A 72,089-nucleotide genomic window follows, 5' to 3' on the forward strand; every position below is an offset into this window, starting at 1 on the left:
ATTCTCATCTATAAAATGGAATTTAATTTAATGGTCTGTAAGATCCCTTCCAACTCCAAAGTCCATGGTCCTCTATGTATAAAGTCAAAAAATGCTCTTACTTTCCAGAGAGACCCCACAGAGATCCTTCTGACTTCCATACAATTCTGTCCTATATTGTTTGGGTTCTTAGGGCATCAACTTTCCCCTTGCTCTTGAATTGCACAGTCCACATGACTTACTACCATAAATGGTAAGATTCAGGTTTCCTCCTCTATAGCTCAGTGATAGTGTTCAATGCATTATTACTCAACCATTCTCATCACATAACCCTTTCCTCTGGTCCTGTTTTATGGCACTTCATTGTGACAATAGGGGTTCAATAACTTCATCTGGTGCTAGAGTTGCTTTTTTTTCTAGAGGATATGTGGATGCAATGGCTTCTAAGAGGTATAAGCCCCTTTCTAGGTTCTGTGTCTTTATCTGGGACTTGGTTCCTGGCAATTCCTTTCCTTCAGGATGATATGGTCATGAGGGCCTTCAAAATAGGTTACTCTCCACGTCTACTTGTACCTTGGCCTGTCCTCCAGTTCTGATGACCTTGCTTTCCTTCTATGTCTTCCCTGTCATTGAGTGTCTCTTAGGTGAAGAAAGCAAATCCTTCTTCTTATGCTTCTAATTTTGTGATTTTGGTTAGTCACTTAATCCTCCTGGGTCTCAATTTTCTCACCTATAAACTGAGGGAGTGGACTAAGTAGTTGTTGAGGTTCTTTTCCAATTGTATACAGGATTCTCAATCTAACCACTGACCAACAGGTTAGTGCCTTGGTTATAGAAAGACCTGAGTCCAAATTCTACCCTAGTTACTAAACTTAGAACACTGGTTAAATCATATGAACTCTCAGGCTCAATTTCCATTTTTATAAAATGAGGAAGTTGGATTTGATGACCATTGAGGTTTCTATTCCCTTTAAATCTAAGATCCTATAGTTATTTTTAATATGATGGCTTTATAGATTGTGAGACTTTCAAAATAGGGATGATTTATTTTTCCTATTTGTATATCTGGTTGATTGACAGTAAGAGTACTCATAATTAAATTCATGTTTGTAGGGAGGCAACATGGCACAAATTGAAAAAAAAGCATTGGCTATGGCATCATACCTCACTTCTGACTTTTTCCCCTTATGTGACCTTGGGCAAATCAATTAAAAGCCTCAGTTTCTTCACTCAGTAATAAGAGGGAATTGGATTAGTTGACTTTTAAGTTTCCTTCTAGTTTCAAGTTTATGATATTATTTACCATATTTATTTTAGTACCCTTCCTCCATTATCTGTGATTCTCCTGCCATTACCATGGTAGCAGCAGGGGATCATAAAGGTTTGAGGCCTATTTTCCATTTTTACTTGTTTTATGAGTCGCTGTGGTCAAAACAATTAATCATTTGTGGCCAACATTCTGGGGCTGAGCTAAGTTTTACACTCCTAGTATGGAATCATACTAAAACCTCTTTTTTTTTAGTTTGACTGAAAATAATATTTTTTGATGTTCTAAAAATTCTTTTCAGACTTGTTTCTACCAGGAAAAGTAGGTGATCTGTCAAGGACAGATGAGGACATTAAGGAAATGGATTAAGGGGAGAAACTAAAGTTTAATTAGTATCCACTATCCACTCAAGGTAAAGTGTCCTCTATTCCATTTAAAAGGAAACACTGACTTCTCTTAAACAAGAGATATATCACAGGGAAGAGTCCTTTTATGAAACTTGAAGGTGGTGGTCCAGGAAGGAATGGGATGGTGATTCTTGTTACTCTCCTATTCTGGAATATAAACCCCAAACTGCATTTTTTTAGTATATTATAAATTTTCTTCAAGATTTCAAAATTACTTCAAGTCATTTTGTGGGGCAAAATCATGTCAGAGGTCATGAAGAAAATACCAGTTTTGCATATCTATGTTAATGATGTCTTCAGTTTTAGATTGATATTAAGTAAAATTGTTTCTGGCAAACATATCTGAAATGAGGATTATGGTGTTAATTTTTTTTCTTCAACATTAGCTAAGGATGGTCCTAGACAAGAGAACCATTCTATCACCAGGACTTCACTCAAAATCTTTCTGCCTTAGAAAAATCAATCAGAATTTGACCCTTATTATTAAAACCCAGGTCATTGAGTTTCTGGAGCAGTACTTTAAGTAGGATTTTTCCTAATAAAAGGAGAAAACATACTCTGATGGCCACATAGCAGAACTCATGGAAATGGGGGAGTCTAAAGGTTTTCATTATTGATTATGTCTTTCAGTTTCTCTTTCAATTAAATAGAAGTTGTTATTGCTGTCAGAGTGGGAGTTCCCTAGGGTTGTCACTGAGTAAAAGTTATACATTGTAGCTTTGTAGAGTGAGAGTCGGATTTGGTTATTAGCGTGTATTAGTTTGTCAGAGAAGTTGTCTGGGTTTGTCATTGATCCACAGTTGTGTATTCCACATAAGGACCTATAAGAATAAGAATTTAACAATATATAAGAATCAAGCATTAAAAAAAAGTTTCCAGGAGCAATTTCTAGAAATTAAAACTTTGGTGGTGGAAAGAAGGAGATACAAAGTATCAAACACCTCTGCTGGCAAATCTGACGACAGATCCTGGACAAACACAGACTGGGGCAGGTTGCTGCCACACTTTTTTTTCCCTCCAAAGTAAATGATTAGGACACCGTTTCCGGTAGAAAAGGCAGGTCCGGAATTGTTTCCGTTATTAAAATAAAAAATAAAGACAACTTTTCTGCAAATCAGATGGGAAGAGAAAAGTTCTCTTCGTTTTAATAACAAGGAAAGCCGCTGAAGTTCTCCTAGAGTAACACATTTCCCGACTAGCAGCAGGCTGCGTGAAATGACGATTCCCGAGTGCCCCGGCATTCCTTTATGGAGAAGTCTGGAATGAAACAAAATAAAAGCTGAATTCCACCGCAGTTTCAATCAACAAGTTGCGCCGCTTCTGCCCGGGCGGGATGCGCCTCGCTGGCAGAGCGCCCCCTCCCCGGAGCCGAGGATCCCCCGCAGCCGCACCCCCGACCGGGGGCTGCCTGCCTAAGTTTTCCGAGAACTTCCCGGCGGCCGAGCGGGGCTGGCGGGGCAGCCGCGGGCAGGGCCGCAGTGCGAGTGAGCCCGGGCCGGCGGGACTCCTGCGGGAGCCCTGGCAGCCGATGGGCGAGCCCGGAGCAGGGCAGGTGGGGCGGGGAGCCCCGGGCTAGGTGGGGGCGGGGAGCAGCCCGAGCCCGCGCCCGAGCGGGGTTCCGGGATCCGGGTGGCGGCGGCCTCCTCCTCCTCCTCCTCCTGCTCCTCTCCCTCCTCCAACTCCTCCTCCTCCTCCTCCTCCGCCGCCGCCTGGGGCAGGGAGTGAGAACGCCGCCCGGGGCCATGTGGTGGAAGCCGCGGCGACGCTGCCGGTGGCTCCCCCGGCGCGGCCCCGCGGCTCTGCTGGCGCTGCTGGCCGCCGCCGCCGCCGCCTCGGCCTTGGCCTGGGCGCTCCGGAGGAGCTCCGCCCCGGGGCTGGAGGCGCGCGCGCCCCGGCGCCCCGAGCCCGCCCGGCCCGGCGCCCCGCGGCCGGGCGAGAGCGCGGAGGAGCGGCTGCAGCGGCTGCGCCGGCCCGTCTACCCGCGGCCGCCGCCCGAGCCCGGGGCGCCCGGGGAGCTGGGCCGCGCCGCGACCCTGGAGCTGGACGAAGCCGGCAAGAAGCTGCAGGAGGAGAGCATCGGGCGCCACCAGATCAACATCTACCTCAGCGACCGCATCTCTCTGCACCGGCGCCTGCCCGAGCGCCGACACCCGCTGTGAGTGACGCGCCCCGGCCGCGGGGGCCCCGCCGCCCCGGCCCCCGGCCCCGGGCCCCGGGCACGCCCCTCCCGCGCGCTGGGTCCTAAGGAAAAAGTTTGGTAGCCCGGGGGGGAGGGCGGCGGGGAGGCCGCGGGGCTGGAGAAGCCAGCCCGCGGGGTCCTCACACAACTCCGAGCGTCTCCCGCCCCTTCCCTGCAGACGCCAAGTGGACCAGGCTGTCATCCATCTCCCGTCCCTCGGCCTCTCCCTCTGCCTCTTCTTTCTGTCTGTCTCTGTCTGTCTCGCTGTCTCTGTCTCTTCTCTCTGTGCCTCTGTCTCTGTGTCTGTCTCTTCTCTCTCTGTCTTTGTCTCTGTGTCTCTCTCCTCTCTCTCTCTCTCTCTGCCTCTCTGTCTTTGTCTCTCTCTGTGTCTCTCTCCTCTCTCTCTGTCTCTCTCTGTCTCTCTCTGTGTCTCTCTCCTCTCTCTGTTTCTGTCTCTCTCTGTCTCTCCTCTCTCTCTGTCTCTGTCTGTCTCGCTGTCTCTTCTCTTCTCTCTGTGCCTCTGTCTCTGTGTCTCTGTCTCTGTCTTTGTCTGTGTCTCTCTCCTCTCTCTCTCTCTCTCTCTCTCTCTCTCTCTCTCTCTCTCTCTCTGTGTCTCTCTCCTCTCTCTCTCTCTCTCTCTGTTTCTGTCTCTGTCTTTGTCTCTGTGTCTCTCTCCTCTCTCTCTCTGTTTCTGTCCCTCTCTATCTCTCTGTCTTTCTCTTCTCTCTCTCTCTGTTTCTGTCTCTCTCTCTGTTTCTGTCTCTCTCTCTCTGTGTCTCTCTCCTCTCATTCTCTCTCTGTTTCTGTCTGTCTCTCTCTGTCTACTCTCTGTCTCTGTCTCTTCTCTCTGTCTGTCTCTGTCTCCTGTCTCTGTCTCTGTCTTTCTTTTTCTTTCTCTGTCTGTCTCTGTCCCCCCACTCAGTCGACAAAAACGATATACTAGTGGAAGAAATAAACCATATCCATTTCTACATTTTCATACTTCTATAAAACTGAAGGAAGGGGCAGTTGGAGCAGTTAATCTCTCCCTTCCAACTCCCAACATTCTATCATTCTCTAGATTCCTTTGACTTTTTATACAGATGGTCTAGGTAGAGTTCTTTTTTTTTCACATTGATCTGCTACTTACTCCAGCACCTTGAAACATTATTTAAAGCTTGGGTTTAGGCTCACATATAAAGTTTTACAAAAGGGGGCAATCAGAGGTATCTAATGTAGGATATAAATGAGGTTTAGGACTGCTATCTTGCTCCCAACTCACAGAAGGAATTCTTAACACTGAAATGTGCCCTCCCAGAGGCACAAACCTAACTGCTAACAATATTCTGGGAAACTGATAGTTGAACCTCATTAGACCATTAGGCACTTAGGGTTTACCATAAATCTGCTTTGGCCAAATAGCTTGTTATATGTCTGCAGATAAAACATCTGGACTCCAGCCAAACAAGATAGTTGTTTTTTTTTTTAACAAGTGATTTGGAATAATTGCTATGGAATCCTCCCTGGAATTTCAGTCAACTTAGATTTTTATGGGATCCAAGACTAATGTACCTATAAGATTAACTTCAAGACTAGACCCAATAAGCCTCAAAATGGTGTTCCTTCTGCTACTTAGGAAAGGAAACTAAACTAGAACAGTTTGCATGGTTATCTCAATTATCAGTAAGTGAGATGTTTGCTCAAACAATGTTAATACTCAATACCAGGAAGTAAAAACTTCAGTTTACTGAATGAGATAAGCCTTAAAAAGTATCCTTGAGCCTTTGAGAGTTTTCTTACATTTGATACTGGGACCTCCAGATAAAGTTAGAGAGATAAATATTATTTAATCCCCATTTTTCTCCTTGAGAATATGAGATGAAAGGTTTCTCTAGATCTTTGAGACATCCTTATGGTAGTTTTTGTTCTGATGTTTAGGGTCAGAGCAAGGGAAGAAAAACCCAAGATGAGGGGACTTTAATATCAGGCCCTTTCTTAGAGACAATAGAATCATCAATGGGTTTTGAGCAGAGTAATAGCTTGGTTAAGATGTTAAGAAAATAATTTTGGCAGCAATTGGAGGATTAGTTTGAAAATTTTGCTTAATAGCCCAGGCAGAAGATAACTGATTATAGTTTCTCAAAGTTTTTTTTTTCTTTTCCAGACTAACTCTCCTTATTTCTCAATTTTTTCTATGGCTTTCCATTTCTTATTATTGAAGTCATCTTACTCTAGTTGTATTTCGGTTTAATTTACATCCCTAGAAAGTTTATTTCAGATTGATCTGTTCTGGGCAGAATATAGCTGAACCATCACTTCTCTCCTTTTGAAATTACTATGTCTCTCTTGCCTAAGCTTGTTTGGTTATTAGCTAACACTCTTGATTCCTACTAAATTTTAAAAGCAGCAAGGTGGTGAAGAATTCTGAGTCTGGAATTAGGAGGACCTGAGTTTGAAGTGGCCTTAAACACTTATGGTTATATGACCCTGAGCAAGTCACATAACACTCTTGGCCTCAGTTTCCTCTTCTGTAAAATTATCTGGACAAGGCAATGGCAAACTACTCCAGTGCTTTTGCCAAGAAAACCCCAAATAGATGATGAAGAATCTTTATCAAAGCCACCAAATCTTTTTTTCTTATGAACAACCATTCAGCCATAATTGTATTAATGCTCTTGATTTTATGAACCCAATGGTAGGACTTCATATTTAATACTGTTGGATTTTATCTTATCTCTCCCTCCCTTCTTTCCTCTCTCCCTCCCTCTCTCTCTCTTTTTACCTTTTAATCTTTTGCATATTTGATTACCTTCCATATGGTCTTCCAAGTCATTAAAAACAATATGAAGCACCATGGGTTAAATGACAAATATCTGCTGACACTCACTCTTCCTTCCTCAAAGTTGACACAATAATTTTCAGGTCTGTTAATTCAGCCAGTTGTAAAGCCAGTGATTTAACTTATAACTTGACTTCTTTGTCATAAGAATGGCGAGAAGGACTTTGTCAAATGCTCTGCTGAAATCACATTATATTCTAACTATAGCATTTCCCTGATCTAATAACCCTGTCAAAAGAGGAAATGAAGTTAGTCTGGAGTGACCTGTTCTTGATTAAGTCATATTAACTCTTTAAAAGAATTTTTCCTCCAATTTTCAAATTACAAATGCAATCCAATGTATACATAGTTTTCAACATTCATTTTGTAAGTTTTTGTGTTCCACATTTTTTCTGCCACCCTCCCTTCCATCTCCCTCCTCCCCATGACAGCAATCTTTTTTTTTAGAAAGATTTTGAGTTTTACAATTTTCCCTCATTCTTGCTCCTCCCCCCCCCCCCCCCACAGAAGGCATTGTGTTAGTCTTTACATTGTTTCCATGGTATACATTGATCTCAGTTGATTGTGATGAGAGAAAAATCACATCCTTAAGGAAGAAAAATAAAGTATGAGATAGCAAAATTACATAATACATAATAAGATAACTTTTTTTTTCTTATTTGAAGGTAATAGTCTTTGGTCTTTGTTCAAAGTCCACAATTCTTTCTCTGAATACAGATGGTATTCTCCATTGCAGATAACCCAAAATTGTCCCTGGTTGTTGCACTGATGGAATGAGCAAGTCCATCAAGGTTGATCATCACCCTAATGTTGCTCTTAGGGTATACAATGTTTTTCTGGTTCTGCTCATCTCACTCAGCATCAGTTCATGCAAATCCTTCCAGGCTTCCCTGAAATCCCATCCCTCCTGGTTTCTAATAGAACAGTAGTGTTCCATCACATGCATATACCAGTTTGTTAAGCCATCCCCCAACTGAAGGACATTCACTTAATTTCCAATTCTTTGCCACCACAAACAGGGCTGCTATGAATATTTTTGTACAAGTGATGTGTTTACCCTTTTTCATCATCTCTCTTCAGGGTATAGACCCAGTGGTGGTATTGCTGGATCAAAGGGTATGCACATTTTTGTTGCCCTTTGGGCATAATTCTAAATTGCTCTCCAGAAAGGTTGGATGAGTTCACAGCTCCACCAACAATGTATTAGTGTCCCAGATTTCCCCACATCCCTTCCAACATTGATTATTGTCCTTTCTGGTCATACTGGCCAGTCTGAGAGGTGTGAGGTGGGTATCTCAGAGATGCTTTAATTTGCATTTCTCTAATAAGTAATGATTTGGAGCAATTTTTCATGGATTGCTTTGATTTCCTCAGCTATAAATCGCCTTTACATAGCCTTTGACCATTTTTCAATTGGGGAATGGCTTGTTTTTTTTTGAAAATTTGACTCAGTTCTCTGTATATTTTAGAGATGAGTCCTTTGTCAGAAATACTAGTTGACAGCAAACAATCATTTTGTTTGGGGGGGGGGTGGTTGCAAGGCAATGGGGGTTAAGTGGCTTGCCCACAGCCACACAACTAGCTAATTATTAAGTATCTGAGGCTGGATTTGAACTCAGGTACTCCTGACTCCAGGGCCAGTGCTCTATCCACTGTGCCACCTAGCTGCCCCCTCAGCAAACATTCTTAATGATCAATGCTTCCCTTTCTAAATGCTCACAAATCATACCTCTAATAATGTTTTAGAATTTTGCTAGGAATTGAAGTCAAGTTCACCAGTCATAGTTTGAGAAGTGGGATGGAATTTGCCTTTCTTCAATCCTGTAACACAACATGTCCCCTGTTTTCCATTATTTTTCAAAGATCACTAAGTATTTAGTAATATCTGTTAGTTCTTTTATTATCATGGCAAGTAGTTTGCCTGAATCTAGTGATTTTAATTCCTGAAGAACGGGAGTGGATATTATTCTATAAAATTTGGGTAAGGTACACAGTGTTGGATTTAGAGGACTTGAGTTCAAATTCTGAATTTGGTGCTAACTAGGTATATGGGTTTAGGCAAGTCCCTAGGGCTTCCTGGGTCTCAGTTTTCTTTCTATGAAAAGAGAGGGTTGGTCTAGATAACTTCTATGGTTCCTTCCAGCTCTAACTGTATGTTCTCTTGAGATGAAATTTAAAAAACTATGATACAGAATCTGAGAATTACAATAAACCTCAGAAAGTTTCATGTCTAACTTGGACTGGACCAGAACTTCCTTCCATAAGCCATCCTTGTCTAGTGACTGTTCAACCTTTGCTTGAAGACTACAGTGACAGACAACTCAGTCCTTGGATGGTTTTAATTGTTAGTACAATATGATATAAGCAGTCCAAGTCTATTTATCTTCATCATCTACATATTGCTTCTAGTTCCGTCCTGAGGTTAAATAGAACATATCTAATGCCTTCCATGTAACAATCCTTTATTTGATGAAGACAACCATCTCCTCTCCTCTAAGTCTCTTCTTAATATTATACCTCTCCAACTCACTAGTACAAAGCAGAAGGGGCCTCAGAGATCTAGTTCCCTGATTTTACAGATAAGGAAGCTAATGGAGGTGCTAATAATTCTGGAGGTCATACATCAGATATGGGATTATGGTTCACCACACTGAGAAAATAACAATAGAACTTAAGAATATGAAATCAGAAAAGCTTGTTAAACTTGACCAAATAAAAAGTCCACCTTTTTCATATAAAAGAGATTGGGAAATAGGTATGGACTGAGTCATAAGTTCTCAGGTGTGGCTATTAATTTCTTTTGCTTACAAGGTAGGGTTCTTTTGTAAAAAATAAAACATTTAAAAAGAAAAAAAATCCATGCTGAAGGAGTTATAAATTTAAATTGACAACATGTCTTGATATACCAGTCCTTACTATCCAGTTTCCTTTTTTTGTACCCAATCAACATTTATTAATTGTCTACTATGAGCTAAGCTCTGAGAATACAAAAAGAAGCAAAAGACAGAGTGTCCCTGCCCTCAGGGAGCTCATAATTTAGTGGAGGACAACAAGCAAACATGTACAAAGCAAGGATACAGGCTACAGGATAAATAGGAAATTATTATTATATTTTTTTTGCAAGGCAATAGGTTTAAGTGCCTTGCCCAGGGTCACACAGCTAGGCAATTATTAAGTGTCTGAGGTTGGATTTGAACTCAGGTACTCTTGACTCCAGGGCCGGTGCTCTATCCACTGTGCCACCTAGCCACCCGATAAATAGGAAATTATTAATAGAGAGAAGGGAGTGGAATTGAGGGTTTGAGGAAGGCTTTCTGTAGAAGGCAGGATTGTAATTGGGACTTAAAGGAGTAAGGCAGGTCAGTATTTGTAGAGGAGGAGGGAAAGCATTCCAGCTTTGGGAGATAGCCAGAGAAACTACCCAGAACAAAGAAATGTATTGTCCTTTTATTAGAAAAATCAGAAGGCTAGTATCACTGGAGTGAAGAATATGTCAGGGAGTAAACTATGAGTCCCAGGTTTCTTATTCTTGAACATCAGTAACCAGAACTCTTCACCACTCATGGATAGCTGGACTGTCCTGATTGAATTCACCCTTTTATTACTTGTCTCCCTCCCCCTACTTGAATAGGCATCCCATGCCCTGGACTCTCTTTAGGGTTTGGATTATGATACTATGTTGCTCTGGTCTAGTTGGGCTAATAATATCCTGATTTTACATCTGCTTCTATTCTCAAGTCATTACATGCCTTGGAACAGGTGTGGGGAACCTCTAGTCCTTGGCCCAATATATCATGTGGCCTGGCACTGCCAAGGCAGCCACAGGTGGTGTTCAAAATTAAATAAATCTAGGAGATTTCTAGGGGTGAATTAATTATATGTTTGATCAAATATAGCAGACTAATATTACATTTTGGCTCTTGAGAGAAAAGTCTCCTACCCCTGTCCTAGAACAACATGCCCTCAGCCTTGCTCTCATATTTAGAATATAGGGCTTAACTAAGCCCTTTAATTGGGTGCAGATTCTTACTTTTAAGATTCCCATGCCTGGCCTATCCTAATTTATCCCATACTCCTGAGCCCTGGTTATGACCTATATCTTCAGTCCTTTATATCTAAAAATAGTAATTCCAAAGCTCAGGTAGTATATTGAGAGATAAATAAGACAGATAAGCTAGTCTAAAAGACAAAATGACACCAACTGTTTTTTTTTTTAATCTTACTGAGCTTCACTAAGTTAATTCAAAGATTTCTTAATGAAGTTTGATTAGAGATCTCTAAAACTTCTTCTGACTCCAAATCCTAAGATCCTATGATCCTCGGTAAATTCTGAGAAGAGTGTGCCCTTTCATACTTAGCTCAATTCCCAAGTAGGTTTGAATATACCTTGGGTCCATTTACTCTTCCTGCAAACTAAGTGGGTCAGGTGTTGGGAATAAGAATGAGATAGCCTAGTCCTAGACCCTCAATTAATTAATTAATTTAAGATTGTTATTTTTGGGAATATTTGACCCAAGTGAATCACCTCTGCTAATTCCTTGCTAGCCAACTTTCTCCTATGTCTAAGGATTCACAAAAGGAAGAAGCCACCTTTGCTAGCACTTTGTTAGCCATCCCCTGGACATTTGCTACCTCCTGACCATAGACAGATCACTTATTCTCCCTGGACATGGTTTCATCTTTTGTAAAATGAGAGAGTTGGACTATATGATCTCTGAAGACTCTTCTGACTCTAGATATACGATCCTATGATTGCTTCTGTGGCCTGAGGAAAACCACAGAAATCTGATAACATGCCTTTTATTTTGCCCAATTCCCTCAAAGCACTTAGATTTTTAAGCATCCGTGGCTTTGGTTTATCAAATATAAACACATATAAATAAAATGTATATACATATATAAATGAATGCAGACATATGTTTATGTGTACATATGACTATGCATATATACATATAATAGAATAAGTTTAGATTGGTAGATTGACATGCACATACATTATGTGTATAAATGTGTATGTAAATACACACATACCAATATTTTGATTGATTTTTCTGCTAACCATCTTTATGTGTATAGACACATAAAGATGGTTAGCAGAAGAGTTTCTCTATACACACATATATAACAAGTATGTATATATACATGTATATAAAGAGTATGTATGTACATATATACATACATACTATGAGTATATGTTTAGATAGCAGAAAAGTCTTAATTCACCATCTTTCCAAGGTTGTCAACATCTATATGGTTTTTAGGCATTTAATTCTCAAATAAAGGTCTTTATCTCTGACTCTAGACTTAGGCAACTTTTACACCAGTGCTACTCAGACCAATCTGAATTATTGAGAAATGTCTGACATATCTAAATATGTTTAAAGACATGTCATTTTTTTACCTTCAGATATATAAAATAACTTAGTGAGCAGTGTTGCCAAATGCAGGCATACCTCAGAGATATTGTGGGTTTGATTTCCAGATTATTGTAATAATGTAAGTATTGCATTAAAGCAACTTACACAATTTTTGTTTTTCCAGTGCATATAAAAGTTATGTTTACACTATACTGTAGTATATTAAGTGTGCAGTAGTTGTTTTCAAGCTGTGTCTGACTCCCCCTGGGTTTTCTTGTCAAAAATTCTGGATTGGTTTTCTGTTTCCTTCTTTAGCTCATTTTATAGGTGAGGAAACTAGGCAAGTGGGGTTAAGTGACACACAGATAGTGTCTGAGGTCAAATTTGAACTCAGGAAGATCAGATGAATCTTCCTGACTTCAGGCTTGGCCACTGTGCCACCTAGCTGCTCATATAATTATGTCTAAAAAGACAATGTACATACCTTAATTTAAAAAAATACTTTATTCCTAAAAAATACTATTATTTGAGGCTTCAGCAAGTTGTAATCTTTTTTGTTGGTAGAGGGTCTTAGCTCAGTGTTGATACCTGCTAATTGATAGGATGGTAGTTGTTAAAGATTGGGGTGGCTGTGTCAGTTTCTTAAAATAAGAAAACAATGAAGTTTGCTTCATAAATTGACTCTTCATTTCCCTTGATCACTTAGGCTATTGTACTGTTAATAATTTCAATTTTGTTTTAATATTGTTATCTCTCAGGGAAGAGGGTGGTATAAAGAGAGGGAGAGGGTTGGGGAATGGCCAATTGATGGAGCAGTCAGAGCACACACAACATTTCTTGATTGTTTACTGTCTTATATATAGGCATGATTCATAATGCTCAAAAACAATTATAACAGTAACATCAATGTTCACCAATCACAGATCACCATAACAGATATAATAATAATAATGAAAAAGTTTGAAATATCTCAAGAATTACCAAAATGCAGGGGACACAATATGAGCAGATATCATTGGGAAAATGGTGCCAAGAGGCTTATGACATAAGGTTGCTACAAAACTTCAGTTGGCAAAAAATGTAATTCTACAAGCACTGTAAAGTGAAGTGCAAGAAAATGAGGTATGCCTCTACTTCCTAAGTGTATACTCTGTATTTATAGGTTTCCTCATCTGTTAAATGAAGATAATAAAATTTTCAGTATCTTTCTTACCAGAGTTGTTTCGAAGAAAACATTCATAAACCATAATGTTCTATAATGTGAATTATTACCATTAATAAATTACCTCAGTCTAGCTCCAATTCTGACTTATCAATTAGTGAAGTTTGAATTAATGAGTTTTTTTTAATTGCAGGTGCAAAGAGAAGAAATATGACTATGATAATTTGCCAAAAACATCTGTTATAATAGCTTTTTATAATGAAGCATGGTCAACTCTCCTACGAACAGTTTATAGTGTTCTTGAGACATCTCCAGATATTCTGCTTAAGGAAGTCATCCTTGTGGATGATTATAGTGATAGAGGTGAGCAACTTTTTAGAATGAATTTTGTTTGAAGATGTAGTTTTTCTTGGCACTGAAATGACAAAAAATGATGTAAAATAATAGTACTTTTTTCAGCAGAAACTGCATTTCTGGGGTGATATGTAGGTGTGAGTATATTGGTGTATCTATGTATCACATAGAGTTTATGGTCTCACTTTTGTAATCGATTAGAACAGGAAGGAATTTTATGTCACTTTGCCCCAAGACTGTTCTGTCATTCTGAAGGATTTGAATCAAAAAGGTGGAAAATAGATGAATCTCTGAGTTGTAACCATTGGTAAAAGATAAGGGGGGAACTGTCTGCCACTTTATCAAATGAACAATGTGAGCTTGAAATGACTGATAGCTTTTTTCAGAAGTTATGAGATAACTTCGTTGTAATGACATTTAAAAATTTCTGTCGTATTAAAACTACACTTATGGATTTGCAAAGATATTTTAGATTTGGGGTGGAAGTTGTAAAGATTTCTGTTTGTTTTAGTAAAGAACTCTAGCAATTTAAATGATCTATTCATTATAAAGGAGGTGATGAAAAGAGAAATGAGCATTATGAAGAGGAGGGAGTCAGGATTTCTAATCCCAAGTAGATTTTAATTTCCCCAAGGGTACTTATTACTATAACTCATAATTTCTCATCTTGATGATTGTCCCTTAATTGGAAAATAAGAGTTTGAGGGCAGTTAAGTAATACAGTAGATAGTGCACTAGACCCGAACTCAGGAAGACTCATTGTTCCTGAGTTCAAATGTGACCTCTGATACTTTAACTATGTGGCCCTGGGCAAGACATGGAATCCTATTTGCCTCAGTTTTCTTACCTGTAAAATGATATGGAGAAGGAAATGGCAGACCACCCCAGTATCTTTGACAAGCAAACCCCAAATGGGGTAACTGGAAATGACTGAATGATGACAACAACATTAAGAGAAAATGCTATTGGAAGGAAGATTTAAAGAAATAAAATGCCTGGGTACAATACAATCATTCTTATTGAAAAAGTATGCCTGCTCCAAACTAGTGCTGATAGTTTTGATCTGCCAGATGTATAAATCTCATATTTTGTGGGATGTAGGGACTTGTTACAAGATACTGTGAAAGAGAGGAAGGAAGGAAACAAGCACCTACTATGTACCAATGCTTAATTAAAATTGATATCTCCTTCAATCTTTACAATATTACTGAGAGGTAGATAATTTTGTTATCTCTGTTTTACAGTTGAAGAAACTGAGGTAGACAGAGGGTTAAGTGAATCGCCCAGGGTCACACAGCCAGTAAATGTCTGAGGCCCACTTTGAACCCAAGCTTAAGAGTTTATTGAAATAAGACCTTTTTAGGGGTGGCTAGGTGGTGCAGTGGATAAAGCATGGGCCCTGGAGTCAGGAGTACCTGGGTTCAAATCCAGTCTCAGATGCTTAATAATTACCTAGCTGTGTGGCCTTGGGCAAGCCACTTAACCCCATTTACCTTGCAAAAAAAAAAAACCCTAAAAAAAAGAAATATGACCTTTGTTCATCACATGTCAATCTCAAGTTGGTCAATTATAACCAAATACAATGGAACAATTTCCATAATGGAAATTGAAGTCTATCATCCTTGTATAAGGGAAAAGGGAAAAGCTATATTTTATTTCTTTTCTTGATGGTTTTCCTCAAGAGTTAGAAGAATTCTGAGGGACTTGAATTATCATAACTACAACAAGATATATTTGGAGAGAATGATAAAGAGGTATTGTAAATATAAAATTAATTTTAAGCACTTTGCAAAATATCATCCATGGAACCAAAAATGTAACATCAATAAGTTGACAGAAGGATTATTCCATAGAGTGGCTGGAAGACAAATCAAACACTACACTTGGATATATGGGATTTTTGGTGGAAGAACAAAACATTCTATATAGTGTGAACCCTTTGTCTAATCCTCCTGAGAATCTTAAGGAGAATAGAGATCTGCTCAAAGAGAAAAACCATCAGTATTTGTTAGAGATATTTTTCAGAAGAACTCAACTGAGACTGTTTTCATAGAGTATTAACTTTTACACAGACTACAATCTTAGAGACAATCATAATAACTCAAATTTATAAGGTGTCTTGGCATGGTGGCCCTCATAGTCTCTGCCACCAGATAAGACTGCTGAATTGAGTTTAGGAGTTCTGAACTGGAATAGGGCTAAAGCTGATAATTGTCCTTATTAAGTCCAGCCCAAATATAGTAAGTGGAGATTGGGGAAAGGTGTCCACTGGACTGAAAAGTGAGACCAAACTTTGGTTTGAGCAGGCCAAAGTTTCCTTGCTCATCAACCATGGAATTGTATCTGCAACTAGAGGCTAGACTTACAACTGGGTGAGATGGGGGGAAGTCTAGTCTGAAGAAATGAAGGAAGGAAGAAAAGAAAGAATGGATAAAGGAAAGATAAAGGAAAGAAAGGAGGAAGGAAGGGAGAAAGATTAAAAAAATGATACTTTAAGATTTATAAATATTTTCCCCTTCCCAACAACCCTTATGAGGAAGGTAGTTATAAGTATTATTGTTCCCAAAACATAGGTTAGAAAATTGAATCTCAGAAAGTTTAAATAACTTTCCTGTGGTCAATTAGTGTATATTGGAGCTAGGCTTCAAAATCCAAGTCTCCTGATTCCAAGGCCATCCTGATCTTGTACATGAAATGAGTTCAGAATCCCCCTAACCCTTGCGGGAAATATCCAAAGTAGTGCAAAATAAGGCAAACTTTATCAGCATCCCAAGGCTTTGCCAGAAACCTCAGTTGAGAAGGAAAACAGAACATGTTGTGACAACTTAACTGTTTTTATCTTGTGGATCTGGAATATGGCAGGATTCCATATGGCCTCTGGCATGTCCTAATGGCAGTCTTTAAGAAAGGAGATAAAGATAGGTTGGCAAAATATCAGTTCTGCATATGCCTCCCTAATGTCATTAACTGGCTCCAAGGGAATATAATGATAGATTATAATGTTACAGGAGGGGTAAATTACTTAGAAATAGAACTGAGCAGAGTTAGCAAGAATCCCTGGACTGGAAAGGTAGGCGTGGTAGCTGTATTGTGCCTCTCAATTCACTAATTTCACACTTGTTTTCAGTATCTTAAGAACTTTATTGCAAAAGGATGTCTATTAGGGCAGTTTCACTTAGGGTATCATGTATCATGCCACCCTTTCATTGCCTTCCACCCTACTGAAGCACTGATAAACAATAACAGAACTATGACAGTGAAAATAGGAAGCCAAAATGACAGATACACAGATTCACCTTTTGAGTCATTTTTAGGGAAAAACAAACAAACAACCTTTTTTAGAGGGTCTTCCTGAGCTCTCTTGATCTCCTTGTGGAAGCCTTTCTTTGCTTTATACATTTCTTTGTGTATATTTGTTTTCATGTTGTCTTCTCCATTAAATTGTAAACTTCTTTGAGGACAAGAATTGTCTTTTGCCTCTTTTTGGTACTAAATAAAAGTTTATTGAATTGAATTGAAATCTTTTAACTATGGATAAAGCATCCTAGATAAAAGCCAGCATGGTAAAGTAGATAAAATACTAGACTTCAATTCAGGAAAACCTGTATTCAAATCATACCTCAGTTACTTAATAGATCATGACTTTGGCAAGTCACTTAACTTCTATGGGACTCAATTCTCTCATTTGTAAAATGAGCAGATTGGACTTGTATGATCTAAAAATAAATGAACAATCAATAATCATTTATTAAGCATCTATTATGGGCCAGTAAATAAGAAAATACTGGATATTCAAAGACAAAAATAGCCTTGGACCATATTTTTGTGTTGTAATAATAGTGGGGTGGACCCAGTATGTCTTCATGACAGAATGCATTTGCCCATGTTGTTTCTGGTATATTCTCAAGAGGACAAAGAAAATATTTTAAATAGATTGTGTTAGATAGTGGAAAGAGAATTTAGATTTAGAGGATGTAGTTTTAAATTCTACCTTAGATCTTTAGCTGTAGAGTTAGAATCTTACAATCTTAGAGAAGGAAGTTTTCAATGAAACATGCTTGCACATAAGTGAATTAAATTGTAAATTCATTGATGGTCAGTGGTAGGGAATGAGTCCTTAGTGGGCAATTATTGAGTAAATATCTAATACAGCTTTTATATCCCCCATATAATTCAGCATTAATCATTCAGTAAATATTTGTTGATTGATATCAGAGTACCCTCAATGGAGAGAAAGAAATCAATAGCTTAGGCAGCAGATAGCTAAATAGTCTTAGCAGGAAAAAACCACATAGTTTTTGACCATAGTCAAAAGAAAAGCTTGGAATTGGCATTACACTGAAATGGATGTATGTAACCTGTAAATACATCAGTCTATAGAAATGAGATCAGCTTCACTATCTCTTCTATATTTTACATTAAAGATGATCATAGATGGCATCATTATGAGATATTACCATTAGAAAGCATAGCAGCAAAACAGATTTATTTGAGCTTTTCTCTAATAACTAAGATACAGTTATAGAATCTTATTTGTCTTGGCTGATAAATTACTTGAAAGTCACAATTAAAGAGATAAGGAGAGAGATCAGAAATCAAAATCAGCATTTCCTAGTCAAGCACCATGATTAAAATTCCAGAATCTTTCAAGAAAGTAGAGGGATCAGAGTAACAAAGGTTAGTTTTGATGTTACAGGTAGGTACATTTTAGCTTAAAAGCAGCTCAGCATATCTCAGGGTGAAGAAAATCACCCAGTTGTGGAAATGAGAATAGGAACTTTTGGTTTGATAGGAAAAATTATCATATCCAGGTTATGATCAAAGCATCAAGAATACATTACTACAATTGATATTAAAGGCTTGGAGCTTTCTTTTTGGGATTAACATTTTTAAAAATATCTTTGAACTTGACCCATTTGATTATTTATTAGTATACCTAATTATAACATTATAATGCAGTTCAACTATTACATGAATACGCATATACATGTAGTGATTTGGATCACCATACCTGAGTTTCAGTAGTTTTATATATAAAGTGTAACACAGCATCTGCAGCAACACATATAAATATTATAATATTCATAATTAGATCCTTCATTTGCCACCAGCTTCTCTGCTTTGCTTCAACAACATTATCATCTTCATTATTCCCCTGTGCCTGGTACCTCTGGCATTCCCCCTTCCCAAGCTTTCAGCTTCCTTTTATATTGTCTCCTCTCATTATTTTGTAAACTCCTCAAAGGTAAGGATTCCTGGAATTTTTCTTATTTGTATACACAGATTAATAAAAGATTTTTGTATTGTAAATGCACAATATGAAATATATACTAGGGGTACCTTGTTTTACAATTTTTTACAAATGTTTATAATTAGCTGTGCCACTCTTAATTACTATTAACAACTTACATTAGATCAAATATTTATTGAGTGTCCACTGTGCATGGGTTGAAATGGTTTCATTGAATTCTTAGCATCTTGTGGTGTTATTGCTATTTTTAGTGGAGGAAATTGAAACTAAATTGATATTTAAGATTGCAAGGGAAGTTAATGCATTTTTATTTTGAATATTGTTGATAAATTGTTTTTTCTTATTCCTGCATGATACCATTAACTTTAGATTGGCATGGAGGGCAATATAACCCATCAAGGGATCTGATTTTATTGGGGAAGAAATAAATATCTTTCACAGATTGCAACAGATCTATAGCTTAGTAGATAAATCTCTTGAGAGTCAGAGAGGTTAAGGGATTGTTCATAGCTATGCCAGTGGATTTGAATTCAGATGTTCCTGACTCCAAGTCTAACACTCATCTTAATCCATGTTGGTGGGAAGTAGACAATCCAAATCACTGAAAACATCTGATGAGAATAAATCGTATTTATGGTTTGCTAATATTCAAAGGACAGGAAATAGTTGGGTCTGGAGGAGGCAATGTGATACAATGGAAATGTTCATAGATTTGAAGACTAAGGATCTAGATTTAAATATTGACACTACTACTTTTAGTCCATGTCACCTTGGATAAATCACCAACCTCTTTGGATCGGAAAATTCTTATCTATAAAATGAAGTAGGCTGAATTGGATGATCTTCAATGTCTCTTTCAATCTTAAAGATGTCATCTTTTTATCTTTTATTTTCCTAAGGACTTTTATTTTAATAAATCAATAAATAATAGAGCATATGGAAAAATTGTAACTGCTAAGGTTATTTTTCAGTTTATTTTGCAAAGAAAAATTTCTTTTGAAAGGAAGTGATATATAATAAGGAAAATAAAACTATTTAGAAAACTTTTTTTCAATTTTCTAAAATGTGATATCCTTTACATTAGAATTAGGTAATTTGCTCAGCTTCTTCTTGTTATTGTTCTTATTCTTATTAGAACATTTAAAGGAGCCTTTGGAAAACCATTTGTCTGGACTGCCTAAAGTGCGTTTAATCCGGGCAAATAAAAGGGAAGGACTTGTTCGAGCTCGTCTTCTGGGAGCTTCTATAGCAACTGGGGAGATTTTGACATTTCTTGATTGTCACTGTGAATGTCACGATGGCTGGCTGGAGCCACTACTGGAAAGGTAGGAGAATCTGCTGGAGCCAAATGACAAAAAATGAAGTGAATCAAGCAAGAGTAATTTTTAAGAAACTGTCATTTTTATTTCTTTCCTTCATGTTGCTCATTCAAAGTAGTCGTTATCAGTAAATTGACTTAGTCGGTAGTGAGCTGCTGCTACCAACAAGGATTTAATTGGTCTTTAGATCTGCATTTGAGAGTAGTTTGAGAAGCTTGGAATTCCTTGCTAACAGACATTTTGTTGCCTTCTTTACTTTAATACTTCCACCCTACCAATTCAGACCCTGTCTCCTTTTGTCCAGATTATTAAGACAGCTTTCTACTTGCTTGGTTTCCTTATGCTCTTCCCTCCCCTCCCATCCCCTTCCTTCCTCTCTCTGTCCTTCCCACCTCTTATCATTTTGTATTCTTATCTCTCCAATATATTTCATTTGTCTTGTTGTATTCTGCTAGTTTTTAATTCTTTAGAATTCATTATTATTTAAAACATGGTACAAAATAGAAGATAAGTAGAAAGGACCTTCTAAATACTAGAATCTGTGGGAGTTTTAGCCATGTTCCCATTTTCTAGTTTAAGTTTTAATGCTATAGACTTCAAGAAAGATATGGTTATTGTTATTTGACATTTTTATTATTTAACAACTTACATATATGCATATTCTCAGTTTTATCATAAACTCATTGAAAACAAGTATCATGCTTTATATACTTCCATACTTTATATACTGGCCTAGTATCATATATTTTTAAATTGTAAAATTCTTTAGATATGTCCAAAGTGCTTTCACATATATGATTTTGTTTGATCTCAAAAACCATTTTTGTGGTTGAGTTAAGCAGATATTATTATCCCTGTTTAACAGAGGAACTTAACACTGGTCCTTGAATGTCAAATGAACAAGTCTGGATATGATCCTGTACATAAGCATTAGTGGAGCTTTTATAAATTCTTAAAGAGGGTAGAGACATAATGAAGGTAGTATTTTGGAGGGTAGCATTATGCAGAAGGGGAGGATAGAGCCCAGGAGACCAGTTAAGAGACTATTTATTACATCAGTTTGAGCCTGAAGTGATGAAGAATTGGATGACTGCCTTATGAAATATATTCATATCTCAACAGAAATAGACTTTTATTAGAGTCCAGAACTAAACAAAAGGTATTTTTGTATTTTATGATATGTAATAAATCATATATTTACTTATCGTTATTCATCTACAGAAATATAAAGTACAGCCAGCTTAACAAGTTTTAAACAGGATGCAGGGAAGTCCTTGACCTCAATTTTCTGATACCCTTCTAAGAAGTTTTCAATTATGATTATTTGAAAAATCATCAGTAAGCTTTTATTTTGTTACTGTATCAAATGAGAGTATAATCAATAAAAATAGACTGATGAGCTTCAGAATATAAATAACAAAATCAAAGAATAAATATTAATTAGGAAGTCAAAGCAAGGCATTATAATACTCCCTACAAATCTGGCTTCTGCCCTGATCCCTCCCTCCAATGAAGCTGCTTTCTCCAAAGTTCCATGTGATTTTTTTTAATGGCTAAAATTGATGACTTTTTCTCTGTCCTCAATTTTCTTTTTTTCCTTTGCAACCTTTGACACTGTTGATCCCCTTCTCCTCCTATATACTTTCCCCAAACTGGATTTCTGTGACACTACTCATTGTTGGCATTATTCTTAACCTCTCTGACAGCTCCTGAGAAGAGACTTCCTAGCCAAGTCATCATCCATTATTTCCTCTCCTAATTAGAGGTATTTGTTGTTGTTTAGTTGTTTTCAGTTGTATCCAGTTCTTCATGATCTCGTTTGGGGTTTCTTTTTTGGGGGGGGGCAAAGATACTGGAATGCTTTGTTATTTCCTTCTCTGGCTCATTTTCCAGATTAAGAGACTGAGGCAAACAGGATGAAGTGAATTGCCTACGGTCACACAGTTAGAAAGTGTCAGAGGCTGGATTTGAACTCTGGTCTTCCTGGCTGAACTCTGGTCTTCCTAGCTCCAAAGCACCACCCACCTGCCCAGTCTATAGATATATCCTAAGCTTTATTTTGGACTTTCTTCCATCTCTATTTGCTTTGACTTTGTGACCTTGTCAGTTCCCCGGACTCAATTATCATTTCTCTGCAGAGCCCTCCTACATTTATATATCTTATTGTAGTGGAGCTAGTTATTTATCATGAAATGCTTTTTGGATTTCTCAAACTAAAATTTTAAAAGGTTTCTCTCAAACTCAACCTGGCCAGAACAGAACTCAATATATATATAATTTTCCTCAAAAGAGATGCATAGTACACACACACACACACACACACACACACACATATAATATACACACACATAAATTGTGCATGTGTGCCTATTTTGTCTCTCCTTGTAAGACTGTAAACTCCTTGAGGGTAAAGACTTATTTTGCTTCTGCCTTTGCATCCCTACTCCTTAGAGCCTAACATATTAAAAAATACTTAAGGAATGCTTGTTGATACCTGATTTACTAATGAAAAAACTGAGATTCATAAAAGTTAATCAACTTGCCTGTTTCTCTAGTCAGGATTGGAGACAAGATTTGAACCTGATTCTAAATAATAGTTCTTCTGATAATTCCTTTCATTTTTAGAAGATTTTTCCACTACTATTCAAAAACATTGCTTACAGAATCACCTCAAACTTTGTCCTTGGTATTCAGAATTTTGTAAACTATGACTTGATCTATCTCTCCAATTTTATCTCTAACTAGTCATACCATTAGGACAGCTAAGTTCTGGACCTTGATTCAGGAAGATTCTTCTTCCTGAGCTCAAGTCTGGCCTCAAGTACTTTACTAGCTGTATGGCCCTGTACAAGTCATTTCACCCTGATTGCCTCAGTTTTCCCAACTGTAGAAGAAAATAGGAAACCACTTCAGTGTCTTTGCCTGAAAACCCCCGCAAATGAGGTCATGATGGGTCTGAACAACACTATTTTAGCCAAATGGATCTGCTTGCTGTTTCCCAAATAAATTCAGCCCTCTCTTGCTTCAGCTAGGTTGTGCTTTCCTCATGCTTTTTTCTTCTGCGTTCTAGCCTGCCAAACTCCAATTTGTTTGTCAAGGTTTATCTCAGGCTCCACCTATAGGAAACTTCTATGTCTTCCAACAATATGTCAACTTTTCCTTCTCTGAAACCACAAGAACACCATATTCTTTTGCCAAGGCACTTACCACATTTCACCCTGTATTAAAGTTATTTACTAATTTATCTTCCCTTTCAGATTTTAAACTCTTTAATGTAGAGGCTCTGCCTCACCTCTGTTTGTAGCCTTCATAGTTCTTTGTATAAAGTAGAAACTTAAATATTGATTGAATTGAGTTCTGTGTTTCCTTCAGGACCCATGAACTATTTCCAAGCTGCTTCCCTGGTTCTTGAGGGTCTTTTCCTTACTCAGAAATCTTAAGGCAGTTATCTTTTTATAGTTTGAATTCAACTTAGACATAGAATGAATTAATTTTTCTTGAATGAGGGCAGCTAGATGGCGCAGTGAATAGAGCACTAGCCCTGAGTTCAAATCTGGCCTCAGACACTTAATAATACCCTATGTGACCTTGGACAAGTCACTTAACTCTACTGCCTTGTTAAAAAAATTTTTTTCTCGAATGGTTTTATGTATGGACTAGCACCCTAACTTAATCATAAGTGCCTCAAAAACAGGGATATCTTTTGCTTCTTTTGAATATTTCCCAGTAGTGTATTTGTGGGACAAACAGTAGGTGCTTCATAAATGCTTGATGAGTGACTAATTGAATAGCTAAAGACTTAAGACTTTTCCTGGCTATGGTAGCCAGGAAAAGCAGTGATAATAATCACTATTTGAAGTTTTGTTTACATTGTTTTTGTCATGGTTAATCATGTCAATTAATTAAATACGGACCATTGATAAATGTGTTTAGCTTTCTTATGTTCTATAGGAAGGACCAAAGGTCAACCAATGTTCTCATAGGGTTTTAGTCTTGAAGGGGACATTGGAGTTCATTTAGTTCAAACAACCACCCAGGGCCGGAATCCTATCTCCAACAGCCCAACATTGTCAACAAACATCTATGTTAACATTGACAATGATGGGAAGTTCATTGCCTCAAAGGGTAGGCAGTTACATTTTTGGTCATGGTAGCATGACTAGTTTAATCCAATTGTAAATTCTTATTGAAAATTTTGGACAAATCTCTTTCAAAGTAGAAGTGCAGAGCTTTAATTTTCAAATTTACTAAGGGGCAAACATCTGATTGCTATTTTCAGGATTCATGAAGACGAATCAGCAGTTGTATGTCCTGTAATTGATGTCATTGATTGGAATACATTTGAGTATTTGGGAAATTCAGGGGAGCCACAGATTGGAGGTTTTGATTGGAGATTGGTATTCACTTGGCATGTTATACCAGAGAAGGAGCAGAAACGAAGGCGTTCCAAGATTGATGTCATCAGGTCAGATGATTTTTCGTGTTTATTATTTTTGCAAGTCAGTCATAGCCATGACTCTTATTATGGATCTGCATCTTTCTTCTTGTCCTCTTGTAGCAAACCCTTGGAATTGAATAGTTGGATGACCAGGAAATTTCATGAAAAAATCTTCAGTTGGTTGCCATCTTGATGTCAATCCTTTCAGGACTAATATTTCCCATTGACTTTCTTGAGAAAAAAATATTGTTAGAGGCTCTCTAGCTGGTTGTTGTTTAGGGTGTGTGTGTCTGTGTGTGTGTGTGTGTGTGTGTGTGTGTGTGTTGAATGACTTCAACAACAGTAAATCATGCCAAAAGGACATTTCATTCTTTTTTGGTTCACTGGCACCTACTTCAAGAAATTGATTATTCCTCTCTGTTTTCCACAAGATCCCTTATTAAAGATCACTAGTTACTTTTTTGCCTATACAGTGTTAGTGGAGTCCAAGATTACATTAACCATATTTTTAATAACCAGCTTTGTTACATTATTCATTGCTCATTTCTATTAAGGTTTTGCTGAATGTAACTCTCAGGCTTTTTGTTTGTTTTGTTTTTAATGAACTGACAAACTAAATCTGCGTTAGCCTGTAATTGTATAATTATACAAAACTAAATTTATACTTTTTAAATTTGATGGTCTTGACAGTTCAGACATCAGATTTGTTTTGTGACTTTTGAATTTTAACTCTATTATTTGTCTTATTACCTCTCCCTTCTAGTTTTGGGTCAATTGGAAATGTTATTCTTAACAAATTTGGTATGCTCTAGTCACTGAGAGCAAGATAGGACAGGATCAGCACTTTGGGAGAATCTGCTTCTTCTAAGGGACATTGGTGCATGAATCAACACTTGTGATATAATTGTTCATTTATACCCCAAAATTCAAATTATACCAAACAAAGGCCATTTTCCCCTCAAAATATGCCTTCTATGTAAATTGCTTGTAGCTGGTAGTTGATATTGTTTCTCATATGTATTTCCTTTATGGTCCTAGGCTTCTTAGGTTCTACTACACATCCTCCCTTTAATTTTTCATTGGCTATGCCAGTGGAGTACAGATGTTAACAGGTGATATGAGACTGAAAGGATTTCAGGTACAGGCTCAGTGGCAAACTATAAGTGTTAATCTGTAGACTAGTCTAACCAAGGCTGGAGAGACCCATCCTTGGGCTAGTATAGGGAGTTGGATTTTGTTTTTTAGCTACAATGATTCTCAGAGACTCCCTGCTGAATTATAGAAGGGTTGCACAGTTTGTGCCGGCACAAGGTGTACTCATGCTAACAATATTATAAATCCCTGAAGGATTAAATACTTATACATAATTTTTTCTTCCATTTCAGAGAGATCTAATTTACCTATATCCAGGACAGCCTATATTTGGATTAAAATGTGGTAGCATAAAAAAAACCTAGTCATAATAGAAGCTAAGCGATAGCATTACAAAGACTCAGAAGCTGTTAAACTTGGCAGAGGGAGGGAGGGAGGGAGGGAGGGAGGGAGAGAGAGAGAGAGAGAGAGAGAGAGAGAGAGAGAGAGAGAGAGAGCGCCCTTGTATATAAGACAAAAAAAAGGTCAAATAAATGTAAACGTCTCCCTTCTGCTTCTAACCTAAATCTGCGTTTGAGTTTGTTGTGCTAACAAGTTTGAACATTAATCTATAATTTACCTTTTGGCATTGTCAGTAGCTTTTTCTGCTTATTTTAGAATCAATATGGAAATATTTTCTAGGTCCCCAACCATGGCTGGTGGACTCTTTGCTGTGAATAAGAGATATTTTGAGTATCTTGGATCCTATGATACAGGAATGGAAGTATGGGGAGGAGAAAACCTTGAGTTCTCATTTAGGGTAAGTATTATAATTAACTCTTTGAATTAAATTTTAGCAGAATATTCAACTGTCCTCTATTAAATGTAAGGATATGGTCTGTTTGTAAAGGAGAAGTGAGAATGCTCTCTATAACACCCATCTATATTAATGTATCCATTAAGCACATAACCTTTATTAGATTTATGTTTTAGCTCTTGTATGAGTGCCTAACTCAGGTTGCCCCATTTTACAGGTATAGCCATTCATCAATTTTACAAACTGATAACTTTACCAAAAATTTAAACTAAAATTATCTGTTCTATATTGATCATAAAGATACACCAACTGCTAGGTGTTGCCATTGTGCATGGAGTGCCAGACCTGGAGTCAGGAAGACTCATCTTCCCCAGTTCAAGTCTGGCATTTCCTAACTGTGTAATTTTGGGCAAGTCACTTAATTCTGTTGGTCTCAGTTTCCTCAGCTATAAAATGAACAGGAGAAGGAAATGGTAAACCATTCCCACATCTTTGCCAAGAAAACCCCAGAGTCTGAAATAGTGAACAACAAACAACAATAGAGATGGATCAGGGTCATAAGTGAATCGAGACTCATTCCAGAGTCAGAAAGACATGGCCTTGCTTCTAACACAGACTGTAGTACCTAGGCAAATTACTTAATCTCTTTGTGTTGAAGGAAATTGCATGAGACTAATTGTTCATTTGCATTTAAGGGGGAGTTACTAGCAATTCCCTGCCAGGGTTCAACAAACTACTGCTCCCAAATCCTGTTGTGGTTATGTAAAAACCATCTCTAGCTCTAGAGCCACTGACCATACAAAAACAAGTCTCTGCCAGATTTGGCTGGAGGACTGTAGTTTTTGCTGATCCTGCTCTACACTCATAAAATCATAAGAAATTTTGATATAAAAAACTCATTGTTTGTATTTATGATTAGTGACAAGAATCAATACTCATCAAGTGTTTATTAAATGCCTAATATGTTCCAAGGAGAGTATGCAATGCTTAGGGAGGACTAGCATCTCTGGTGAGAGGACTTGAGGAGCCCTTTTCAGGGCTGCTCATCCACCTTTGGGGTCCACCTTTCACGCAACTCTAACCTGAGGTTCCAAGTAGCTATAGCTCCTACAGTGGCTTCACCCTGGTAAACTGTCTTGGCAGACAGACAAAACTAGGCTGAGGGTGACTGACAGGCCTCAAACTCATCAATGTAAAGTTAGGGGATGGCTATTCCAAGCATGTGAAGGCTTCCTCTGGAAGAATGGGTAGATGGAGAACAGTTCCTTCCAGTGGTCATGGAGGCAGCTTGAAGTAGGTGTTGTGGAGACACAGACAATGTTAAGGTCATTCCCTGGACTTTGATTGTTCTGGAAGTGAGACTGATGACCTTACTTAACTGTGCTTCACTTAAGTCCAGTCAACATATCACCCTATGATGTCATTGGTCCTCTGAAAAAAGGAAGCACATACAACAACTGTGTGCCAGACAATGTTAGAATAAATCTAATAACAGTACTAAGCAATAGTTCCTGGATTAGAGCATTGCATCTAATATGGAGAAATTGCAAGTCAACAGATTTCCTTAGTTACCTACCTGCCTGCCTATCTGAATAGTTTCTAATTTCACAGTCGGCATCTTCCAAAAATGAGGGACACTTAAGATAGTCTTCTAGATGATCCAGGAATGTATGGACCACTCTGCCTCTGAGGTAAACAGAAATCAAGTTACTTGCCCCAGGGTTTCCATATAGCTAGTAAGGTATCTGAGACTGGCTTTGACTTGGGTCTTCATGAGATAAGATTCAAACCCAAGTCTTCCTGATTCCATTACTTACTAGCTGTGTGATCATAGACAAATCCCTTTGTCTGTCTTAGTTGCCTTGTCTATAAAATAGAAATAATAACATCTGACTATTGGTTGTTGGCACCTAAAGGTTGTTGGGAGGATGAAATGAGATAACATATATAAACCTTAAAGCAACTATATAAATTATATATTTATAGGCTTTCTGTTTCTGACCCCTATATACTATCCTGATCTCAGCCTGAAATTGTCCATAGAGAAAACAATCTCAAGATAAGTTTCATCAATCTAGTGGGGTTTTTTTTTTTGTTTTTTGTTTTTAGTTTTTGCAAGGCAATGGAGTTAAGTGGCTTGCCTAAAGCCACACAACTAGGTAATTATTAAGTGTCTGAGGCCGGAGTTGAACTCAGGTACTCCTGACTCCAGGGCTGGTGCTCTACCTAGCTGCCCCCAATCTAGTTTTATAAGTGAAGAATATATGCATCTTGAATCTCTCTCCTCTCTCCTACTCTTCTATATCCAGGAACCATCTTGTTTCTACCTTCTCAAATGATTGAGTCATATTCTTATTCAGATCTTTGGAACTTCTTCCTAAATCTTAGTGATTTAAAAAGGACAGACTGGGTATCCCTTCCTCTAATAAATCTCAGTTTTACTGATAGTCCATATACCAACAGCCAGAATGGCTTAAGGAAAGTCATATGTGGTCTTTGAGTGGTATGGGCTGCACTGTAACTAATGTCCTTCAGAACCTTTTTCATTGAATTATATGATCTCAAGATCTAACATTTAAGGTACCTATTGTGTTCTACTTTCATATTCTACCTTTTCTAGGTAAAGGACCCCATCAAATGCTCTCTACCCAATGTGTAGTTCTTAAATTTATTACTCAAAGCAATTATTACTCTTGACCCACAGTAGGTCATGAATTTGGTTCTTGTTTTATCAAATCTTTTTTCTCCCCAGGATAAACACTTCCAGAAGACGTATTTAGGAGACCTCTGATCATATTGATCAGAAAGACTGGTGAATTTGAGACTCTTACATGAAATTCTCAAAACATTAGAAGTAAGAACAAAACCAACCAACTTTCCTTCCTTCCTTCCTTCCTTCCTTCCTTCCTTCCTTCCTTCCTTCCTTCCTTCCTTCCTTCCTCCCTCCCTCCCTTCCTCCCTCCCTCCCTTCCTTCCTTCCTTTCTTCCTTCCTCCCTCCCTCCCTCTCTTTCTTCCTTCCCTTCCTTCCTTCTCTCTCTCTTTCTTTCCTTCTTCCTTTTTCCTTTCTTCCTTCTCTCCTTCTCTCTCTTCCTCCTTCAACCCAATCTTCTTTCCTCTTTATTTTTAATATAAGGGATCTTAATCACATTTCCCCCTTTCAGGTTTTTGCCAGCAATATTAATGAGTAGAAAAATTTAACTTATTTCCATTTTCTTTCCCCTATTTGTCCATAACAGGAAAATAACAGAAAGTAGGCAGTATAGGGGGTCAGATAACATTATTGGTAACATAGGTTCTTAAGCTAACAAATTTCTATAAACACAACCACATTTGGAGAATTTGTAATACATCAGGCAAAATGATGAAATTGCATTATTTTTTTTTTTTTTAGTTTTTGCAAGGCAAATGAGGTTAAGTGGCTTGCCCAAGGCCACACAGCTAGGTAATTATTAAGTGTATGAGACCAGATTTGAACCCAGGTACTCCTGATTCCAAGGCTGCTGCTTTAATCATCTACACCACCTAGGTCACCCTGATGAAATTGCATTATAATGCTCTGGCTCAACAGGCTAAATAACATGCTTCCCACTTCCCACATCCCTGTTATAGTTGGTTCATTCAGCTAAGGCTAGCATCTTCCAACTGAAGTTAATATTGCTTTTTGTTAAGCTGTCTTTCTGAATCATGCCTTCTATGGGACACAGGAAATGAAATCAAGTATTATGATGTTCAGCCCTTGCTCTACAGCTTGTCCATTGAGTAATGTCAAACAGATAACATCAACAAAATAAATAATAAAGATAAATGTATCAAGAATCCAAAAGAAAAATTTCTTGCATCCAGTCTATCTGGATAGATAATCAGTTCACTTTAAACTGTAAATTCTCAATTACTTTTAATTTTATTTTTTTAAAGTACTAAGGAACAAATCCTTTAACACTGAACAATCAGTAAACATTTATTCTGTGCCTTCTATGTTCCCCACACTGTTATATACCATGATTACAAAGAAAGACAAAAGATAGTTCATTCTCTCAAGGAATTCTTAGTTTAATGGGGCAGACCACATGAAAACAACTATAGAAAAAAGATTTATGCAGGCAATATTTATTGTGAGCTTTATTTTTGGTCTCTATTTACAAAATAAAGATCAATTGATGATCAATCAATAAGGGGTTTTCATCAGTAAGGACTTAACTATTTTGTGTATGTATTTATTTATTACAATTTTAGATAAGAAAACTACATATTCAGTTGTCTATATTTTTCACATATTATGTGTAACACTTCATTCCTTTGGATTGGAGAATAGTGCCATTTATTTCTTGGCAGGGATGGTGTAGAAAAGAGTCGGCTTTCTTCATTTCTAAGGGCCCTGAAGTACCTTTAAAGGTTAAGAAAGTATCGCTCTTTGATTGCTATTCATTACTACTTCCTGGACCCTCTAAAAATGTGATATAAATAGTTTTATTTTGCTTTCTTTTAAGGATCCAATATTTTTTATGCTTTTGCAAACTTTGAAACAATATGACCTCAAAGTGATTTCCTTAAAAGTAAAAGCATTTCTTTTTAGAATGTTTTCCTCTATTTTAAAAACAAATTTCATTTTCATTGATGCTTTTTGCTATTATTTGTTATTTATTTTGGAATCTATCCTTCTCTTTGACTTAGTGAGCCTTCCCTTAAAATAAATATTAAAAATCGGGGGGGAGAAATTTATGAAAAACCAAAAACACTGACCATATTTGATTGTATGTGCTGGACTTCATATTCATAGTCCTCTCCTTTAAGTTAGTGTACTCTATAAGTGAAGGGAAAGGAGGTACATTTTCTTTTAAATAGAAATTCCTTTAATTATTTTGAATCAACAAACATCAAGCAACAGAAATGAGCACTTTTCTAACTTACTTCCTAAAATTCATATGTATGTGTGTGTGTGTGTGTGTATGCATATGTATATGTATATACACTAAGTGAATGAACTGTACCCAGTTCTGTATAATTATTTTCTAATTTGATCTTCATAATAATCCTGGGCAGGTGAATGCTATTTTTATTTCCATTTTACAGATGAGGAAACTGAGGTAAATTGAGGTTAAATGATTTGCCCAGGATTCCACAGCTAGGAAGTACCTAAGGCTAAATTTGAACTCTTGTCTTTCTAACTCTGGTCCCACATTTTATTCACAGCAGCACCTAGTAACCTATTTTTATATACAAGGAGGAACAGAAAAACAAAGTTGCCTTTGAGACCAATGAATCTCTTTTGTGTATGTCTGTGTGTGTATCTTTCTTAAAAATATTATATTGTAAATTTAACACTGCTTTACAAATACTGTCCTGGTTTCAGTGTACCTTTCTGAACTTTCTTTTTCTTTCTTCTGTACATTTTTAAATGTTTCATTGAAAGTCTTTTCTTTCTTTTCTTTTTCATTTTGGCATCATTCTTACTCTGCTCCCCCTTGCAATTCATCTCTTGTAACAAATTAGTATTATCAAAGTAAAACAGATCTACTCATTGACCCTACCTGAAAATACATTTCTCATTCTCCTTTGTTTCTCTACCAAGAGAATGGTAAACCATCATCATTATCTTCTGGGATCATGGCATTAACTGTAATTCTGCAAGTATTTCAGAATTGTTTTCCTTGTTTCAGTTGTAGTCATTATTTAAATTGGTTTACTCTATAAGATATTCATTTACTTTTAATGTAATTTAATTTTTAAAAGTTTTATTGCTATCTTTTGTTTTAATGTCATTTTTTTGTTTCTGTACCTAGTGAACTATTCCTTGTAATAAAAAATGTAAAAAGAAAGAAGAAAAAACATTAAGCAGAAACAACCCATATTTTAACTATGTCTGATGGTAAATGAAGTAGTGCATAATCATAGCCCTCCTATCTGCAGAAAAAAAAGGACAGAGATAGTGGCAAGAGATACTTTTCTCAAGTTATCAAAGAGATACTTCTTTGGAGTTCAGTTTTCTTTTTTTTCCTACTTATGTTGTTATTGTCATTGTATTTATTGCCTGCTTCTTCACCCTGCAATAATTAATGTACATATGTCTTCCCATGTTTCTCTGACTTATTAATAGTCATTATTTGCTTTGGTATAGTAATAGTCTATTGTGTTCATGTACCATAGTTTGTTAGCCATTTTATGATCAGCAGGTACCTTTTTTGTTTCCAATTTTTGTTCTTTCCCCCCTCCCCAAAATGCTGCTGTGAATCTTTTGTAGTATATCTATCATTCTCCAATCTATGGAATATATTCCCAGCAAAGGGATTTCCAGCTCAAAGGATAGGAATGTTTTAGCTAAATTTTTTTTAAAAGAATAATTCCACATTGTTTTCCAAAATTATTCCACAGAGTTTCTGTCTTCCTGCATCCTATTCAACATTGACTTTCTTTTTTGGGAAGCCATTTTTCTGGGTGTAAAAACTGTTGTTTGTTTTTCTTGTTTAAATTAGGGTTTAGAGCGAAACTGTTGTTTCAAATATTTCTATTATGTTTTGTTTAAAGTAAAAATTCACATAATTATTTAATATAAAAATTTAATGAAGCTGTTGGTTCATTTTTCTTTTTTACTCTCATTTTTGTTTCAGTCTACACTTTTTTTTGTTTTTTTGCCTGGGGTTAAGTGACTTGCCCAAGGTCACATAGTTAGGCAATTTAAGTGTCTGAGGTCATATTTAAACTTTGGTCCTCCTGACTCCAAGGGGTGGTACTCTATCCACTGTGCCACCTAGCTGCCCCTCATCTTCCTTTTCTTACATTTCCACTCTCTTTCTTCTATACATATATGTGTGTGTGTTGTGAGTGTATATGTTTCTTCTTTCTTATTATTCAGGATCTGTGGGGAAATAGTTCAAGTCATATTGTAGGAAAGTGAAATAGCACAATCTTGGAGTCTTTAACTGTGGCTTTTTAGTAATTTGAGGGTAATTTTTAAGACAGAAGACAGAAAAAAACATTTAAAGTGTATAAAAAGCAAATGGAAAAACCCTCAGAGCACAGTGATTTAGGGTATTATTAGTTTAGAGATAAAGGTTATTCCCCCAAAAGACAGAAGGACATAGCATGGCAAAATAGCTAATGTTCAAAGTGATTGACTCTGAATCATAAAAATGTTATGTTTAATATATAACTCAGTATGTAATATAATGCATCAGACAGGAAAGGAGAGATTGTAATAGTTACAGAGATCCTAACTCATACTAGGGCTTGCAATTCTAAAGAATCTTTGTTGACTCTGAAGTAGTTTTAAATATTGTCACCACCACACCCAATCTGTATAAATATGCTGCTTCCAATTTTCTGTATTGACCTAAGTGTAGGAAAAATCTTTTCCCTAGGTCAACTAAATTATACTTAGAATTTTTAAGAGAAAATTTACTAAGACATGAAGGAAAAATCAAGACAAATCATAAAAGCATAAACATGGACAAGTCTAAAGAATAAAGACTTCCAATTCAAACAGTAAAAACAAAAACAAAAACAACTAACCATATTTCTGACTACTGTATTTATAGGTAGCTAGGTGGAATGGTAGATAATGCACTGAACCTGGAGTCAGAAAGACCTGAGTTCAAATACATGTTCAAAGATATACTAGCTGAGTGACCTTTGGCAAATCACTTATTCTCTACCTCAGTTTCCTCATCTGCAAAATGGAGATAACCACAGTACCAACTTCCCAACTTGTTGTGAAGGTCAAATGGGATAATATTTGTGAAGTGCTATATAAATTCTATCATCATTATTATTGTTATTGTTAATAATAATAATAATAAATGGGGGCAGCTAGGTGGCGCAGTGGATAGAGCACCTACCTTGGAGTCAAGAGTACCTCAGTTCAAATCTGTTCTCAGACACTTAATAATTCCTAGCTGTGTGGCCTTGGGCAAGCCACTTAACCCTATTGCTTGCAATGATAATAATAATAATAAAAATAATAATAATAATAATAATAATAGAAGTACTCCCTATCCTTGGTTCTTTCTATAACCTCAGAGCTATTTGGCTGGCCCTTCTAAAAAGTCTATTTCACTTGTTGGGAATTTCCTCTTCTGGCTATCCTCACATTCCCAAGGAAGACTTGTTTTCCAGCTCTGACACTAGTCATGTGACCTTTTTGGACCCCAGTCAACACCATGAGTTGCAGAACACATCACTGAAAAGAATTCTCACACTGGGAGTCCTTCATGCTGGTGCCATCATGGGACTATCAAGTTTTCACATTACTGGGGATAGGTGACAGAGACTAGACCTGTAATTTCGTGGTAGGGATCTCCCAGATGTGGAAACTCCCTCTACCAAAGACTGAAAAAAAAAATCTGACCACATATGTGACAATGGTGAGTATTTTTAAGCAGTGAGGTGATATTCTTTCTACTATTTTTAAGTTCCTCATGCACAAAGGAGGAAAGATGTATTTAGAAATACAAGTGATGTTTAAAACAAAGATAGCAACAAAGTGTTTAAAAAATTAAATTTGTATTTGTAAGGAATGAACTGATGCAGAATAAAGTAAACAGATTGAGGAAAATCGTGACTACAACACTGTGTGCTTTTGTGTATTGGAACATTTAGAAAAAGGTAAAAGTGAGGTGCTTACATATCACAATGTTCAGTGATCTTATGGCAACTTCTGACCTCTGATTCACCACCAATGTTGTATGTTTAGATCTGGCAGTGTGGAGGAAGTCTTGAGATCCACCCTTGTTCTCACGTAGGTCATGTCTTCCCTAAACAAGCTCCTTACTCACGGAGCAAGGCTTTGGCCAATAGTGTCCGTGCTGCTGAAGTCTGGATGGATGAATATAAAGAAATCTATTACCACCGAAACATGCATGCACGAAAGGTAAGTTTGTAAGGAATTCCTTTGCCATTAACCTGAATGGGTTTCATTGTGACTTTTCCTCCATTCATTGTTGTGTTTAAGGATGATGTCTCCTCCTCATTCCTGCATTCTTTTTTATGACTTCAGGCTACTTTGTTTCACAATGAGACTGAATTAGGGTTTCTTCCTGATCCTGACAAAGCAGGGTAGGTGGCACAGTGGATAGCGTGTCAGACCTAGAGTCAGAGAGACCTGAGTTCAAATATGACCTCAGAGACTTATTAGCTGTGACCCTTGGCAAATCACTTAATCATGTTTACCTCATTTTCCTTATTTGTAAAATGAACTGGAGAAGGAAACCACTTCAGGATGTTTGCCAAGAAAACCCCAAATGGGGTCATAGAGAGTTGGGCACAACTGACATAAATAAACAAAAACAACAACCTCTATTTGGCTTTGGACTTTTCTGTTGAGTGGCCTTGATAATGGGATCAACAAAATCTAGTTCTTCTGCTTTAGCCTTCTTGTTATAAGTTGTTGCTCCGTATCATATTATTAGGTATGATATCTGACTCTACTTGTCTGTAGATCCTTCGACTTCATGCTAACCCCAGCTTCTCAGTGATTGATCAAGTTCTCCCTATACTTATTATACAAATAAGTCCTTCACGTACTCAGTATTTATTGAGTCTCTGTTATGTACACAGCATTTCATTAAACAGTATTAGAGATATAACAAAAATGTAAGTGTCCTTTGTCTTCATAGAACTTAAAAATCCAAGTGAAAACATGACTTATGTGTAAATATGGTCAACGTGAACGTACATGTGTAACTTTTACCCGTCTATTGCCACCATGAGGAGGGAGGAGGGAAGGGAGGATAGTAGGAAAATGTGGAACTCATAAATTTGCAAATGAATGAATTATGAAAACTACCATTGTATATAATTGGAAAAATAAAATAAAATTTCAATTAAATTAATAAAATAAAAATTCAAGCAGAGATACAATATATGCATATGTGAAAAGTTGGTACAAATATAAGAGCTAAATAACAAGGCAATATAACTAGACCATGCTCAATAATATCTCCTAATATCTCCCTAATATCTTCAAAAACATTTTTTGTGTCTCATTTTAAAAAAATTTGTATTTTTTAATGTAAAATTTAGTTGTTTTAATTTCTTTAGTTTCCTTAAGTTTTTTTTTTTAATTCCTTGGATCTATAATGAAATGTACTACAGAATACTATCATATATATCAGCACAAGAGATGGCCTAGGATTCATAAGATTGAATTCAATGGGGCGGCTAGGTGGTGCAGTGGATAAAGCACCAGCCCTGGAGTCAGTAGTACTTGGATTCAAATCTGGTCTCAGACACTTAATAATCACCTAGCTGAGTGGCCTTGGGCAAGCCACTTAACCCCATTTACCTTGCAAAAACCTTGAAAAAAAAGATTGAATTCCATGATGCCAAGTGCCAAAAGTTTTCTAGCCTCTAAGTGCTATGAGTTCAGAGAAAAGGGAAATTACTCTGGGCTGAGGTGTCAATGTGGGCTTCAGAGAAGAAATAGATTTAGCCTGAACTTTGAATGAGAGAGATGGGATCTGGATAGGTACAGCTGAATGTGGGAATTTATTGTTGAGATCTGATGAGGCTAATATGAAAGGCTAAGTTCTAAAATTGATTGACTTTCCCCAAGGAACCATTTGGAGATGTAACAGAAAGGCGAGAACTTCGTGCTAAACTTAAATGTAAGGATTTTGGATGGTTCCTACAGAATGTATATCCAGAGCTTCACATTCCTGAAGACAGACCAGGTTACTTTGGAATGGTAAGTAGAGGACTTAGTTCTTGCTTGAGAATGTCTCCTGCTGTTTAGCTCCTTTTTTTCTCTTAAAAATAATTATGATGATGATAGTAATTTGGGAATGTTAAAGATGATTGGTTGATTGCATGTGTGCAGACTAACATATCTATGTCTAAAATGATATTTCATATGTTCTTTTATTTAGTTGGTAAACAAAGGAATGGCAGATTACTGTTTTGACTATAATCCTCCCAGTGAAAATGAAATAACAGGAAGCCAAGTCATTCTTTATCTTTGTCATGGAATGGGACAGAACCAGGTAAGCATTTTTCATCAGCATTATATTTGGGAGGGACAGTATTTGAATACTGATCACATTTCTTTAATTCAATTATAAAGGTGAGTACACCCCAGAATTGTTGTGGATTGGCCACATGGCTGCAAAGTTAAACCATTTTCAATAATAACATTATTCCATTTGCATAATGCTTCCTCATCTTCAAAATGTTTTTACATATTAACGTTATGTTATTTAATCCTCACAATATTACTCTAGAGAAGCGGTACTGGTATTATCTTCCTCATTTTTGAAGATGATGAAATTGAAGCCCAGAGAAGCCCAATAATTAGCTCAGGAATTCTCTGTCTAACATTTTACCTTGACTTTGAAATTTGTTGGACCAAATCCTATTCCTGTTGCCTAGGATAGAATTTAAGATATGCATTTTACAAATCCCTTTCCTGCCCATTTAAAATTTTTTTTCTGTTGTCAGGACTGCTTCTAGAGGATACAATGACCACTGGTAACCAGTATTAATTAATCTTGATTCTGACCTAATTTGCTTCTTTTTTTGGTCTCACAGTTATAAATTATGATCCTTTATTTTTTGGAACAATAGAAAACGTGATTGAATTTCATTTAAATAATCTTTTTTTTTTTTTTTTACAAATGAGGAAATTGAGTCTCAGGAAGGTTCCAACCTTGTTGTACATATCTCTTCTCTCCATACCTGTAATTCATTCCCTTTCTTAAAGGATATTTCACTCCAGCATCAACTCAGCATCAACTTCTGTATGAAAACTTTCTGATTCTTTCAGTTGCTAAAGTCCTCCTTTTCAAACCAAGTTGTATTCAACTACTTTGTATTTATTTATGTTAATTATTTTTGTCAGTAATTTTGTTTATGTAAATATGTTGTGAATGTTATTTTCACAACTACTTCTCCCCCATTAGTGTGTAAATTTCTTGAAAGTAGAAGTTGTTTCTTTCATTGTATTTGTCTCCAGAGCTTCCGGTATGGTGCCCAGCATCTAGTAGATGCTTAATAAATCACCACTCTGTTAGTGAATTGATTGTCCAAAAGTCACACAGAGAATAAGCAGAGAGGGAATTCTGTATTGTGGTTGGTTTGGATGTCAAGAATCCTGATCAGTTCTGAATTCCTCTGTTGGAAGATCTGGTTCTTTGGATTCAGGTTTTTTTGTTTGTTTGTTTGTTTTTCACTTCTGAGAAATATGTGCAAAGTTTTGCTAGATGACCATTTTGGAAGTCAAGGCTTCCTTCCAACTTTGCCATTCATTCATTCATTTATTCATGTCTAGCAACTCCTCAAACCTTGGCGCCCCCTGCTGGAAGATTAGCTGGTATGGCAAGGATCGCTGATGTTACACCTGGAGAAAGCACCTTGTCTGTAGATGTGACAGTATGCTTATACCTTTCCCCTAGCAGGTACCCTTAGTTAGGAAAGTGCCAAATCTTCCTTGGAGATAGAGGACAGGAGATTTGAACCGGGAAAGAAACAGCTACAAGTTAAAAAAAAATTTTTAATAGATCTAGACTAATCTTTTTGTTCTTAAGTTGTCTTACTCTTCATGTCCTCATTTGGAATTGTCTTGGCGAAGCTACTGGAGTGGTTTGCCATTTCCTTCTCCAGCTCATTTTACAGATGAAGAAACTGAGGAAAAACAGGGTTAAGTGACCTGCCCAGGGACATAGAGCTATTAAGTGTCTGCGGCTAGATTTGAATTCAGGAACATGAGTCTTTCTGATTCCAGATCTGGCATTCAATCCACTGAACCACCTTACTGGCCTAGGTTCCTCAGTTAGGTACCCATAATTTAACTCAACCTGATTCACCTAAGTTCCAATATTTTTATTGTGGTAACTTGCTTGTCCATCTGGTCACAGGAAGGTCCCATTATGACTATTCCGGATATGACCATAACCCTGAGACACATAGCTGGAATAAATAGCTTACTCATAATGGGGATGGGTAGGCAGACAATCTTGATTTGCAAGTGGCTCTGGATGTTAAAATTGGAGTGTTTATGTGGGAGAATAGAGGTGAATAAACATTAGGGAGACAAAATGTGACCAGATGGAAAAGATCTTAATGTCATATTGTGAAATGTGGAACCATCATTGGTTTTTTTGTGATATGATCCAAGAAAGATAGACACACTGGAGATGGGGAAATACCAATGATAAATGAGGAAGTGAATATGTAACCTTATATAGTATACAATGTCATCATTGTTTCATTTTGTCTTTGTTTTCTCCTGTACAAATAATAGCCATTTAGTAAATGATCTTGACTGTTACTTGAAAGTCATATGACTGCAATGTTTTTTCTATGTTAATTTGTTTTTGGTTTCTCTTTTTAAAAAAATTCTATTTTACTTTTTTCTAATTTCATGTAAAGATTGTTTTCAACATTCACTTTTCCTTTTTTTGATTGTTTTATTTTTCAAATACATGCAAAAGATGCTTTTCATCATTCATTTTTTGTAAGCTTTTGAGTTCCATATTTTTGTACTTCCCCTTTCTTACTTCCCTTCTCCCCATAATGAGTTAATCTAGTATAGGTTATACATGTATAGTCATGTATAGGCACATATTTTTTAGATTTTTATAAGGCAAATGGGGTTAAGTGGCTTGCCCAAGGTCACACAGCTATGTAATTATTAAGTGTCTGAGGCCGGAATTGAAGTCAGGTACTCCTGACTCCAGGAAAAATCCATGAAAGAAAAAATATAAAACCAATTTTTAGAAAAAGTACAAATAGTATGCCTGGTCTACATTCAGACTCCATAGCACTTTATCTGAATGTGAACAGCATTTTCCTTCAAATGTCTTTTAGAATTTTCTTTGATCATTGTATTGCTGAGAGAACTAAGACTATTATGGTTGATTATTATACAATGTTGCTCTTAAGGTGTTCTGCTTACTTCACTCAGTATCAGTTCATATAAGTCTTTCCCAGTTTTTCTGAAATACATACACCCTGCTCATGAATTCTTACAGAATACAAGTACTCCATCACATCCATTAAGTCTAGCCATTCCTAATTGATGAGCATCCTCTCAAAAAGAGCTGCTATAAATATTTTTGTACATACATTTTGTACATACTTTTGCACAGCAATTCTGTTGATCAGTTTGAACTCTTAGTGGTATTCAGCCCACTTTTTTTGGGGGGGGTAGTTTCTTCCTAGAAGCATCCCTTTCCCCATATGAACCAGATTAGTCAGTCAATCAATAGGCATTTATTAAGTGTCTACTATAAAAAAGGAACAGAGAATATATTAATACTTATAGGGATGTTTTTATTGTTCAGAAGTATTTATGTTCATATCTTGTGTCTGTATCATTTATTTGTTCCCTGTCTCATTTTCATAGTTTTTTGAATATACTTCAAAGAATGAACTACGTTATAATACCCGCCAACCAGAAGCCTGTGTAGCAGTTGATGTAGGCACTGACCATCTGACCATGCATCTTTGTTATAAAAATGCCCCAGACAATCAGATATTTATTTTTAAAGAGGTAGGTATATCATTTTATGTCCTAATCTCTTCCAGTACCCTTGATTCCAAGTATTAACATAAAATGTCATTTATACTTTTGTCTTCAAAATTTATCTATCCATTCTCTAGTTGATGGGCACCACTGTAGCTTTCAGTTCCTTACTATTGTGAAAAGAGATACTATAGAATTTTGGGGGCATATGGGTAATTTTCCTCTTTCTTTGCTCTTCTTGAGGTATAGACCTAGCACTTGTATTATTGAGTCCAAATAGAACACATTATTCTTGATGAGCAATCCTTCTTCTCAGTCTTTTCTTATAGAAGTATCTCTGTTTCCTAGTTTCCCTCCTTTTGTCTCTTCTACCTTTTTAATCGTGGTCTTTCTGATTGCCTGAAATCTCAAGTCTGACCAGGTCACTCAAGAATTGTCAGTGGCTTTTATTATTTCTAAGTTAAAATATTCTTCTTTTGGGCATTTGTCCTTTCACAAATCTGGATCTAACATATCCTTTATTCTTATTCCTCTATATTTAGACCAAACTGACTTATTTCTTGTTCCATCTCTTACACCTTTACTTTTTCATAGACCCCATGATTGAAATACTCTCCTCATCTCTTACTAGTAGAATTCTTAACTTCCTTCAAAGTATAACTCAACTACTCACTTGTTCCTAGAGGAGGATTACTTGAATTTTTTTTTTTTTAGGTTTTTGCAGGGCAAATGGGGTTAAGTGGCTTGCCCAAGGCCACACAGCTAGGTAATTATTAAGTGTTTGAGGCCGGATTTGAACTCAGGTACTCCTGACTCCAGGGCTGGTGCTCTATCCATTGTGCCACTTAGCTGCCCCCTACTTGATTTCTTGAATAATGATTCAAGATATTCTCTCGACCTTGCAATAATTTGTATTTATTTTAAATATACTTATCTTGGTACATGATGTTTCCCATCACTGGGTGTAGGTATTGCCCAGGGTTCCAGGGTTTAAAGAGGATTTCTATAGTCTGTGGAGTGTTCAGAGAAGGGCAACTAGATTAGTGAAGGACTATTGTCCATATGTCCATGTACTATAAGGATGTGTTGAAGAAATTGGACGTGTTTGGCCTGAAGAAGAGCCTCAGGGGGATTTGATAGCTAACTTCAATTATTTAAAGGGCTTTCATGTTGAAGAGAGATTTGACTTGTTCTGTTTGACTCCAGAGGGCAAAAGAAGTCAAAATGAGTCAAATTTGGCTTGACATATTCCTAGTAATCTGAGTAGACTTAAAGGGAAATGGATTGTTTCAAGAGGTAATGGGTCCCCCTCCCTTAGGAGTTTTCAGGAGGATTGGCCGGTATGTTGCAGTGGGCATTCCTTCCATGTACAGCATATACTGGAGGCTACTGAGGTCCCTTTTGGCTCTCAAAATGATATTTCTAATGTTGAGCATATTGTCTAGCACATTGTAAGCACTCAAAAATTGCATGGAGGAATTGGGTTAAACTGAAATTATTCTTGTTTGCCCTTCAGTATGTTTTCCTACATTCATCCTGTTCTGTTTCATCAAGTTTTTTCAAGTATACTAGAACTGCATCTCCTTAAAGGACAGATCCAACTAGAACTAGATAATCTTATATTTTGTCAATAGAAAGCTATTTCCCCATTCCACAAAGTCTGAGTAATTCCCTTCCTGAGACTTTTAATCCAGAAGCATCTGTAGCCTCTCTGTATGAATACATCCATTGATCCCTTACTACTATTCCCAGTGTAATTCATACCATTTTTCAATCCACCATTATTGTTAGGAAATTATTTCATCTATTGAGTCAAATTTTTGTCTTCCTTAAATTCCACTTATTAGGTCTTAGTCTTGGAACTAAGTAGAGTAAATTTAACTTTATATAGCTGAGAAGCAAGCATATTTAGCTTATAACCATACTTAGATGTCCACCAGGCAGTTCCTTGGTTTGGAACCTCTACTACCGGTCTGCACATTAGTCTTTAAATTTTCCCTATTTCTATACATTCCCCTCCCTATCACCAAAGTGAAATTCCTAGGAGGAATATGTACCTGGATCTGCCATAGTAACCTTAAGTATCATCAGTAAATAATTGATTGTTATTCCAGTTAGGAAGGCAGTACAACAATTATTGTCTTTATCACTCCCCCTCAACATCTTGCTGTTTCATTAATACCTATCTGCAAGCAATTATAGGTTTCAAATCATTAAAAAGGAGCCCTCCCTTGAAAAAGATTTTTATGGTCATAGAGAAAGAGAGGACCCTCAGAATTATTTTGCCCTTTTTTATGATGGCTTCACATGCAAATATTCCTAGATTGTTATAGGTTCAAAAATTTTGATTAAGACATTTAGGATTTATATACACTTACACAGATCCTATTTTCTCATGAACTTACCATTAAAAATCATTTTTATACAAGTCTAGACCCTATCTTTAATTTCTAGTTTGTATAAAACCTAAAATTGTGGAAAAATCAAATGATCAAGAGGCCAGGGAAATGTTGGAGCTTAAAAGTCCAATTTATAAAAACAAACATATATATATATGTATATATATATATATATATATATATATATATATATATATATGTATGTATATATTATATATATGTATACCTTGTGTAGTAAATTCATATTTGTAGTTTTACTTTTTTTTCTGAAATTTACTGATTTTCTGAAAAAAACTAATTTTTCCTTTCAAAAGATCTCTTACAAATCTGGTCTATATTTAAGGTGACCTATATTTGAATCAATGTACTTTATCACAAAAACCTTCTTTTGGGAAAATCTTTCATTAATAATGCATATTTTTAAAAATGTTTATGTTTTGGCCCAACACTTTCCAAACCCCCCCCCCCCCCAAATTTCTTTAAAATATGTCACGGGGGTGGAACCAAGATGGCAATGTGAGGGCAAGAATTCCCAGAAACTCATACCCAAAAAGCTACAAAAGCTGTAAAATTATGACTCTAGCCAAAATTTAGAGGGGGTAGAACCCACAGAAATTCTGAGTGATACAATTTCCTAGGTCAAGACAACTTGAAAGATCCTTGGGAGAAGTCTATTTTACCACATTGGGGAGGTTGGAAAGAATTGTAGCACAGCTGGGCTGCAGCAACACTGCATCAGAGCAAACCAGCTCCAACCTTCCAGGAACAGCCCTTGGGGCATCTTGGTTGGTGGCAATGGGGTGGTTTCCAGACCTTTTGGCCCAGGAACTGCTGGGACGTCTTGAAGGTGAGAGAACTCTGCGCACCATAGTGCATGTGGAGCCTGGGCCAGTGCTGGCCTCTTGCAGCAGGAACCTGAACAGTCACCCAGCAGCTGCTTCCAGATGGTTCAGCCCATGGACAAGTAAGGGGGTGGGGAGAGACTACAGAGATCTCTCAGCTATTCCTGGGGCAGGACTCTGTTGTTTACCCACTCAGATCCAGGGTCCAGTCTGAGCCCCCATACTACCAAAGTGGAGAGGCACCCTCCTTATAGCTCTAGGGCACAGGATAATGCTTGTGGTCATCCACAGACCAGAGCACAAGCCAGGATAGCAGCCAGACCCTCTCATAAGACCTTGAAGGAATTCAGGTCCAAAATCACCCAAAACTTTGGAAGTGTGGTAAACCAGTTATAGGCTGAGGAAATGAATGAACAGAAATAGAAGAACCTGACCATAGAAAATTACTTTGGTCCCATGGAGGAGAGAAACACACACTCAGAAGATGACAAAGTCCAAGCTTCTGTATCCAAAACCTCCAAGAAAATAGGAATTAGTTTCAGGCTATGGGAGTGCTCAAAAAAGACTTTGAAAATCAAGTTACAGGAGGTAGAGGAACAATTAGGGAGAGAAATGAGAATGATGAAGGAAAATCATGAAAACCAGACCAGCAGTTTGGTGAAGGAGATACAAAAATGTTGAAGAAAATAATCATATTAAAAACCAGTTTAGGTCAAATGGAAAAAGCAGTCCAAAAGGTCAGTGAGGAGAAGAATGCTTTAAAAAGCAGAACTGGCCAGATGGAAAAGGAGATACAAAAGCTCTCTGAAGAAAACAACTCCTTCAAATGTAAATTGGAGCTAAAGGAAGCTGATGACTGCGAGAAATCAAGAAACAATAAAAAAACTCAAAAGAATGAAAAACTGGAAGAAAATGTGAAATATCTCATTGAAAAAGCAACTGACTTAGAGAATAGATCCAGGGGAGATAATTTAAAATTTATTGGGCTACCTGAAAGTCATGACCAGGAGAAGAACCTAAACTTCATTTTTCAAGAAGTAATTCAGGAAAATTGCCTTGAGATCCTAGAAGCAGGGGGTAAAATAGAAATTGAGGGAATCCTCCAATCACCTCCTGAAAGAAATTCTCCCCCCCCCAAAAAAAACCTCCCAGGAATATTGTAGCCAAATTCCAAAACTGAAGTCAGAGAGAAATACTACAAGCTTCCAGAAAGAAACAATTCAACTACCATGGTACTACAGTCAGGATTATACAGGATCTGACAGCATCTACATTACAGGTTTGTAGGGCTTGGAATATGATATTCCAGAAGGCAAAAGAGCTTGGATTACAACTGAGAATCAACTGCTCAACAAAACTGAGCATCCTCTTGAAAGGGAAGAAATTGACATTCAATGAAACAGGGGACTTCATACTTTCCTGTTAAAACGACCAGAGCTGAATAGAAAGTTTGATCTCCAAGTATAGGACTCAGGTGAACCATAGAGAGGGTGAACAGGAAGGGCAAATTATAAGGGATTTAATGATATGGAACTGCATGTATTCCTGCATGAGAAGAAGATACTGATAGCTCATATGAATCTTCTCATTTATAAGAGCAGTTAGAAGGAACATATATAGACAAGGCATTAGGAGGGAATTGAATTTAATGGTATAATATAGTATAAAGATGGAGACAACAGGTGATAAAGGATAGTACTGGGAGAAAGGGAAAGGAGAGGTAGAATAGGCTAAGACAGTTCATGTAAAAGAGTCAAGAAAAAGCTTTTGCAATGGAGTAGAAGGGGGGAAGGTGAGGAGGAATCCTCATCAGAAATGGCTCAGTGAAGAAATGACATGCACACAACACATTCCGTAACAATATGGTATAGAAATCTGTCTTATCCTAGAGAAAAATGAGAGAAAAGAGATGGGATAAGGGGGGATGGGGGGAGGGGAGGGGGAGATTGGTGATAGAAGAGAGGGAAGATCATGGGAGAGGGTAGTCAGATGCAACATACTTCTCAGGAGGGACAGGGTAAAAGGTGAAAGAGAATAAAATGGGAGTGGGGAGGACTAGTAATAAGCAACTGTAGGACTTATGATAAAGAAGGAAACTGATCCCAGAAACAGAGCTGATGGAATCTGAACACAGACTGAAGTATACATTTTTTTCTCTCCATTTCTCTTGAGGTTCCTCTATCATTTTGGGGGGAGGGGTTGTTGACATTGTTTACTTTCACAACATTATTGCAATAATATGAAAATAAATAAATAAACCATAAAATATAGATTTTTGGCAGTATGGTACTCACATGGACCATAGTAACAGACCAGAGGTTCATTGTCTTTCCATGCTGACCAAATTTACATTATATAAGTTGTTCTGTTAGTTCCTCTTTCTTTACTCTTATGTTTTTCATACATCTTTATTCATTTTCTGACTTCTTCATATTCATCATTCCCTACTATTTAATAGTATTCTATTCCATTCATTTATGATAATTTATTGATCACCTCCTTCATTGGTCTTTCTCTTGACCTTTTTTATTTCAAATGTTATGAGTAACTTGGAAATTTAATTTAAACTCATACTTTAGAAAAGTTTATTGAGTTCTTTTAAGCAATTGTAATTTAAAGCAAAAATAGTAATCTTATAAAAGTGTTGATAATACTATTAAAAATTTAATTCCTTATCAATCCTTTCTAGGATGGATCTTTATTTCATGTACAGTCTAAGAAATGTCTACAAGCTGAGGCGAATGCTTCCAATGGCAATCCAGCACCACTGTTAAGAACATGTACAAATTCAGACTATCAAAAATGGTTCTTCAAAGAAAGAAGTTAATGTTACTGTGCCAGTCAATCAGATGATGAACTAGAGATCAGAAGGTCTACATCTAGTTCCAGTTCCACTGTTTACCAGTTATATGACCTTATGCAAGTCCCTTCATGTCTTAATTTCAGTTTAAGAAAATTTGTCCAACCTACCTCACAGGGTTGTTGTGAGGGTCAAAGGAAGTATGTGAAAGACTTTTTTAGAAGACACAATAGAAATGTAGAGTAGGATAATGATTATGCTCAGGAGAATTTTGTAGCTAGTAGCTACTTAGTTCAGTGCAATGTGAGGATATCATGCAAAACTTGACAATAATATTTTCATAAGGAAATTATTTTACAAGGTGTGAATTTTTTTGGAGAATTAGTAGAAGAGTTTAAGTTTTGCACTATTTATTTAAAAAGCTTTACCGTTGTTTCAAGGTGGCCTATTTTCATAGAGAAGAGCACATAATTCTTTTTATTCAGTGAGTTTAAAACAATTATCTACCAAATACTTTTTTAGTATTGCCTATATTCTACAATAGTGCCTTTTTTTAGATATAAGGTAGAGTTTGAATCTTGATATTTTCCATATATTAAGCTGTTTGCACAGATTATAAAAAACAACACATTGTACTGTAGATTGCACAGATTGATAGTTTGACCAGAATTTTCTCAGTGCATGAAGTTGGAGAAAAGCTGCATATGTGGAAAGGGGTGATAGCTCTTTCATGTCATTGGGATACTCGAAGCTTGTTTTAAATAATACTATTTGTATGTTACAGAGCTGTCAACATCAACCAGAGAGTTCTTATCAAGGATACCTAGAATCATAGAATCATAAGGGAGATTAGGTACAAACCTCTACTGGATGGCCAAAATTCCTCTGTAACATGACTTAGATGCTTCCAGTTGTAGAGTTCACTACCTCATAAGCAATTCATTCCATTTTCAGACAGCTGTAATTGTTGAGATGTTCTTCCTTCTATTGAGCTAAAAATCTGTCTCTTTGTTAGTTTAATTCTGTTTGATCCTAGTCATGACCTCTGGAGCCATATTAGATTTTTAAATATTTAAAAACAGCTATCATGTCTCCCTTAAGTCTTTTCTTCTTTAGACTAGCCACCCTAATTTTTCTGAACTGTTCCATATAAATGGATCTGAGTCCTTGAAACAATCCTGTTACTCTAGTTTGTCAATGGAGCACCCCTAACTGAAGATAGTAAGTACTCTAAATGCAGTTTGACCAGAAATTAGGGTATTAGGATTGTCACTTACTCTTTCTGGACACTGGTTCTATTTTACTTAAAACAGACCATTTGAAAGAATAACCTTACTATAAACTTTTATTTAAGATAAACTTTTAATAATACTTTAAATATAGCTTCACCATCATTACTATGACTAATTACTACTGTGACTTTTTTAAATGTACATATAATAAAAATTTTTAGTAAACAGTTAAAGAAATAAAATTAAATTTCAATATATAATTTATCACTTAAATCTGAACACTAAATTTAGTGCTTTGAAAACTCTAGCAAATGGTACTGAAATTATGTTCTAAATGTTTTTTATTTCTATAACTTTTTGATTTTTCATATAATTTCTAGATATACTTCTGTGGTTTTGTTCAAAGTACAAAAATGAAATATGTAAATATGGGAGTGTACTATTTTGAATATTGAAAAGTCTTTCAAAGTAATTGCTGATTGTTATTTTTCATTAATCAGATATAAGATGATAGTGATACCAAATTTATTAAAATTTCTATGACTATGTTTCAAACACTTTTTTTCTATCTGTACCTCTGTTTTATGTTTTTTGCTTTTTTTTTTTTTTTGGACACTATATGCTTCCTATCTGGACAGTTAGGTGGTGCAATGAATAGACAATGGACCTGGAATCAGGAAGATTTGAATTCAAATGTGGCTTCAGCTACTTACTACTGGACAAGTCATTTAATCTCTGTCTGCCTCAGTTTCCTCACATGTAGAATGGGAATAATAATAGCACTTATCTCACAGAAAATCAATAGAATAATATTTGTGAAGCACCTAGCACGATGTCTGCTACATAGTAGGTACTTATTAAGTATTCTCCCCCCCTTTTACTTTCCCTTTCCCTCCCCTAGTTTCTGTCCTATGAATTCATTAGTTTATTCAGTCCTGGTATACTTTGCATTTGTTCTTCATTTTTATTTTTTTACTTGTTCATTTTTTTGCTTCATTTATTCTCCATCTTGCCACTTTCATTGATATCTTTGGTTTTCACTTCCCCGGTTACACCTTCATACATTCAGAAAAATTATTTATTCATTTATTTAAGGCAATGGGGTTAAATGACTTGCCCAAAGTCACATGACTAGTCAATTATTAAGTGTCTGAGGTTGGATTTGAACTTGGGTCCTCCTGACTCCCAGGCCTCCTATTCACTATGCCACCTAGTTACCCTTGTTTTTTAAAAATTTTAAATCTGAATTCTCTAATTCTTTTATTTATGATCCCATTTAAGTCACACTTTGGCACTTTATATGATTTATTCATTGGTATTAACAGTTTGAACCTTTGAGGGGATTTCATCTCTTCACTCTTTAAACATTGCAGAATTTCTTTCATCAAAATTTTTGGTTGCTTATTCTGGGATTGGAATAGTTCTGCAATAATTCTTGGAGATTTAAATCTGGACAGGAACTGGAGTTATTATTTCAGTAGGGTGATCTAGGTTGGAATCTTCAGTCAGGTTCAGGAATGAGATTGGAACAAAACATTTGCTGAGATCTTATAATGGTTATAAAGTGTCAATCAGGGAGTCCCCTCACAAAGGCACCAGAGGATGTCTCAGGTTCAGGCTTCATTTTGAAGAATGGGGTCAGCTATGATGCCTAGGTTAGGAGAGAAGGACCTAGAACTGGGAAGGAGGGCTGGACAGGACAGAAGAGTCCTCAAGAGCAGGAGAGGAATTTTCCTCTGGAAGATTGGGAAGGTCTGGAAATATCTTTACTATAATTTTATTTTTTAAACCCAAGAAGAATGGAGTACACATAAGTACTCATTTAAGGCAAAGTGAATTTATAGCCAAAGATTCTCATGGAGGAGTAATGACTCTGGAATTGAAGGCTATTGAATGTTGGACACAGCAGTTTAAGAATTGACCACAAAAGGGGGCAGCTAGTTGGCACAGTGGATAGAGCACTGGCCCTGGAGTCAGGAGGACCTGAGTTCAAATTCAGCCTCAGACATATAATAATTACCTAGCTGTGTGACCTTGGGCAAGTCACTTAACCTCACTGCCTTGCATAAAAAAAAAGAAAAAAAAGAATTGACCACAAAATTCATTCTCGGGGGGAAAAAGCATCTGGGGAGCTTTGATTCATCAAGTAAGGAGAAAAGGGAGAATCTCTACAGTGACTAGCATCTATGCTCCAAGGGGAAACTTAACCTTTTTTTTTTTTTTACATGAAAGTTTTTTACTCTGACAGAGACATCATATAATTTTTATGATCTTGGTCTTTCTTTCTTGCCTTTGTACAAGGCCAGAAAAGAAACATTTGCAACTTTTACAGCCTTGAAGCGGACTCCAGGAATATCACCAACAGCATGGCCTTTTCGACCAAATCCAGCAACCAAAACTTCATCATTTTCCTCAATAAAATTCAAGCAGCCATCATTGGGAACAAAGGCAGTGATTTTTTTGCCATTCTTAATCAACTGGACTCTCCCACACTTCCTGATGGCAGAATTGGGCTGCTTGGCTTCTACACCAACTTTTTCCAAGACAATCCCTTTGGCATGAGATGCTGCTCCAAATGGGTTGGCCTTCAAGGCAGTGCCCAAATGTGCTTTCTTATATTGTTTGTCATGCCACTTTTGGTCTCTCCTGTGGCTGCGGAGCTTCCTAGCAGTATGAAGACCATGGCACTTACCCATGCTGCCGCCGTCTGGGCTGAGAGAACAGAGAGAAGGAAGGAAGGAAGGAAGGAGGCGCACACCCACAATCGGGAAACTTAACCTTGCTCAAATGTAAAGGGGCTTGAAGAATTCCTTTCTAATGGGGAAAATGAAATGTTCCTTTAAGATGAAAGGGGAATTTGAAGATAAAAATGAAGAAAAAAGGATCTGGCAGAGAAAAATACTAGACTGGCAAGAATTTTGAAAGTGGAAGAATGTGAACGAGAAGAAAGTGAAGGACCACTGAATGAGCCAAGAAATAAATTGAGGGTCTTCCTATGGAAAGGAGAGTTGGACTTTCTGAGGATTGTTTTTTAAGGAATTATGTGCACCCATGGTACTATAAGGAGAAATCCAGTAAGAGGAAGAAGTGACAAGTAACAGTGGTTAGTCATGCTCTATTAGGGAGAGGGTACTGCTGTAGCTATTAGTTTGACCTAACATTAAACATTAAATATACAGTCCTCTCATGCCAAGAATCTAAGAAACATAGCAAAGATAAACCTGTTCACAGTTTTTTTTTTCTTTTGAGATTGGATCTTCTTTTCTTGCCCAAGTTGGTAGTACAGGGATCAATCATGACAGATTCCACTCTGGTTAGCAGAGTCTTTGACCTGTTTCCTACTCATGATGACTGGCTTCTCCTTACTCTCTTGGGATCATTTTATCAATGTTGAACCCAGTGGAGACATCCAATTAGCCTAACCCACTTCAGTTCAGGAGCAAGAACCATAGATATGCGTTACTTTGCCCAGGTCTATTCTTTCCTTCCAGTAATCCACCTTAGGTCAAACAAACAAACCCTGTCAGAAGGAATTCAGATATACCATTAAGGAGAATGAAACCTGGGGAAAAATCTTGAGTTCTTAAGATCTGAAGCCCAGATGGTATTTTTATCAGTTTCCTATCAAAGGAAAGGAGTATCAAGGAGAAAGGAAGATTTGGGAATCTGATTTAAGAAGAGAATGTTTGAGAACAGGATTTCTGGGTCACAGCTTTAAAAAGATGATACAGACTGGTTAGATTGAGGCCCTTCCTACAGAGGTTGGAGGAGGGGTGACATGTTCATAATGGAGAAATAAAAGATTAGATCAAGGTTACAAACTGGGAGACTAGAAGAGTAGTGTTTCCTTTCATAGATTTAGAAAAATTCAGAAGAAAAATGGGCTTGGGAGGAAATGGGCTTGTTGATTTTTTTTTATATAAGATCATATTATTAAAAGAAAATGTTCATTCTATTATACAAGAGACCAAACCAAGCAAACTAATTGTTGAAAGTGTAGCAGAAGATAATTTATAACTTATCCAATTTTTGTTTTTTATCCTGGAAAACATAGTAACCCAGTAATTTAAAAGATTCTTGATTTAATCCATGTGGGTATTCCCCTCTACCACCAACACATATGAGAGAACCCTCCCATGCTTTAGTTGGATGGTCCCAATGAGTTTCTGAGGGTGAAAAAAAAATCATTCCTTGGTGGCCAATCTTCTGGTGATGAGTTTTTCCAAATTTAGCTTGGTTGGCTCTCAAACAGGAGATAGACAGTTTGTTACTGGGTAGGCACTGAAAGTTTTCATAGCTTAGGATCTGCCAAGATTTGTGGGACATAAGTGGAGTAAGCACATATTGATGTTATATAAATAATACTATGAAAAATGAAACTTGGCCTTGGTGTATTCTGTTCAAGCATGTGATGAGCGTGACAAATAATACATATACATATATATATATATATATATATATATATATATATATATATACATATCATCAGAATCAGGCAACATGTTATAATGGAAAGAACCCTATATTTGGAGTCAAATTTGGTATTCTTGGGATTATTCCTAAATAAAGTGGTCAGAGGATATAGAATCATAGACATAGAATCTTAGAGGTCATCTAGTCCATTATCATTAAAACCATTATTATTAACAATTAGTCTCTATCTTGCTTATGCTGGAAGTACAGAGATTACTTAGGAATGTGGTCCCACTTTGATCCACATAGAATTTTATCCTCTTTTTTTTTTTAACCTAGTCCAGTTTATCTTGCCTTAGGCAATCAGGTGACATTCCACCCCCCTTACTCCTGGGATCTCACAGTAGGAATGCTAAATTTAATTTTAATACTCAGTTGGTTTAGCCACTTCCAAGCCAATTCACAGCTTAGAACTGTGGAGCTTGAGATTAGCCTTACCATTAGCAGGTATTACAAAGCAGGCCACCTTGTTGACCAACTACTACATTATATAAGTAAGAAAATCCAAATCTCTGAGAAATTAATTTGCCCAGTCACCCAGTTAGGATTCTAACCCCAAATCTTGGATACCAAATTCAGTATACTTTTTTCCCACTTTACCTTACTTCTTCCTTTGGGAAGGGTTTTTTTTTTTTTTTTTTTTTTGCAAGGCAATGGGGTTAAGTGGCTTGCCCAAGGCCACATAACTGGCTAATTATTATATGTCTGAGGCCAGATTTGAACTTAGGTACTCCTGACTCCAGGGCCTGTGCTCTATCCACTGTGCCACCTAACTGCCCCTCTCTGGGAAGGTTTTAAAAGGAAAAAAGATAAACTTTTGATAGCTCTCTGAAACTTGTTCAAAATTACTAATTTTAAAAATACAATTTAAAACAACCTTGTGATATTAAAATAAACTGAAATTTTACCCCATCAAATGAAATGACTTGTCCAAAGTCCCAGTCTTTATGTAAAAATAAGTTTATTGACAGATTGACTCTATTCTTTAAATTAGTAAAGATAGTAAAAAGATGAAAAAATTCATTGGAGGATCTGACAATGACACTAACTTGATGCTGGTAGAACTATGAATTGCTTCAACTATTCCAGGAAACAATTCAGAATTATGTGAGAAAAGTTATAAAATTATTAGCCTTTGAACCAGAGTTCTTATTATACAAAGATTACTGATAGCATTATATCCATAGCATTACTGATAGCATGTGATTACTGATAGCATTATGTCCAAAAATATTCATAGCAGGATTATTTGTTGAAATAAAAGGTTGGAATATGACTGAACAAACTATAGTACTTGAATACAACGTAAAACTACTGCAATATAATGAAAGAAAAGACTTGTATGAAATGATATAGACTGAAGAAGACAGGGTGAAAAAAACAACTAGAATGAGGTCAACAAAAACAACACAAAGGTAACAAATTCTGGTTGGTGCTATTCTCTCCAAGTTAGAATACACACCTCTCCTTTCAGGTAATAATCAGAAACTAATGGAAGAGGAAAGTGATAGGTATTAGTTGAAATCAAACAGCAAGGGTGTGAGAGTTTTGCTGAACTATACTTTGAAGAAGGATTGATTTATGTTTTTTGGGGGGTCTCAATGTCACTTGTTTCAAAGTAAAATGTATCAGTGAACGAAGAGTCAAATGTCTCATAAAAAGCCTATAGCAGGGGCAGCTATGTGGCGCAGTGGATAGAGCACAGGCCCTGGAGTCAGGAATATCTGATTTCAAATGTGGCCTCAGACACTTATTACCTAGCTGTATGGCCTTGGGCAAGCCACTTAACCCCATTGCCTTGCAAAAAACCAAACCAAAACAAAACAAAAAAAAACAAACCCTAAAAAAAAAGCTATAGCAAAATAAAATGTTAAAATCTCCTTAATAATGTTGTGGATAGAGCTCTAGCTTGGAGTCAGGAAGACTAATTTTCATGAGTTCAAATCTTGCCTCAGACTAGCTGTGTGACTCTACACAAGCCTCTTAACCCTCTTTACCCAGTTTCCTCATCTATAAAATAAATTAGAGAAGGAAATGGCAAACCACTCCAGTATCTTTGCCAAGAAAACACCCAACTGGAATCACAAAGAGTTGGATGTGACTAACAATTACTCAATGCCTATCTTAGATCTATACTTAATGTGATATCATTAAGGTTTTGCATTTGTATTTTTTTGACTAGTTTGAGAGTCTTTCAAACTTCAATTTCTATTTCTAATTTCTATCACTTTCCCTCTGAATTCATCAGTTCATAATTATAAGTAGCTTCCAGTTGGGAGCTTATTTTACAAATGCAGATCTACATTTGCTCCAGTTGTTTTTAGGGCCCTGATAAATTAAGTTTCTTGTCCAAGAATATACATTCAGCATGTATCCAATATGAAATTTGCATCCAAGTGTCAAGCCACTTAACCATTATGGACCTCAGTTTCTTAATCTGAAAAATAAGAAAATTGGATTATAAAGCAGTAACTGTAGTGAATAATAATAGTAATAATAGTAATAGTAATAATAATAATAATAATAATAATAAAAATAAATCAGGAAGATCTGAGTTCAAATCCAAATTCAGACTATTGCTAGCTTTGGGACACTGGGTAGGTCACTTAACATCTGCTTGCCTCACTTTTCCTTATGTGTAAAATGGGAATAGAAACCTCTCAGGGTGAGGATCAAATGCAACAAGATTTGTTAATTGCTTTGTGATACTTAAATCTCCATATAAGGGAAACTATCATTGTCATTGTAGTAGTCGTAGTCATCATCATCATCATTAGGGATTTTTGGTTTCAGACCTAGATCTATGAAAATAAGCAGAGAGGCCTGGAATATCACCAGTAGGTGGCACTGCTATCCCAGAAAAACTACCTAGCTCTTCTCAGGCAGGTAGGTTTTGACATCCAAAAGTGGGGACATAATTTTTGCTTTACCAATATCTGATTTCATTTTAGTTCTTGATCTATAGATTGTGACTTGGTTTTAGGGTTGTGAAATTTTATCATTTGTGTTTATGACTGTGCTCTGCATTGAGTTTGATAAGATAATTATATAATCCCTTTTTTTTTGTGGTAAGATAAAGGGAGAAACTGTCCTAAAAGGTTTAAAGTATTAACATCACCATCATCATTATTTCTAATAGAAATTGACCTTGGCAATAAATAATGTTTAAAATAATCTGTCAAAGAGGAAATCCTGAATCTGATACCAATGAGATCTTAGATAAATCCCTTAACTTTATGACCATGATTTCCTCATTTCTAACTTGAGTTAGTTGAACATGATGACCTCTAATGCTCTTTTCAGTTCTAAAGTTCAGAAATAATGCAAAGTATTGAGTTATTCTTTTTTTTTTTTTTTAGGTTTTTGCTAGGCAATGGGGTTAAGTGGCTTGCCCAAGGCGCCACACAGCTAGGTAATTATTAAGTGTCTGAGGTAGGATTTGAACTCAGGTACTCCTGACTCCAGGGCCGGTGCTCTATCCACTGTGCCACCTAGTTGCCCCTTGAGTTATTCTTTAACTCAATCTTTAAGTATAACATTTATATAAGTATAAATATTATATATATATATATCACATATATAATAAAGTACATAAAATTAAAAATTTTATACTTGAAATATCATCACAATTTATCACTGAGATTGAAATATTTGCCTTGTCTTGACAATCTCATTGCTAATAATTTAGTTAATAGAAATGATTTAATTTACAATTGATTTATTACTGATAAAGCCCTTTTATATGCATGATTTAATTTATTCCTCTCAGTCAACCTTTGAATTAGCACTTGAGGTACTTGTAACTCAGAGAAATTTAAGATTGCATATTGCATCTTCCAAATTCCTAGAGCTATAATTAGGTGGGTGGTAAGGTAGTTAGGACCTTTGTTCAAGAGTAGGAAATTGCCTTAAGGTAGAAAATTCTTGAAGGGTGAGAAATTCAAAAGTTTAGTTTTCTTGTTGTTTAGTCATGTCTGACTCTTCCTAACTTCTTTTTGGGATTTTCTTGGCAAAGTTATGGAGAAGTTTGCCATTTTCTTCTGCAGTTCATTTTACAAGTAAGGAAACTGAAGCACACAACCAGTAAGTGTCTGAGGTTGGATTTAAACTTGGTCTTCCTGTCTTCAGACCTGGTGCTCTATCTACTGCACCACCTAGCTGTCCCAAGGTTTAATTTATAACTGTATTTAGATAAGGAAGAATGCATAGATGGAGCCTGGTGGTTGGTCTGACTTAGAACATAGGGTAGGCTAGAACTGGAGTCAAGTGGAATTAGTAATGAAATGGTGAGAATGTATTCACAGCAGACTCCCTCAGAAGGAGCACATTGACTATCTCATTGGTTTCCTTGAACAGTGGGACAACACTAGTGGGACCCGAGCTCTAACCCATTCTAAGGGGTGGGTAGAGAAGCCTAGTACTGGAATAGTGAAGTCATCAGCACCATGAGCATTCACTTATTCTTTCGTATAGTATTCCATGGTTTGCAAAGCAATTTACAAATCTTATCTCATCTATCTTCACAACAACCCTAGATGCTATTGCATTTTATAGATGAGGAGATTCAGGTAGATAAGTGACTTCTCCAGGATAGCACATTTAAACTCGGGTCTCCTTCACTCCCACTAGCTGCCATAACCTGATCTATTAAGTCAACATTTTGTCCAGAGATGAACTAGGAAGAGTTGGGTCCTAGTCCCTTCTTGATATTAACTCTAGATCTCCATTCCCCCTCTGTAAAATGAGAAGGCTGGCAAGATCATCTCTAAGGTCCCTTTTCATTCTAACAGTTTGTCAGGCTATGAGATCTGGGTTCCATTTGGCTCCCTCCCCAAACCACCCACCCCCAAGGTCAACCTCAATTTCATCCAAAGTGGAATGGGCTTTCCTTGGTGACTTTGGGCATGTAGCTTATCTTTCTCTATGGACTCAGTTTTTCCAACTGTAAAATAAAGAAATTGGGTTAGATGATCCCTAAAAGCTCTTACAGCTGTAATCTGGTAGATTTCATGAGGTACTAGAAGAATTGGTTTTAAGTCCTCTTTCAGTCCCTTTCCCCAAATTATCTATTTATTATCACCCTCTCCCCTCATCAGATTTCTTGGGTGCAAAGGTGAAGAAACTGACTTTAGCACCTAATTTTCATGAATTTAAATTGGAAGCTACCAAATGACCTGATTCCTGCAGGTGATGGCTGCAGCATATTTCCTGATAGGAGATTTGAAATACATTACTGTCTTCTTCTCCTTCCAACTGAGAATACTTTCCTTGTCCCTTGCTAAAGGTGAAAATTTTCTTGTCCAGAGAAGACACTATATCCATCTGCTTGTGACAGTAAGAATCAGAAACATTTTCTGAAAGCAAACATTTCTTTATTTTTACAGAGAAGAGAGAACAAGAAATATGTTAAATGATTATATTACCTTGCCTTGCATACTATGAATTTAAGCAAACAAAATGCCTAAGGAGATAATAGCAACGTTAACAGCAATCAATTAGGGAATAGCTGAACAAATTTTGGTATATGATTGTGATGGAATACTATTGTGCTAAAAGAAATAATGAGCCCAGTGATTTTAGGAAAACATGGAAAGACTTGCACAAAATACTGGTGCAAAATGAGCAGAGCCAAGAGAACATTGTATATAGTAAAAACTATTTTTTTGGTACAGTAGAGCCATTAGCAAAAATGTTTCTTACATAAAAATACAGATTAAGAAAAGTAATTTATTAACAAAACTGATTTTGAACTATAGCAATTGCACAGAATGTAGCCCATGCTATATTACCTAAATATAGATATAATAAAGAAGGAAGAAGGGAATAAATTTATGACATAATTTGTAAGTAGTACAAATCTGTGGAATTCATGTATGGAATTAAACAAAACATTTGAGTCATACCTCAGGATTCTAGTGAATCTATAGAAATGCCAAATTCAGGATGTATTGGAAAGACTAGCTCAGAGACCCTGAGCTTGAATCTCGGCTTTCCCCTTCTATTTTTCTTGTTTTATCTTAAAGTATTTTTAGTGTTTAAATTTAAAAAATTTTAAACATTTTAAAATTTAAATTTATTTATTATTCCAACTAAATTCAAAGATAGCTTTTAACCTTCATTTTTTCTAGGATTTGAATTCCACATTTTTCTCCCTCCAGCAATATTGTTTTTTTTTTTAGGTTTTTTTGCAAGGCAAAATGGGGTTAAGTGGCTTGCTCAAGGCCACACAACTAGGTCATTCAGCAATATTGTTTTAAGAATAACTTTGAATGAATAAGTTATATCTATTATACTCAAATTAATTATAAACTACATATGAAGAAAGACAAAGAAAGACACTACTTGTATCCAAAGAAAGAACTAATAAATAGAAATATGTATAGAGTAATTATATATATATATATATATGTTTATTTGTGTCTAAGGGTCAGTGGAGGGGGAGGAAAGAAAATTATCAGCTAAATTTTGAAAGGAATAGCAAAATGCATATATTAGATTTACAGTTTGATGTACAATCATATTTTTCTAGTTGTGCTATTTATGGAAATGCTTGTTTTTTCCATAATTTAAAAATAAAATTTAAAAAATTATGAGTAGGGAAATTTTGCAAAGAATTGGACAAAATCCTTCAAAATATGTCTTTATTTACTTTAAGATTTATTGGATTTAATGGGAAAGTGGGCACAGGGCACAGCAAAAACTGCATTGGAAAATATGGATTGGAAATCAAGAATTGAAATACTTACAGGCTATCCCCAAGCCTCATTCCTATGTTAAATTAGTAATTTCTGTCAAAGAGGGATGGAAGGTCTTGGATATGCCAAATGCCAAATATCATCCTTTAAAAAATAAAAGCAAAATGGTTTCTCTTTTAAGTGGTCAAGAAACAACTGCTTGCTCACTTAGCATATATGCTTATCTTGTGTAGTCTGATTATTAGTGCAGGAGTCAAAACACCAAATTAATAGAATAAAAATGAGATGGGGAGGCTAGGTGACACAGTGGATAGAGTACAGGCCCTGGAGTCAGGAGTACCTGAGTTCAAATCCAGCCTCAGACACTTAATAATTACCTCACTGTGAGGCCTTGGGCAAGCCACTCAATCCCATTGCCTTGCAAAAAGCTAAAAACAAAAAAGAAAAAGAAAAAAAGATGAGGAGATGACACTAAACTTGTTCAAGCAATCTCTTGTCTCCAAAAAAAATTAGAAAATGAAAAAAATAATGACTCTGGCTATCCACATTTCCTAAAAATGTTTGACAGCTACAAAACAACAACCACAACAAGGAAGCCAAAAGAGCCCAGAAACCATCTTAACTATCAAACAAAATATTCTTGCCAAGCAGAGACATGGCAATCCAGAGCAAGGCTGTTATCGAGTGCTAGGTCATTTGATAAACAATGTCAGCACCATGGTTAGGGAAAGCATTGAAGTTGGCTGTGGATGAAGACTGTCAGCACCATACTTCAGAAAAGTAAGCCATGCTGACAGCAACTGGCAGCATAGGACCACCAGTGCAAACAGTTTAGGAGTGACATGGAGTGACTGTTGCCAATGGGGAAAGTAGAGCAGCTTGAACTTCATTCAATAATGGAAGTATATTTACTGTAGTTTCACCTTCCTGTATTTGAAGAAGGTCTTCACCTAAATGGGCAGAAGGAGGTATAGTGGGTAGAAGTTGCAGAAAAGCAAATTTTGGCCCAAAGAAAAGAAAATCTTAACTAGTAGAGCTATCCTAAAATGAAATAGTGTCTCTTGGGAGAGAGCAGATTCTCTCTCATTTCTCCCTCTCAAATGAACCTGGCCTAGCCTTGTGTTATTCTCCTGTCTTGCAGACTTGAATAATGAATTCTGAGCAGTTTTTATAATCCCAGGGCTGTATGTGAATTCTTTCACCAGTCAAGGTCTCTCAATCTTAAATTGGCAACAACAGTCTCCAGCAACATTTTGATGAACCCTGAAGGGACATTGAATTTGTCCCTGGATCTGGTCAGACTTCTAGGAGCAAGGGAAACTCTGAACTAGGCTATCTTTCCTATATCAGGCTAAATTGTATTCTTATGAAAAATCCTTCTATTTGACCCCTCTCTTGCTCCCAGGAGTTCAAGGAGGAGAGTAACTGTGAGGGAAGTCAATGGAACCAGACTGCATGAGTTGGGTTTGACTAGCAGATAGGATGATAGCATTGGGGTCCTTCTTGTCTGTGTTGGGCATGGCCCATAGGACCCTGCTATATACTGTATACCAGGCATGGCCAGTGAAGGCATGTTCTGAGGTTTAAGTTGTGGTCTTTTGAGACCCTTGAGACAGTGAAACATGTCTTGGGTGTCCTAAGAGTAAGTTGAGAAGGACTTCTTTTTGACTAAGAGTTTAACTGGCATTTCTGAAAAGTAAACTGGCTAGTTTCAGACTCTCTCTCCCTCCACTCCTTGAGGACAGTAACTTATCTATAATGCAGTCTGTGTTTCTGCCTATCTCTTACTATCACTGTCTCTCTGTAACACTCTCTGCCACTCTGTAGCATCCCCCTCCCCTTGGGGGGTGACTGAGGGGAGGAGGGAAGGGGAAGAGTTCTTACTTCCAGGACCCAGGAACCTGATCTCTATCCCAGCTGCAATACATTTCGTTTATAAAATTTATTTATTACTTTTTTTTTTAGGGTTTTTGCAAGGCAATGGGGTTAAGTGGCTTGCCCAAGGCCACACATCTAGGTAATTATTATTGTCTGAGGCTGGATTTGAACTCAGGTACTCCTGACTCCACTGTGCCACCTAGCTGCCCCTGCAATACATTTCTACACTATGATTGGGTAAATTCCCAAAATTTGTTCTAGCCCCATGGCTAGTTTAGGGATTCCCCCCACCCCCTTCTCCCTGGGTTGGGGAGGAGGGGCTGGAGTGAACAACCTCTTCCCTAGGCTTGCATGTGATTGGTCAATCCCTTAAGGGTTTAACTCTAGACTGGGAGTCTGGGCTGAAGAGAACCCCACCCTTGGGAGGGGAGTGGAGGCAGTCAGATTGATCTTAATGTCTTGTGGTCAATTGACTAGAAGAAAATAAAAGTGAAGAGTTATACATGGAAACTGATAATCTGAAAGCTAATTTATGGACCCTTTCTGGGACTGGGAAATCCAGATTCTGTTTTAATTAAGTGCTGTGCTAATAAGCTAAAAATCTCTGCAGTGGGGTAACTAGGTTTGATCTGTGTAAGGTAATTTAAAAATGTTCCTTTATCAAGGATAAAATTCCTTTATCAAGGAATTTTAATTCTGATTGGGTATTTTAAAATCTTTTTTTTTTAGTTTTTGCATGGCAATGGGGTTAAGTGACTTGCCCAAGGCCACACAGCTAGGTAATTATTGTCTGAGGTCACATTTGAACTCAGGTCCTCCTGATTCCAGGGCTGCCTCTAAAATCTTTATATATATATATATATATATATATATATATATATATATATATATGTGTGTGTGTGTGTGTGTGTGTGTGTGTGTGGTTCCACATGAAATTCTGATTCTAAAATTATTTTTCTGATTGGTCTTAATTGGTTAGATTCAAAATTCAGAGTATAAATATATGTGTATATGTGTGCATATTTAAAAATATTTTTTAAATTAGAGATGTCTGTGTAGTTTTCAGTGAGTCTTTTCACATCTCTCCACTGTCAGGGAAGGCTGAGAAAAGATCCCTAGATGTCAGATTTAAATGAGCTGACCAGAGCTCCTAAAATCTCACTGGACAATTGGATCAATGTGTAATATTTGTTCAGAAAAAGAATTGTGTCCATGTGTGTCTGTGTGTATGTGTGTATACATGTGTCTAGTTCATATGTGTAATTCAGATCTGAAATGATTCCTGATTGTTAGACTGAGTTCATTTCTATCCCAGTCGAAATGAAATGAAAGTTCTGTAACATTTATTTCTTTTGTTTGGGGTTTTGGATTTAATTGTTTTAAAAATATTAATTAAAATTAAGTAATCAATAGCCCAGCTGGATCTGAGTCTAACTCCTTACTAGGAAATTTTAGTATCATTTGACCTCAGTTAAAAATTGCAAAGACAATGTTTTCCTTTAAATCCAGTTAGTAAATCAGGTTTGAGATAAATATCTGTAGGAAACTTTTTTTTGTTTTTGCAAGGCAATGGGGTTAAGTGACTTGCCCAAGGTCACACAGCTAGGTAATTATTAAGTGTCTGAGATAGAATTTGAACTTAGGTCCTCCTGACTCCAGGGCTGGTGCTCTATCCACTGTGCCAACTAGCTGTCTCAAGGAAGCATTTTTTTTAAGTTATTTATTTCAAGGAAACTTTTTAAGCAAAGCACATCTTGCTGGCAGTGAGACAAAAAGACAGAATGGTATCCTTTTATTTATCCTTTAACTTAATTTAATGGGCTTCTTAAAAACTCAGTACAATCAACAGATGAGCTGCTCCTGGCTCTCACTGGCTTAGAAAAACCGAGTCCCCACTTATTGTTTACATTTGTGAAAGTTTGTGTACTTGTGTGTAATTTAGAAGCTTTGTGATAAATATCTATGTGAAATGTTCTCACACCTGTGAGCTAATTTGTTTTTGTTAACCTAATATTGATTAACAATTGTATTCAGCCTATTTTAATTAATGAGTATTCACCTGGGTTTATATTCAGCCTATTTTAATTAATGAGTATTTACCTGGGTTTATAAAAGGAAAAATGTATTTATGTGAAATTTTTGTTAACTGGACTGAGTGATTTATAGTTTCATTTCTTTGTGATTGTAAAGTGCCTGGCATAAGTCAGTGAGTTGCTATTGTCTTGTTACAAGTAAAATGAACTTTCATGGTTCCTGGAAATAAGGGCTAATTTGTTATGGCCTCGCTTCTCCCAATGTAAATTGCAAACTCAGAAAGACAATAGTCAGGATGTTGGGAGACTTATCCTGTGCTCAGGATGCTTTCAGAGTCCAGGAAGAGATAACAACTAACCAGAGTTTCTGAAAATTAAATTGGACAATTCAATATTATGTAGTCCCTAGCAGTAATGTTGATGAGTAAGAGGTTGGGGAATTTTATCAATTATGTGATTTTTGGTTATTTGTTGTGAAAATATAAATTATTTGGAGTTACTGTAATAGTGTCAAAGTCTGGAATTAATAACTGTTTTTTTTGTAGGGATAATGAAGGGGAAATATCAAAATCATGACCACCTCTAGAATTCCTGATATTACTAAATAATGTATGATATAATAATGGAAATATTATTTTGTAAAATCTAATCATTCTTGTGTTAATTGACTTGTTCTTACTACTGTTTTATTACATTGGAATTAATAACACATGTTGAAAATTTAAAGTCACCCAAGATGTTCTAAAAGGTTTTAAAGAATTCTGAAAGCAATGATATGTGTGTATCTATTTAAACATGGTTATTAACTAAATGGGTTCATTGTAAAAGTTGCTTTTATAAAAATCCAGTTTTAAATGTGATAATTAATCTAGATAATTAGGATTATTGTATTTTTACATCCTAAATTATGCTTATTATATTTCATTTACAGCACTGTCTGTAGGTTCATGAGCAGTGATTGATAGAATTAGTTATATTTTTCTCTGGATCTCTTTACTGATACTCATCCTAATCATAGCTTGGCACACTCTGATTCCTTTAGTGTTCAAGCCACCTGAAGCTCTGATTATAGGTAATTCCCATATTACAATATATTGATCATTGATCTGTCTGACATCAGGTATATTAAAACAGAAAGACAATATACCAATGAAGCCACTAGCCCTATGGGGCTTGACATTTAATACTGTAGGTAGAGTGGTCTTTGAAGGAACAACTGTCAGCATTGACTATGACAGGATTCCCTGAATTTCATTAGGATCAGGTGTTGGAAGCTTTGCTCATAGTAGAATCAGAAAAGCTTGTGGGGAGCTCCTTACAATATGATGGGAATTCCTCCAGCGTGAGTTTTTAGCTTCTTTCAGGTATCTATAACAGATGTTTGATACAGCAATGACAGACAGTGTTGGGAATCTGAAGGGTGAGGAGGTAATATAATGGAGCCAGCAGACCTGGAGCCTGGCTTGTTGAAAAGGAATACCTGTATGTCCTCTGCCTATAATGGACATCTAATACATAAGGGAACATGTCCTTGTGTCCCTGTGTGCTCTTTTTAGCAAATTGCCATAATCATGTCAGTTGCTCAATAATTAAGTAAAAGAGTGAGCCATTGGAATTCTCTCTTCTAAAATCCTTAACAATTGGCAGATTTTTAGTTTCTCCTCAAGCTTTGTGCTATAGGTCAGAATCAGATTGGGGTCACAATGGATAGTGAGTAGGAGTCAGGGAGATCTGCCTCAGACAATTAGGAACTATATGAGCCTGAGTGATTCATTTATGAATTATTATTATTATTAGCCTCCAACCTGGTGATGACTTCATTCCTGAACCTTCTATTGTACTCTCTACTGAACTCAAGCACTATTTATTGATCAATATAGGGGAGTTCTGGTATGAACCTTAAAACTGAAAAAAAAACCCTTAAAATACAGGATTAAACAAAACTGACAGAAAATATAGATTAGACATTTTAAGTTTTATTCTCTGGGATTTACCTCTAACCTATAGGTGGGGGCCATTAAAATAATGACCATCCTGAACTGGGAGAGAGGGGAAATATTTATGCAAAAACAAATAGAGAAAATCAATAACTCCTTTGTGGCCCTGCAATGAAGTTTGCACAATATCAAGCTGTCTAGATCACTCCTCAAAGACTATAATCCTTGCACAATGCTATCTGATGAATTGTTGTCTCTTCATGGCAGAACAAATTTTCCAGCATCCTGATTATCATCTTCCTGAGTTTGTAATTAACATCAGGAGAGATACCTAGGAGTCTTGGCTTTTTACATAATTGCAAGGTGACTCTCTAAAAATAAGTCTTTTTTTTTTTTTTTACCAGAAATATGGTTTTGAGAAACGTATACTTTTACACTGTTAAATGTTTATCAGAAGGATTGGGGGTAGGGGGAAGACAGACAAATGCCTTTATATACAAGTTTAAGCTTAATCGGCATCATTATCACTTTCTGAAATCTAGACAAATAGCAAAACAATAAATCAAGTCCAGATTTATAATGGTTGATTACAGGTTTTTGTGATATTATGTTAACCATAAAAATTTAACAATGACTCTTGCAAGTTGGTTATGGCTGACTCCCTCCATACTCTAGCAAATAACCTTCTATGTCCTGGCTTCCTTAGATATATTAGAGATTTGAATTTATGCAAACTATTTGGTTTTGGGAAAGATCTGCTTTATTTTTTGGACTCCCCAAGAATCTTCCTTCACAATGTCATGTCTATGTGTTTTTCCAGTACATTAATCCATAGGATTAGGGTTGGGGACCCAGTCTTGTGTCTATGTTTTTTCCCCCATTCTTGGAGGGGGAAAACATATTCTGAAGTACTTCCCCTGTGGCAAGGTTAAATTTTTGTTTATGCTTTTACAAAACAGGCAAACCTAAGATGATCAGGCCCTTTTGGAACAAGGTCCTGGTTGCATCTCTGATAAGACTACTCCATTATATTAGAGATATTTAAAGTCTGGATATAACAATTTTATATGATTCTTCTGGAGGACCTGGTATAGGCTGTTCACATTGTTAGGAAATAAGATGTGATCTTGAGAAAGAATGGGGGGAGGGGGAATAAAAATAACCTAGATTTGGAATCAGAAAGCTTAGGTTCAAGGAATGGATTTATTCCCTCCTACCTCAATATATTCACATCTTTGGTCATCAGTTTGTTTACTTAGAAAACTAGAAGGTTTTACTGAATTACTATTAAAATTTCTTTGGGTAATAGGAAAAGGGGCTTGTTAATATTTCTATTGTGGACCCTCTGCTTGTGTGTCCAACCTGTGTGTGTGTATGAGGACCCATTCAAGCAGGGAGGTTTTTGTTGGGCGCTAATGGCCCAGAAGAGCTAAAAGGTTAGACATCCCTGTTCTAGGGTTACAAGTAATTGGCAGTTTCAACCTGTGCTTACACCTACTATATCATGTTGCTGCATCACCTCCAATTAAGGGTCTCAGAAGCAAACCAGACCTTCCTTGGCCTCAGTGAATTAGCATGATGTTTCCCAGGTGTGTGACCTTGGGTAGGCTCTGTGATCTTAGTATTCTTATTTACAAAAGAGGCTAATAATACCCAGCACATCTCTCCAAGAAATTATGATACTCAAAAGAGATGATGAATGGATATTTTGTTAAAAGTCAGAATTCAAACAAGTGGCTGTATATAGTCTTGACAAAATTCCAGGTGTTATTATTAAAAAATCTCACATGGTCCTGAATTTCATTAGGATCAGGTGTTGGAGGCTTTGCTCATAGTAGAATCAGAAAAGCTTGTGGGGAGCTCCTTACAATATGATGGGAATTCCTCTAGCGTGAGTTTTTAGCTTCTTTCAGGTATCTATAACAGATGTTTGATACAGCAATGACAGTGTTGGGAATGTGAAGGGCGAGGAGGTAATAGTAGTCTACATGAATAAATTTCAATATCTGTGAGTAATTTGGGTCTGAGAAAATGAAGTCTGGGTAGAAATATTTAGGAAAAAGACTAAGGAATAAAAATATATATTTGAGGAGCCTTGGGTTCCCTCAGTCTTACCTAGTAAAATAGGTTTCATTTTAGCCAGGGGAATTGATGTACTAGGGGCCTAGAGTAGAGGCATCAAACTCCCTGTGAGGTTTGCAAACCCCAGGCAAAACAGCCCTAACCAAATTAAAATGTAATTGGGAAATATTTAATGAAATAAATAAGAAGACAATACAATATAGTTTATATTAATTTCAGAATTTTGAAGTCAATATGTGCCTACAGGGATCTGTTTTATTTGAGTTTGACACCATTGGAATTAAGGACAGATTTGTGTTTGGGAATGTAAGAAGGAATAATTGGACAATTTGTGAGCCTCAATCCTCAGTGAATAACAGTTTGTGATTTTTCTGGTCTCTGAGAAAGTCCTGGGTCAAACAGCATCTTTGCTTCTGTTGTGGTAACCGAAAATAATGAGGACAGTTTTGGGTTTTGGAATGTAAGAAGGAATAATTGGAGATATGTGAGCCTCAATTCTGAGTGAATAAGTTTGTTATTTTTCTGGGCTGTGAGAAAGTCCTGGGTCAATCAACATCTTTGCTTCTGTTGTGGTTCCTGAAAACAATGGATTCAGGATCTAGGTGGTGGCTTTTGTGAATAAGTGAGAGTCTTTTAAACTAGAAGATTCCTTTTGCAAGTGGTGGTTCCTTTACTCTGTAAGTTTGACCATTCCCCTCCCACAAACATCCCCCCTACACACACACACACACACACACACACACACAAACACACACACACCCTTTACCCTTACCTCCAGACAGTTGAAAAACAACAAGGTAGTTTTTCAAGAGGGAATCTGATAGAAAATAACTTTCCTATGTCCTCCTAGAAGACTAAGAAAATGAGTGCTGCTAGTACAGCTGCTAGTACAGCTAGGATGTTGGTTATATGTGAAAATCCATCCAAGGATAAGAATTCTAAAATCAGAGAAGCATTGGGCCCTTTCAAGTGTTGTGACAGCTGTGGGGTGAGATAATTCACAAACTCCTGCTGCCTAGTTTCATGTAGAGATGGCATCAGAGGGCATGCATCCATTACATTTTGGGGTGCATTACACTGGATCCAGTACAAATGAGTTAAATTGTGATACTCGTTTTCCCCCAGATATCCTCTGTTTCCCTGGAGTTGCTTTTCTTATTTTCAGTCATAGGTCATCAGGGTGAAATGATTCAACCCAGCAATCAGTTTCAAAATCCTTTCTTAATTTTCTTATTCTGTAATTATTGAATCAATTTGGTATCTGGATGGCACTCAAAAAATATCTATTGGAAACCCTGGTTTTGTAGATGAAAGAGATTCACAAAAGTTAACTGCAATTGCATAGTGTTCTACTTGTTCATCTCCTCTTTAGAATTATATGAGAGCAGTGCAGGGTTGTGGAATGTATATTGGACTTGGAGTCTAGGGGTATGTGTTCAAATCGCATCTTTGGTTCTGAATACTTGTGTGACTTTGGGCAAACCACTTAGTGGAACTGTAAAATGATTGGGCTAGACCCCTGAAGTTCCTTTCAGCTCTATAACTACAATTCTTTGATTCCATGATATGTTCTACCAGTGCAACATGACACAAATTACTTAAGCTCTCTGGGTCTCTATTTCTTCATTTGTAAAATGGGTGTGTGTATGTGTGTGTAGTGGTTAGCAGGGGAATGTGGTTTATATGAAATTCAGTATCTTTAACCTGGGATTAGGGTCTAAAGATAGATTGGGAAAAAAAATTATGCCTTTATTTTCAGTAACTTGTAACTAAAATGAGCATTTCCTTTATTTATGAATTTAAAAAAACAAAACTGTTGAAGAAAGTGGTCATAGGCTTATTTACCAAATTGCCAAAGGAATATGTGACAAAAAAAGGCAAAGAACCTTCACTTTTCAAAAAACTAGAAACTAAGATAGTGATCATCAAATGAGGAATAGTTGAACAAATGATTGTGTGTCTCCCCTAAATGAGGAGGGGTACTCACTTAGTTTTGATCTGTGAAAATAAATGTTTATCTTTTGTTTTTTTAATAAGAAAAAAGGTGGAGAAAAAGGCCAATGAAAGGGGGATTACCTCTTCATAGGGGGAACCGATAAGGCCATGTAAAACTAGGAGGCTCCTGGAGCTTTTCTTGAAAGAATTTTAAATGAAGCCTTTAAACAGACCTCACCAAAAAAACAAACAAACAAAAAAAAAAAAAACGAACTCACAAAAAAACCAGAGTGAAACAACTTTTCACCTCAAGTTCTCTTGAAGGAACTTCAGGAAAGGTCTGCTTCTCATGGCTAAAAGGGTAGTGCAGCATAGGTGGGGGAACTGGGATTCCAGGGGTAGGCTATCACCATAGTGCAGCTCAGATCCCAGCTCTGTAGACCAGCAGTACTGCAAACCAGTAGTTAGGGTCCCGGTTCCCAGCTAAGAAGGCAAAGTCAGGGAACATTGGTGCAACAGGTGGAACTAGGTTGGACTACTTTTATGTGCAGAACAAACTATGAGCACTTGAGACATCATTTCAAAAAGCCTGAGACCAGATCCCTGGCCCCTGGTACAAAAAACTTGGAACTATGTCCCCAGGAACAGAACTCAACTTTCAAAATGAGAAAAAAAAAGTTCACTAACCATAGAAAGCTACTATTATGACAGGAAAGATCAAAATGCCATAGTAGTGACAAAATGCCTACCCAGGAAGACTCAAAGGAGATTATGAATTGATCCCAAATGCAAAAAGTTCTTTTGGAAGAGCTCAAAAGAGGATTTAAAAAAAAAACAAAGAAGAGAAGAACAATTGAAGGGAAACAATGAGAACCATGTACAACTATGAAAAGTTGGAAAAGGTAACACAAAAATTCACTGGAAAAAATTTTTTTTTTAAGTATTGACCAAATGGAAAAAAGAAAATAACTCCTTTAACCAAATGGAAAAGGAAACACAAAAACTAACTGAAGAAAATAAAACCCTAAAAATTAGAATTGGACAAGTGGAAACTAATGAATTTATGAGACACTAAGATTTCATGAAATAAAACCCCAAAATGGGAACAATAGAAGATAATGTAAAGTACCTCTTAGGAAAATTGACCTGGAATAGAGATCAAGAAAAAATAATTTATGAATTATTGATCCATGATCAGAAAAAGAGCCTGGACAATATCTTGAAGGAAATCATCAAGGAAAACTGTCCTAATATCCTAGAACAAGATAATAAAATAGTCCTTAACGAATCCATTGTTCACCTCTAGGAAAAAAAGATCCTCAAATTAAAAACTGTAAAGAATATTGTAGCCAAATTTCAGAATTCTAAGCTAAAGGAGAAAATACTGTAACCTTCCAAAAGGAAGCAATTTAAAAACCAGGGAGCCACAATCAGGATTACACAGGATTTATCAGCTTCAACATTAAGGGATCAGAGGACTTGGAATATCATTTCAGAGGGGCAAAGCAGCTTGGATTACAATGAAGAATAAACCACCCTGAAAAATTTAGCATGTTCTTTTTTTTTAATTAATCTTTTTCAATTACATGCAAAGATAGTTTTCAACATTCCCTTTTTTAAGATTTTGAGTTCCACATTTTTCTCCTTTTCTTCCACCCCCCCCTTTGACAGCAAGTAATCTATAGGTTATACAACTATGAAATCTGAATGCAGACCAAAATGTACTACTTTCAAATTTTTTTATATATATATATATATATACATATATATATATATATATATGAAACCTGTATCAGAAAAAGATTCTATATAAGAAAAAGATTTCTTATATCAGAAAAAGAAATTGAGAGGATGCCCATCAATTGGGGAATGACTGAACAAGTCATCATATGAATGTTACAGAGAACTTGTTTTTCTGTAAGAAATCATGAGCAGCTGAACTTTAGAAAAGCCTGAAAACACTTGCATGAATGATACAGAGTGAAGTGAGCAGAACCAGGAGAACATTATGAGATGATTAACTCTGATGGATTCAACTCCTATCAACAGTTCAGTGATCAAGGACAGTCCTAAAAGACTTGAGATGGCAAATGCCATCCACATCCAGAGAAAGAACTAAGGAGTCTGCATATAGAGCAAAGTATACTTTGTTCACTTTTTAAATACTTATTTTATGCTTTTTCTTTTTTTCTCATGTTTTTTCCCTTTAGTTCTAATCTTTTTTTTTTACAATATGACAAATATGGAATTATGTTAAACACAATTAAACATACACAACCTATATTAGATCATTTGCTGCCATGGCAAAGGGGGAGAGAAGGTGGTTAAAAAAATGTGGAACTCAAATGCTTACAACAAGATGAATGAAAATTATCTTTGCTTTTAATTGGAAAAAAATTAAAAAAAAAGACAAGCCTTTGCTCTATTTATAATTAAGGGAGTTTTCTCACTAAGAATACTTTTTAATTGTTAAATGGACATGATTAAATGTGGCCTCACCCAAACTCTGCTCACCCAACTCTATTCTAACAGACCCAGAAGAATAATTCGAATACATGCATACATAGATATATATTATCATAGAAACCTGGGAATCTTTGTATGAACTGAGGCAGAATAGAAGTGAGGAAAATTAGGAGAAACTTTTATATAAAACATTGTAAAGACAAATAACTTCGAACGATTTAAGAATTAGCATCCATCAATAACCATACCTGATTCCTAAAGAAATATGTTACCCAGGTCCAGACAGAGAAGTGATGAAGTCAGAGGACAGATGAGAAATTTTTTTTTTTGGACATGGACTAGACATTTCTTTTGCTTGATTATGCATATGTATTACAAATTTTCTGCTTTTCTTTCATTTTTTTAATGGGGTGAAAAGGTAAATGTGAAATGGAAGTGAAATAGA

At 36.5% G+C, this 72,089-nt stretch overlaps 2 protein-coding genes and 1 long non-coding RNA gene across 4 annotated transcripts in view; 2 read left to right on the forward strand and 1 right to left on the reverse strand.

The window, feature by feature from the left end:
• The first annotated feature begins 3,380 nt into the window (after window positions 1–3,380).
• Window positions 3,381–48,539, forward strand: GALNT12 (polypeptide N-acetylgalactosaminyltransferase 12). Its single transcript, XM_074196722.1, has 10 exons — window positions 3,381–3,808; window positions 13,363–13,532; window positions 19,910–20,099; window positions 24,373–24,558; window positions 26,305–26,422; window positions 35,107–35,283; window positions 36,967–37,098; window positions 37,280–37,393; window positions 40,753–40,899; window positions 46,803–48,539. Exons 1-10 carry the CDS (start codon window positions 3,396–3,398, stop codon window positions 46,938–46,940), a joined length of 1,785 nt encoding a protein of 594 aa, XP_074052823.1. The 5' UTR covers window positions 3,381–3,395; the 3' UTR covers window positions 46,941–48,539.
• A 1,842-nt stretch (window positions 48,540–50,381) lies between these two features.
• LOC141495423 (small ribosomal subunit protein uS12-like) lies at window positions 50,382–50,871 on the reverse strand. Its single transcript, XM_074196723.1, has one exon. It carries the CDS (start codon window positions 50,839–50,841, stop codon window positions 50,410–50,412), a length of 432 nt encoding a protein of 143 aa, XP_074052824.1. The 5' UTR covers window positions 50,842–50,871; the 3' UTR covers window positions 50,382–50,409.
• An 11,263-nt stretch (window positions 50,872–62,134) lies between these two features.
• The window catches only part of LOC141495424 (uncharacterized), a 26,406-nt gene continuing 16,451 nt past the window's right edge, over window positions 62,135–72,089 (forward strand). For both annotated transcript variants that reach the window (XR_012470775.1, XR_012470777.1), the window contains exon 1: window positions 62,135–72,089. This exon is cut by the window's right edge. This is a non-coding gene — a long non-coding RNA (uncharacterized LOC141495424).

This window comes from Macrotis lagotis, chromosome 8, assembly GCF_037893015.1.
Source record: "Macrotis lagotis isolate mMagLag1 chromosome 8, bilby.v1.9.chrom.fasta, whole genome shotgun sequence".
Taxonomy (NCBI): Eukaryota; Metazoa; Chordata; class Mammalia; order Peramelemorphia; family Peramelidae; genus Macrotis; species Macrotis lagotis.

What these genes read in the sequence shown, in the direction of transcription:
- GALNT12 (XM_074196722.1), top strand. Translation starts at nt 3,396, where the DNA reads ATGTGGTGGAAGCCGCGGCGACGCTGCCGGTGGCTCCCCCGGCGCGGC. An exon ending in ACCTTGAGTTCTCATTTAGG is followed by an intron (nt 26,423 to 35,106) that starts GTAAGTATTATA and finishes TTGTATGTTTAG; the next exon opens with ATCTGGCAGTGTGGAGGAAG. An exon ending in AGATATTTATTTTTAAAGAG is followed by an intron (nt 40,900 to 46,802) that starts GTAGGTATATCA and finishes AATCCTTTCTAG; the next exon opens with GATGGATCTTTATTTCATGT.
- LOC141495423 (XM_074196723.1), bottom strand. Translation starts at nt 50,841, where the DNA reads ATGGGTAAGTGCCATGGTCTTCATACTGCTAGGAAGCTCCGCAGCCAC.